This window comes from Mytilus californianus, unplaced genomic scaffold (genome assembly GCF_021869535.1).
Source record: "Mytilus californianus isolate M0D057914Y unplaced genomic scaffold, xbMytCali1.0.p SCAF_26, whole genome shotgun sequence".
Classification (NCBI taxonomy): domain Eukaryota; kingdom Metazoa; phylum Mollusca; class Bivalvia; order Mytilida; family Mytilidae; genus Mytilus; species Mytilus californianus.
The window spans coordinates 3,011,041-3,079,317 of record NW_026262675.1 but is presented as its reverse complement, the minus strand read 5'-3'; the positions used below and the strand labels follow the sequence as shown (position 1 = coordinate 3,079,317).

At 32.3% G+C, this 68,277-nt stretch overlaps 1 protein-coding gene and 1 long non-coding RNA gene across 3 annotated transcripts; one reads left to right on the top strand and one right to left on the bottom strand.

Annotated features, from left to right (window-relative positions):
- The first annotated feature begins 6,147 nt into the window (after positions 1-6,147).
- Positions 6,148-8,303, top strand: LOC127732706 (uncharacterized). The gene is made up of 3 exons (XR_007996399.1): positions 6,148-6,236; positions 7,346-7,582; positions 8,163-8,303. It is a non-coding gene; the product is annotated as an uncharacterized LOC127732706 (long non-coding RNA).
- Positions 8,304-16,513: 8,210 nt separating this feature from the next.
- On the bottom strand, positions 16,514-65,765 carry LOC127732687 (serine/threonine-protein kinase ULK4-like). Of its 2 annotated transcripts, none has more exons than XM_052241863.1 (32): positions 65,692-65,765; positions 58,863-59,031; positions 57,989-58,228; positions 57,121-57,271; positions 56,538-56,639; positions 55,989-56,072; positions 54,546-54,624; positions 53,020-53,252; positions 52,134-52,209; positions 51,408-51,606; positions 50,520-50,580; positions 49,170-49,395; positions 47,860-47,938; positions 46,011-46,118; positions 44,375-44,458; positions 43,792-43,866; positions 43,111-43,197; positions 42,493-42,675; positions 41,821-41,948; positions 39,697-39,842; positions 39,073-39,194; positions 37,112-37,220; positions 33,463-33,609; positions 32,883-33,021; positions 30,817-30,958; positions 30,239-30,344; positions 28,853-29,022; positions 28,276-28,383; positions 24,543-24,650; positions 20,624-20,698; positions 19,807-19,895; positions 16,514-17,226 (listed from the first exon to the last, which is right to left on the bottom strand). In XM_052241863.1, the coding sequence occupies exons 2-32, from the start codon at positions 58,998-59,000 to the stop codon at positions 17,157-17,159; spliced, it is 3,864 nt and encodes a 1,287-aa protein (XP_052097823.1). In that variant the 5' UTR covers positions 59,001-59,031; positions 65,692-65,765; the 3' UTR covers positions 16,514-17,156. The 2 variants fall into 2 exon arrangements, with proteins under 2 accessions (XP_052097823.1, XP_052097822.1); XM_052241862.1 differs by lacking the exon at positions 65,692-65,765 and adding an exon at positions 65,351-65,675.
- Between the last annotated feature and the right edge of the window lie 2,512 nt (positions 65,766-68,277).

Genomic DNA, 68,277 nt, shown 5'->3' with positions numbered 1-68,277 from the left:
GGGCAACCGTATTGCCTTCAACAATGAGAAAAACCCATACCGTATAGTCGGCTATAAAAGGCCCCGACATGAAAAATATGAAACAATTCAATTGAGAAACCTTACGGCCTAAGTTTTGCGTTTTAGGGTCAAGATCGGAACAAAGTGCCAGTCAAAGAGGAATGATTTACTATAAGGGCGCACATCTTGAATAGTAACGAATGGCCATGAAAAAATTGGGTCACCTCGACCTAATTTAATTCTGGTTAAGTTTTGCATTAAAATGCAAAATCTCATCAACTACAAGTCATAGAGGAATGATATCTGTTAGATCGCACATCTGTGATAACAACAAAGGACCTTGAAAAAAAGTTGGTCACCTCGACCTATATTTTTCGCATGAATGATTTTAATTAAAATTTGTGTTAAGGTCCAGTTGAAATCAACTACAAGTAAAAAAGGAATAACATTTGTTACTGAGCACTTCTTTGATATTAATGAAGGTCCGCACAAACATTTTGTCACCTCAACACACAGGCGCTAGGCAAGCGTTTTAAAATTATATATACTCTACAACAACAACAAAAATTTTAACAAAATGTTTTCCCTATCCCATGTTAGGATCCTTGTCAGAAGTTGCAACTTGAAAATTTCATATCTGAGTATGTTTCGTTATCTGGAAACTTTACTTTTGATGGTAGACCTTGATTGTTTCTGTGGGGCTTCTTTCTTCTGCATATGTTTCACTCACGCGGTAAAAATCGGAATTGGATTTTTACATATTGCATAGTCCGAATTATATACTTAAAAAAGATTTTCATTCATAAAATAGTTATTTTGCACAACAAATTGCTGTTCCATGCCTTTTTTAAAACAATACTGCAAATCTTATATGTTTTATTAAAATTCTATTTCGAATGACATTGCTGACCAACATAAATAAATTTGTTTCCAAAATGCAATACACAATTTACTTCTGACAGATATTTGGTTCTCCTTGAAAAATAAATGGTCATGATATATCTAAATTACAGTCCCGAGTAATCTGGAGATGTTTATTTGGGATTAAATGTTCAGAAATGCACAATTATATATGTTTTTAAATACTTAAAGTATACACATATTAAGTTGTGATACTAATCATTGAAATAAGATAAAATGACATTAAAAATGACCCTGACGCAGAATAAATTCTTGGTAAATTGGTCCTACTTTCTAATTTCCTTATTTCAGTTCAGAGTTTTATATATTGAATAGAAAATGAAAGGATATGGAGTAAATGTACATTGTACAAAATCGCACAAAAAACATTGAAAACATAGAAAATTATCAATAAACAGGGCTTTTATTCCTATTATTGTATAGATAGCTGTTTATTGTTACCGACTGTATGACTCTAGTGTTGTACGGTCGTCTTTGTCGTTGGGTTGCTGCCTCATTAACGTGTATCCATATCTCCTTTTTTCATATGAATATGATAGGAATGAGACATCGTACGTAGATTGAGTGGATCGACGTGTTTCATGTACGCAAAATATTTCTGTCCAAGTGCAGAATCTGCTGTCTGTGGTTGACCGGTTGTCATTTATTTTTTATCGTTTTTTTTAATTTGTTTAAGTTCATTCTTTGCGACGGGATGCTTTATCCTTTGTTGTTCCTTTACATAAGCCATTGTGATATGTATAGAATATAAAAAAAAAATGTTTGTATATTTGGACAGCATTATACGAAAACAAAACGTTCAATTCAGAAAAAATCAAAAAAAAAAATCAAAGTGGGAACAAATGATCAAATCATATAAGACATCGAAAAGAGGAGACTCCAGTAATAGTTTTAGTGTACAGTCATGGCACCACATGATTTGAGGAACGGACCTCGACCATAGGTTCCCGGTGGACGTCGATCTGAGTCTTACATATATATGAAATACGGCACTGAATATTGACTAAAGACTTTAAGTGGCATATAGCTTTTGGTTGTTCAATATGAAATGAACCCGAGACATACAGTATACAAATGCCATTCAATGTTTCATTATTATCATTCATTATTGTTAAATTACATTATGCCGTGCGTATTTCTTAAGATAAATAGAACTATAATTGATGCATTCAATTTTTAGTTTCATCATTTCCTTGGAATGAACTACCCCTAAATGGATACTAAAAGTAAAATAATGTCTGTCCAATTTGCAGTCAATCGCAGGTGTTATTTTTTCTCTGATAAAGATTTCAATCGAATTGCCTAAATAACATGACATCAATAACTGTTTCGTTTTGTTTGCGGGCATTATCAAATTATGATTGGATTCGGCAATTTCCGATAAAAAATTTACAAAGTTTACCGAATTTGAACCAACACCATCACTATCATCAATCATCATCATCACTATCACTGATCATCACCTTCACCAACAAAGCACGTATAATGTTGTGACCACTGCATATAATGTTCCGACAACTGCATATAATTTTGTCACGACTGCATATAATGTTGTGACCACTGCATATAATGTTTTGACCACTGCATATAATGCTTTCACGACTGCATATAATGCTGTGACCACTGCATATAATGATGATCATCAACATAAGGCAGTCATGGCGTTCCATGTTCTTGAAATGGGGGAATATTCATTATATATGTCTTTAGACAATTGTCACTTGAACAAAATATGTACCAATTAACATAAACATTCAGCTTATACTCATCAAAAAGAACATTTTGTAAGTATGTTACCAGAGTCTTCAACATCGACTAAATTTGTGATATTGAACTGTAAAAAAGTTTATCCATAACAACTTACTATTAATCCAACGTTTGATCTTGATATTGGAATTTCTCATGGTGATTTTCATACAAAAAGTTGTATTTTTTGCAAGCTGGACGACGTTTTCCTTTTCTATTATAATTGGTTTTCCTTTCCTTGTTGTCGGTGAACCGTTGTCTCATTCTTGTGAAGTGTGTATTCCTAAGTTGTTTATACGTCTCATATTACAATGAACATGGTGTACTCTTATGATTGTGGCCTGTTATCTATATCTTGCATGAAGGTCGTCCTAAACATGCATGCAATATTTGCCACTGGACGTTAAGCAACCAACAATCAATCAATCTTGCATGAAGAGATACTATTAATGTGAATTGTCCAACAGCAAACTGTCTAGCAAGATGAAACAATAATATCTCAATTGACCTTTTAAGTCAAGTAAGCTGAAAAATAGTGGAAGTTTGTCTCGAATTTCTTTCCTGTTTGTTGTAAAATGGCCTATGTATGAAAAAACCTGTTACATCTCAAACAATTCAAAGATTTTAATTTATCATTTCTTGGTGCAACCCTAACAACCATGTATTCAATACAATAAAAACTAGAAGTACTTTCATGACTATGACCAAAGCTATACAAGAGACTCCAAAGAACCTATTTCACTCACCAGAATCGATGCGCATCTCCAAAATGGCAACTCTTCAACATTATAGACTAGAATATAATTCATGACAAACAATTCTTTTTTGTTGATCTTTTATTGCTCATCATTTTTTCTGTATTCTAGTTTTTGCCAAAAAAGGAAAAATGGATAAAAATGATAATTCAAGGTCAGTTACTTCCATAAGAAGTGGACTGATTATTTTGGCTTTGTTGACACATCTGTTGATTTTCTTGTTGGTCATTTTAATGTTTACAGTTTCTATCCATCTTACAGTTTTTGGCCAAAATGCAAAACAGCCTAAAATCGTCATTTAAGGCAATAACTCCTATAAGGAGTCAACTTACAATTTTGGCTATGTTGACCTATTTGTAGGTCGTGCCTATAACTCTAATCTTACATGACTAGGATCGACAGTTGTCCTGCCAAAGGTCAATGATACTCTCTGGACACTCCAGCTTCCTCCACCAATAAAAACTGGCCGACACAAATTAGCCAATCATATTAGTGTTGAAAGTGGCATTAAACACCAATCAATCAATCAATCAATCAACCAACTTTCTGCACATTTTTTACCACTGTCATACTTTCTTTATCTATAGCGATAGATAGGCAAAACTTCCATTTTACCCCTATGTTCTATTTTTAGCCATGCTGCTTAGCAGGGTGGATCATTGGACACATTTTTCAAACTTAATACCCCAAAGATGATTATGGCTTATTTTGAATCCAATTGGCCTAGTAGTTTCAGAAGAGATTATTGTGAAAGTAAATGGACAACGGACAAAAATGGATGACAAACGCCAAACGATGAGAATAGCTCACTTGATCATCGGGCCATGCGTTTGCTAAGAGAAACCCCAAAATTATTTGAACCAAGAAACAAAAAATGAGGTGCATTGATATAACAGGTAAAGATTAAATTAGGATTAGGGGTTTAGGAGAGGCTGATGCAAATGTGTACTCTTGTGTGCTGATATGACAATATATATATATATTATATTTGAAGTGGAAGATATATAATCAAATAGAATTTAAACAAGTGAAACTTCAAAAATATATATATGATGTCTTAGTTTTTTTCTTTTTACAAAATTACAATTTTATAACATTTGCCTGAAACTTAAAAACTTACATATTTTATAACAAGAGTGCACACGATGAAATGTCTCGCCTGCTTTACTGACCATTGATTTTATGCAGATTGTCCGAAATATAAAGCTTTACTACAAGTATCACATAAACTTAACATGATCCAAGAAAATGAGGTTAAGGTCAGATAAACCAAACCGGAAATACATGTACACCTTATAATCATTCAATACACCAAATATAGTTGAACTATTGCTTATAGTTTCGTAGAAACGAACTTAACCAGGAAAACTTAACATAGACCAATGAACCATGAAAATGAGGTCAAGGTAAGATGAACCATGCCAGACAGACATGTACGCCTTACAATCAATCTATGCATTAAATTTAGTTGACATATTGCTTATAGTAACTAAGAAACAAACTTAACCATGAAAACATAACATTGACCAATCAACCATGAAAATGAGACCAAGGTCAGATGATATCTGCCAGACAGACATATACACCTTACAATAATTCCATACACCAAATATAGTTGACGTATTGCTTATAATTTAGGAAAAAAAAGACCTAAACATACAATCTTAACACTGAGCAATGAACCGTGAAAATGAGGTCAGCGTCAAATAAAACCTGCCAAACTGACATGTACATCGTAAAATATTTCCAGACACCAAATATAGTTGACCCATTGCATATAGTATTAGAAAAAAGAACAAAACACAAAACTTAACTTAGACCACTGAACCATGAAAATGAGGTCAAGTTCAGATGACACCTGCCAGTTGGACATGTACACCTTACGATCATTCCATACACTACATATAGTAGACCTATTGCTTATAGTATCTGAGATATGGACTTGACCACGAAAACTTAACCTTGTTCACTGATCCATGAAATGAGGTCGAGGTCAGATGAAAACTGTCTGACAGACACGAAGACCTTGCAAAGTACGCACATACTAAATATAGTTATTCTATTACTCATAATAAGAGAGAAATTATCATTACAAAATATCTTAACTTTTTTTTCAAGTAGTCACTAAACCATGAAAATGAGGTCAAGGACAATGGACATATTACAGACGGAAACTTCAAAACACAAGGCATCATTACAGACGGAAACTTCAAAACACAAGGCATCTATATACAAAGAATGAAGCATCCAGGTATTCCACCTTCTAAAATATAAAGCTTTTAAGTAGTAAGTTAACGCCGCCGCCGCCGCCGCCGCCGCCGCCGCCGCCGCCGACGCAGGATCACTGTCCCTATGTCGAGCTTTCTGCGTCAAAAGTCGCAAGCTCGACAAAAACCCTACAACACGAGAACAAGCGAATAAATTATGCTACTTAATGAAGAGGTTATTAGAAAATATTTGTGAATTCAAAATAAAATAAAAATGACACAATTTGTAAAAAAAGACTTCAAGTCACATTTTCTCAATAATTGTCTCGTGTCATACTTGTACTGTTAATTTGTTTGAATTTATCGTTCAGGTACATGTACGCATTAAAGAATTATAACTAGCGCTTTGTCTCATAAACATATCTTCTGTCTTGTCCACTACAAGTACATGACGTAACTTACATGTAAATCTGTCAGTCTTATGTAAGGGGTGAACAAACAATGAATAAACACACCATCAGGCATGTAAGTTGTCTACAGGTCTATACCTATATAAAAAGTCCACTATCGCTGTGGACATCATATCACTTGGTGCTAAACAACAAAGGTAAGAATCATTTCTATATACTAAACGGTTACAGTCATTAAGAATTTGCCATTACTTTTTCAAGCATAATATTTTATAAATGTTTGAAAATAGTTTATTTCTTATTTACTTTTTAGAGATAGCTAGGGAATTCGTGTTTAAATTTCTATTTGTTTTCACTTAATTTATCAATATAATATAAAAAAAAAATAATTACGCGATTAAAGTATACAATCTGAATGTAAGACCATGAATTCTGTCATAAATGCCATGGTTAAGTAGACAAATGAAATTAAATAGTTTGAAACTGAATTTGATATTTAACAAAATATCAAGGAAATGCATTTCAGAATAGTTAATCTATTTCAAGAAAATATACATAAAAATATCATATCCCATAAATACGAGAGAACAAAATATGAACTGAATGTGTCTTTTTTATGCATTTTGTTTTACTTCATACCAATTTCATTATTCTTGGCGACAAGTTATTGAACTTAAAATTCTAGTTACTGAATATTTATTCAATTTAATTCTCCAATATATATAAGCGATTTCCTTGGACTAGAATCTTACAGTTATACCTATTTCTTTTTTCATTTACTTAAAAAAAATTTTCGTGAATAATGTCTTAATATTACATTAACATTTGAAAAATTGGATTGATAGTTATCAGACTCCCACCCCTCCCCAAGAAAGTAAAAATTAGTCAAAATTTCTGTACATCATGTACCCCAAATTAATTAATTCATGTAATGTGTTAAAAACATAAATAAATAAACTCTGAAACGACTGCATTTTATATGGGTCGACAAGGAATAGGCAATACATTTGATAAACCTATTGCAGTACTTGACCTCCAAAGACATAAAATACTTGAATACCCTATACAATCAGCTTTAAAACAATCATACGATTTGCCTAGTACTCAGATTCTAGCTATTTTTTTGATACAACAAATTATAATAAAAAGTCAAAGTATGATCTGTTACATGAAATACAAACACGTCTCTTTTTACTATTTAAATACATTTTCAATCTGTGAACTGCATAAAGACGTCTAGGTATTTGATGAAGTAAAATATGAAATAATTACAAAATAAAATACTGATGAAATATTTTCTTTTCAGACAAAATGAACAATCTGGCTGTTGTGTTGTGTGTTGTCTTGGTCTGCTCATGCACCATTCAAGCCCAATTCCTGAGTGGTTTGACATCCGGCCAGGCATTTGGCCTAGGATTGGGACTTCCGTTCTTCTTAGGAGGAATTGGTAGAGGATTAAGTGGACGTGGAGGTGTTGGATACCCAATTCCCCCACCACCACAACCATTCCTTCTCCCACCACCAGTCTACCAGCCAATCACCGGTGAGTATAACTGATACAGTCATAAGGTTATACTGAAATTTTGTTTATTATTATTTTTTTTTGTATCTAGATATGGTCTTTTTTTAAATTTAAGTCAATTGGGACATTTTTATTTTGAAAAATAAAGAAAATTGCAATGTTCTTTTGTTCGTCCCAGATAATTATCTCTATGCATTGCCAAGTTCAGCATTGTTCAGATTTGTTTCAACTTTTATGACAATTATTATAAGTCAGTTAGAATAACAAAATATATGTGTTTCATACAATGTTCACGAAAATAAGAATATCATAAACAAATCATAAGGCGAAGAGAAACAAAAGTAAACCATGACAAAAAAAGTGAAAGGATGAAAAGACAAAAAACTTCTTTTTAAACATTACACAGAAAACAAAAAGTTAAGCAAAAAGACCTTGATTTAAATTTGTAGGTGAGCTAAGGCGCTAAAGAACCGCTAGTAGTTCATATGGCACCATTTTTATCGTCATTGAAATGAAATGAAAACTTCGATAATATAATTCTAATTTAAAATAAAAAACGAAGAGGAATCATTAATGTTTTGTTATTTTTCTTCCTTTCTAGTCCACCGCAGAAGATACGTCAGATATTGAAGAAACAGCGAAAAACAAGAAGAATGAAGATAATGTTAGAACTCTTAACAACAGCCACGTGTAAACAAACAGCACCAACAACAAATACTATCAATAAATGTCATGTTTTTTATTTTTTGTTTGTCAGTCTTATGATTAATTTGTTCCTATAAATTTTAAGTCCTAGTTGCACCAAAAGGTCAAATTCCTGTAATGCTGAAAAGGCAATTTTCGTAAAAAACAATTTGAATTGTTAGCAACTATATTGAGAGGAAATTCAAAGTTTTTGATATTTTGACTATCAATTTTCATCCCTTTGTCCAGTATCCCCTGCATCTGTCTTATTATACCATATTCAGAATCCCAACATCAGATGATCACAGGTTTGCAGATTTGTCCAGGTTCCAGACAATCAAATGATTTAAAAGTAGATATTGTTTTATACCACCTTATATCTATCAGTCTTTTAAGATTTAAAAAAAAAAATCCATGACAGAGAAAAAAAAATCATTTTGGTACGATAATGTGATTCTTGCTGTTTTACTGTTGTCCATTTCTCGGTCATTAAGGATTGTACATTGTCTTGCTCTCGTGTGCTCCATTCAATTTATGATTCTGTCTTTAATTTCATGCATATTGTTATTCTGATTATTCATAAATTTGCACAAATAATTGAACATTTAGTTTAGTTTATCAACATTAAGTTTAGGTTATCAACATGCCCTGTAAAGTAAAAAAAATTCTTTGAAAAATCTAAGTCACATGCCAATCTTAAAGTATGAAGTGGTTGTAGATTATAACAGTTCGGAGAACACACGGAGACAGTGATGCAGATAATGCCTTAGCTATAATTGTTTCCTTTAAAAATCCAGAATTTTTTTTAATTTTCGGGAGCTAAAATCTAGTTCCAGACGTGCCTTAAAACTTTTCCAATTGCACATACTTTTCAGTACTCAGAATAAATGGTGTGGCATATATGAACACGGCCACATTTTCAGAAAGGTTATGCTGAACCTCAAGATTGAGACCATCTCTATCAACGCCCTTGTATTTGGGAATTTTCTTTAGATATGTTTTTAGACAATTGTCACTTGCACAAAATATGTACCAAACATAAACGTCCATCTTACTCATCAAAAAGAACATTTGTAAGCATGTTACCAGTCTTCAACATCGACAAAACTTGTGACATTGATATGTAAAAAAGTTTATCCATAACTTACTCTGAATCCACGTTTGTTCGTGATATTGGAATTTCTCATGGTGATTTTCATACAAAATGATATATTGAAACCTTAAAATCGTTTGGGATGTAACATTTTTTTATATAGTTTGACCATTTTACCACAAGCAGAGGAAAATTAAGAAACATTGAATCTTCCATAAATTTCCAGCCTACCTGACTTAAAAGGTCAATTAGGTTTTTGTGGTTTCATCTTGCTTGACAGTTCCCGGTTAGACAACTCACATTAATACTATCTCCTCTGAAACTACTTCAATAAATTGAAAATTTCTATGAATAAAGAATGGAAGGTCCCTTTTCTGATCTTCTAGAAAATTTAGCTGCCAAATGCAAATCTTATTTCTGACTGATCTATTTTGAACTTTCCTCTTCTCTGAAACGGAGACACATAAATACATGTATATATATATATATATGTCTCTGTCTGAAAGTATGAAGTCGTGTGTTAGGAACGATTAATGTATAGATCCTTTATAAACATTCTTCAGTAAAAGTTTTGATTGTGTGACATATTTGGTGTGTAGAGTAGCACATCGATTCCTATGTAATATACAAGAAAGTAACATTTTTTGAAACACCTGTTGAGACTCTGTTTGAATTTATTCTTCACTGAAAGAACAAAACAATTTTTGCGCCTGTCCCAAGTCAGGAGCCTCTGGCCTTTGTTAGTCTTGTATGTTTTTTTAATTTTAGTTCATTTATATTTATTTTGGAGTTTAGTGTGACGTCCATTTTTAATGAACTAGCACACAATTTTATTTAGGGGCCAGCTGAGGACCACCTCCGGGTGCGGGATTTTCTCGCTGCATTGAAGACCCATTGGTGGCCTTCGGCTGTTGTCTGCTCTTTGGTCGGGTTGTTGTCTCTTTGACATATTCCCCATTTCCATTCTCAATTTTATCTTTTCCGTATTGAAGTCCATTCTCTATGTGCCTGTCCCAAGTTTGGAGCCTGTAATTCAGTGATTGACATTGGTTGCTTTATGCACACTCTTAACCAACGCAAGCTCAAAGTACTGAACCTGCGATATGAAATCAATTCGTTCTACACTGTTATATCGACATTAACATCACAACAGGTACATCCAGATTAAATATGTACAGAACTCGAATGTAAAAATAACAAAAAAAAGGATTATTCATTATTTAGTTAGTTTGTTTTACAAACTAGCAAACTGGTGCCACTCCACCAAAACACTAGGGATAATGTCTGAACAAAATCAGTATATCTACAATCTTATCAACAATCACATTAAGCTAAAACGAAAGATAAGACAGCTCCTGATCCGGTTTGCTTTAAAAATAAATTACTATTATATTGCCATAAAAAGCTGATAGCGAAATATCATACACTTCTAAATTCTTGCAGGTAGAACCACACATCCTCACAAATAATTACATCTGTGATCTACCAACTATGATATCCAAAACCCACAACAAGTTCTTTAGTAATGAAAACACCATGTTCATTGTAATCTGACCAACCTATGATATCCACAGCCTAAATCCCTATAGTAATGAAACCAACGTGTTCATTGAAATCTGACCAACCTATGATATCCACAGCCCACAAGTCCTTGAGTAATGAAAACACCATGTTCATTGAAATCTGACCAACCTATGATATCCACAGCCCACAAGTCCTTGAGTAATGAAAACACCATGTCCAGTGAAATCAGACCAACCTATGATATCCACAGCCCACAAGTCCTTGAGTAATGAAAACACCATGTTCATTGAAATCCGATCAACCTATGATATTCACAGCCCACAAGTCCTATAGTAATGAAAACGCCATGTTTATTGTTATCTGACCAACCTATGATATCCACAGCCCACAAGTCCTTGAGTAATGAAAACACCATGTTCATTGAAATCCGATCAACCTATGATATTCACAGCCCACAAGTCCTATAGTAATGAAAACGCCATGTTTATTGTTATCTGACCAACCTATGATATTCACAGCCCACAAGTCCTTAAGTAATGAAAACACCGTTTTCATTGAAATCTGACCAACATATGAGATCCACAGCAAGCAAGTCATTTAGGAATGAAAACACATGAAATCTGACCAACCTATGATCTTCACAGCCACAAGTTATTTAGTAATGAAAACACCATGCTCATTGTTATCTGAAAAGTCACTACAAATATGTGCACAACAAAACAACTTAGAAATACACACTTCACAAGAACGAGACAACAGAACACCAAAACAAAGGAAAGGAAAACAAATATTAGTAATAGAAAAGGAAAAATTGCCCTGCTTGCAAAAAAAGAACCCTGAATAGTTAGGGCAATTTAGGACACAATATTCAAGCTTGATACTGTCTGAATTTGGATTGTGATCAAATTTTTGACATAATATAGGTTTCTGACACAAAATAAATGTGGTCAAAGATCTTTAAAATTTGAAATGGGACATTTAATTTACCTAGAATGGTCTGATATCCAAAATCTAACAACATGGTTAGATTCAGCATATAAAAAAAAACACCAATAATTTAATTCTAGTTGAAATCAAACAAAGTTAAATTTTGGACCCTTCAAACCTTTATATGAACTAATTTAAAAACAGGGCCCAAAATAAAAATCTAAATGCACAATAAGATTCAGCAAATCATACAGCCGCAATAATTCAGTTTTTGATGAAATCAAACAAAGTTTAATTTTAGACCCTTTCGACCTCAATGTAGACCAATTTAAAAATGGGGCATAATATCCAAAATAAACTGCTTCGCTGAGCGCAGCTGGATACGCCCGCAGAGGTCCAATCCTGAACAGTTGGGGCAAAAATGGACACAATATTCAAGCTTGATACAGGTCTGAATTTGGATTGTAATTAAATATTCGACATATTATAGATTTAAGAATAAATGTAGTCAAAGAACTTGAAATTGGTTATATGAATTGAATTTATATTCAATTAAAGATTTCTTTCTGTTGTGCAATACACTGTGATGTTGCGCAATACTAGTAAATCTGTTGTCAGACTATAAACAAATAAAGTTCAATAATTTCTCAATGTTATATTAGAAATTTATAAAAAAAAACTAAAGGGAGGTTATCTTATATATTAATTAATAGATATAAATCAGTCATCAAAGTTTAATGAAAACTGCTCTAAGCACTTTAAGGATATTGTCCAAAAACTTGAAAATCACCCCTTTTTTTATGAATAAAATCTTGTAACTCGGAAACATAAAATTTAAAATTTATAAAAATCAAAAGGGAGCTTACAACAATAGATATAAACAATTTACCAAAGTTTCATAAAATATGCTGAAAGCATTTTTGAGTTATTGTCCGAAAACAGGAATATCCCCCTTTTTGTAACGAATAAAACCCCATAAATCAGAAACGTATGGTCTAAAATTTATAAAAATCAAAAGGGAGCTCATGTCGATAGCATTCAACAATTCACCAAAGTTTCTTGCAAATTGGTGAAATTGTTTTTGAGTTATTGTCCGAAAACTGGAAAATCCCCCCTTTTTTAATGAATAAAACTCCAAAATTCGAAAACGGTAAATTCGAAATTTATAAAAAACGAAAGGGAGCTCACGTCAATAGATATAAACAATTCACCAAAGTTTCATGCATATTGGTAAAAGCGTTTTTGAGTTAATGTCCGACATGTTGACGACGGACGGACGGACAGACAGACGGACTGACGGACGGACAGACGGACGGACGGTCAACGGTATACCATAATACGTCCCGTAAACGGGCGTATAAAATATTATACAAGGTTAGAACCTCCAAAAATTAAAGACTTAATTAATCCCATCGAAATTGGTTAAAACATTTGTATTTGTTTTCAATTGAAGATTTCTTGCTATTGCGCAATACTGGGCAATTGAAGATTTTTTGCTATTGTGCAATACTGTGCTATTGCCCAATACTGTGCAATTGAAGATTTTTTGCTATTGCGCAATACTGTGCAATTAAAGATTTTTTGATATTATGCAATACTGTGATATTGTGCAATACTGCGCTATTGTGCAATACTGTGCAATTGAAGATTTCTTGCTATTGTGCAATACTGTGATATTGCACAATACTGTGCTATTGCACAATACTGTGCTATTGCACAATACTGTGCAATTGAAGATTTCTTGCTATTACGCAATACTGTGCTATTGCACAATACTGTGCAATTGAAGATTTCTTGCTTTTGCCAAATACTGTGCTATTGTACAATACTGTGCTATTGCGCAATACTGTGCAATTGAAAATTTCAAAAACTTGAATTTTCAAAAATTTAGAAGAAAAAAATAAACCCCCCTAAAAAATTGGAAAAAAAATCCCCCCAACTTTTTGACCCCCCCTTTTTGAGTAATTACCCCCAAACTCAATCCCAGCCTCCCCTTTATGGTAAGGAACCTTGTAGTACAATTTTAAAGAGATCCATACACTTAAGCACAAGTTATTGTCTGGAAACTAGAAAAATGCTTGTTTTTGGCCCCTTTTTTGCCCCAATTCCTGAACTTTTGGGGCAATTAACCCCAAACTCAATCCCAACCTTCCCTTTGTGATATGGAACCATGTGGTACAATTTCAGAGAGATCCGTACACTTACACACAAATTATTGTCCGGAAACTACAAAAATGCTTGTTTTTGGCCCCTAATTCCTAAACTGTTGGTACCATCACCCCCAAAATCAATCCCAACTTTCCTTTTGTGGTATTGAACCTTCACGTGAAAGTTCATAGAGATCCATTCACTTAAACTAAAGTTATTGTCCAGAAACCAAATGTGTCTTTGAAAGAAGCATTATACGAAGCAAACATTTTTTGCAGTCGTATAAAAACTAGAAGTTCTATAAACAAAGCCAAACAAGAGGCCTGTGTCACTCACCTGGATCTATGTGCATCTTCAACAATGACCACTCTCCAAAATTATAGACTAGAATATAATTCTTGTAGTGTTGATCATTTTTCTGTTTTTCTCTTTTTTATGGTTTTTCCCCAAAACAGAAAAATGTGTATAAATCATCATTCAAGGGCAGTTACTCCTATAAGATGTTGACTGAACATTTTGGCTTTGACATATTTGTTGATATCTTGCTGGTCATTTTTACGGTTTATAGTTTCTGTCCATCTTATAGTTTTTGCCCAAAATGCATAAAAGCGTAAAAAGCAACATTTAAGGGCAATAACTACTATAAGGATTCAACTGACATTTTTAAATTGGCTGTAGATCTTGTCTTGGTGTTTATTTTTGCATTTTAAAGTTTCTAAAAACATGCAAAAATGAAGAAAAAAATGGTAAAAAAATATCATTTAAAGTCATTAATTCCTTGAAGGAGTTGTTTGAAGATTAAGGCCATGTTTGACTTACCTGTAGATCTTGTCTTGTTGATCCTTTTTGCTATTAAGTTTCTATCTATCTATTATACCAGTTGATTTTTCAAGATAACAGGCAAAAGGGAAACAATTGGAAATATTTGCCATGCAAGAGCAATAACTCTTATAAGAAGTTGTCTGACAATATTGAAGCAACTAAACAGTAGGTAGATCTCAACTTTCTGCACATTTTGCAACTGTCATATTTTCTCTATCTATAGGGTTTTCAAGATAATTGACAAAACTTGCACTTTACCCCTATCTTCTATTCTTAGCCATGTCAGCCATGTAGGTTGGCAGGCGAGATCATCAGACACATTTATCAAACAAGATACCCCAATGATGACTGTTGCCTAGTTTGGTTCCAACTGGCACAGTAGTTTCAGAGGAGAAGATTTTGATAAAAGTAAATGAAAGATGAAGATGGATGACAGACACCCAATGATAGCTCACTTGACCTTTGGGACGTACTTTTGCTAACATAAACCACAAAAAGTTATTCGAAACCAAGAAACAAAAAAAGAGGTGCATTGATTTAACATGTTAAGGATTCTCAGAGATATTCATTAAATTATGATTAGGGATTTAGGAGAAGCTGATACAAATGGGTACTATAGTGTGCTGACATGACAAAGTCCATGTCCATTTCATTCCAAAGTTAACACCAATAATCATTCAGATGAATAAATGAAATAGGTCTAAAGTACATTATATGAGTATGACTCTGTGAAAGTATCTCAAAGTTCTGTCCAGTGGCTCAAGAGCAGTTGTGTAGACTAAAGTGGGACAGATGGACAAACTAATGAATGAACTCCCCCATTACTATAAACAAGGGGTATAACCAGATGTAGTAACTTTGTAGATATTCTCCAATTTATCTAGAAAAACATGTTTTTGTAGTTTTAAGCAGTTATCAAGATCTGTCTCTGTGATCATATTAATATGCTGATCCATAAGAAATGATAAAAACATAGCTATTAAAAGAATGTATGATCACCCTTTCCCTTAATTAAGCAATAGAAACAAATCTCAAATTACAGACCAAAAAGTGATATAGATTGTATAGTTTGTTGGATTACTATAAACATTTATTGGATTAGGCAAATGCAAACTGGACTAGGATCAAGACAGGAAAAGTTACCTATATACTGACAATTAAAATTCCTTATAGCTATAATGGAAAATCTAAAAGGAATTTGTATTCACTGAAATTGTTTTGTGAGACATGCTTTTAATTTTACATTTAAAGTCCCAAAACTCTAGAAGCACACATAAAAAAATCTTCATATTTGAAGGAAAACTTCCCTATCTGGAACCAAGTATGAAACCAATCACTGTATTAAAGTTTTGTGAAGATCTGTTCTACAAACAAATATAACTCATCATGAAATAATTAGAATTGTCAGTTAAACATGTCATAACTGTGGAACAACATCAGGAATAACAAGAGATGTGCTTGAATGGACAGAGATATATTATAGTATGTTGGTCTTTCATAATTTCATTGGTATATAAAAATTTTCAAACCTTCCACATATTACTCAAAGTATGTTTCAGATTTACTATGGTTGCTTACTATTGACAATATTTTCCAAAACCCTTTATGCCAGATAAGCTAAATTCAGTAACGTTCATGATTTTTAAATAGATTTACCTCTGCTGGTTGTAAAATGGCTTTCCAATTGTAGAACTGTCAAATTTCAACTATTCAACAATACATTGTTTAGTGATTTGACTTACATTCAAATGGAATAAAACAAAAACAAATCCTTTAATTGATTTTATTTGATACAAGCAAACAAAATGATATAAATTCATGAAAACATATACATCAAAATCACTAATTCTCAATTACTTCACAGAATAAAATTATGTAGGCTGTAAAAGGGCCGGTCTTGAGATAAATCTTAACATACAATCAACTTATAAATCTTTACTATTAAAGGTCATTTGTCAGTTTTGAAATTATTTTCTTATACTTGAGCCATGTACATTTTGTCATGATACAGTACCAAACCTTTTTTAGCTAAAGTAGAAACAATACAGCATGGCTCAGTCAATGAAGATTTTAGCCACATTTTGAACATTTCAGTTACAATCTACAGGTAGGATTCTTTTGAAATGTCATGTCCATATCCAAACTGTTTTGGAGTCAAGTACAGAATGGAAAAGGCATATTGTAAATGTTCAACAAATAAACTACAAAAATTAATTTTATTCTATTCAATTACCTTTTTAAAGTTTATATGTGTAATTTTTCTATGTTGCATCTTAGTAAATATAAAAGATAACATATCATCAAAAGTTGTGCTTATATCAGAAATTTCTGGACGGATGAGAAAACCAACAACAGATATTGTTACTATGGCAAGTTAGTGTCCAATAAATCTTTAAATTATTTTAAATATCCAGTCATCTTGAGTATTTCACCAGCTAAAGATGACAAGGCTACATCTGCATGTGACCTGAAAAATTAAACAGAAAAATATACAAAACCTTTTCAACATAAAGCAAATGTATTTGGAAGTTAAAGTTAAAAATTTTATACAAATTAACTAGTATACATATATAAAGCATCTATTTGGATATAGTTCATTTACAACCTACCAAAAATAAAATTTGAATTCCTTATTATGGATTTAAATAATAATAATGGATTGAGGTTTTTATTCATTTAAGGGAATTATAGTAGAAGGGTGGGCTTCTGATTTTCATGGTACTGGTATTCATAATTGACCAAGTTCACCACTACATGATATCTAATTCCAAAAGTAAGACAAAATTCTGCCCAAAAGATATAAAAATTGCTTACATGGTACAACTGAATATTACAAAGTTCTGGACCACATATCAAATAATTTCTTAATATAGAAGCTAAGAAATATGAAATGAAAAGAATTCTATACCGAGTGAGTATAAAACAAATTCAAGTTTCTTCAAACAGGACCAGCAGATCTGAAAATCTTACACTGTACATACCTGTATTAAAAAGTTCAGATCATATAACAAATCATTCCTTCATACAACTGCTGAGTACCATACTATGTATTTAAATTTACTGATGGAAGAACAGCAGAACAGACAATAAGGGCATTGCAGTATTCAACCCATTACTGTAAATTCAGAAATTATTGCGTGCATTTATTATTGCGATTTTTCAAGAATGGACAAAAGTGCGAGTTTTATTATTGCGATTTCGAAAAAAAGTGCATACAGGTCTTTATTTCAGTTAACAGAATGCGAGTTCTTATTATTGCGATACTCACCCAGTCGCATTATTCGCACTAATAAAAACCTCGCAATAATTTCTGAATTTACAGTATTAAGGTAGCACTACAGTCTAACAATGATTTTTTGAAGATATTTTTTTTATCACATAATTTTGAATTAAGTATTATTCTGCACAGTTTGTAAAAATCCCAAAGTCATTATCATATCACAACAGGGAGTAAATTGATAATGAACTTATGTAAATAAAAGCACATGGTAATTAATCTAAATATATAGGCATTTGGGAGGGGCTTATATGTCAATCATCTGTTGATACCAGTGTCCAGCTGTTAATCCCTGACCACAAGATAAATATTGTGGTCTTATCTCATTGTATTGCAACAAAAGTAATTTATATAACATGTTTATAAACAGAGAAAAAGAAAAAGATATGAAAAGGAAAAAATCTAGAGGTAAGAAATCTACAAAAAATGAAAAAAAATATGGTAAAGAGTGTGAAAGTATCTTTGAAAGCCTCTGACTGCCTGTATAAATTTCTTCCATTTGGTCTTCTACATTTAAATATAGTTTTAGGCATTTTAACCAATTTTAAGTTTATGTGAAACTTTTCAATTCCATAAAACTCAAAAATCATGTGGGTGTGTCTTTTTTTAAAGAAGTGGATGGTCTTAGATCTTTTTATGAACATGTCTTTTGATGCACAATTTTAATGTTCTAGCTAGTTTCAGTAATAGTATATTTCTTTTTAAAATACAAATGAAAATTATTCTTTATAGTGAGAATAATGATGTTAAATATTAATTATATGCAGCTGGTCAATCCTGTTATTCTCTTATCTTAGACTGTCTGGACAGAGGCGGAGCCTTGTCTATATTTAATTACTACATCACAGATATTGGTCAAATCTGTTACGTCAAACTCCCGCCAAATGCCAAGTTAGTGTTGCACAGTGCCACACATAATGCAAAATTTACAGCATTAGAGCACCAAAGAGACAAAGTGTGTGGTTCTATTGATAAAGTAATTGTGTCAGAACACTCCTGGGGTGTTCCCAGTGGAATTTTTTTATTTATGTTGCATTTATAGGGGTTCTAAGGGGGAAATTCCGTTTTTAGGTCATTTCTCAGAACAATTTTTCATGAGATTTGTTAGGAAAAAATGAAAATATAAACTTTATGGGTACCCCCTTTGGCTTGACTTTGATATATGTGATTAAAGGGAGTATTTTCTACAATACCATGTCCCAGTTTTTGGATAATTTGTTTCTAAATGAATATATAGGTCTCCAAAGATGAAAGGTGAAATGAGGTTTGGCACCCAGCAGTTAAATCAATATATCTTCTTACTGGAGGCATATATCAAAAATCTGAGACACGGTTTTGCAGCTTGTATATGGTTGATTAAAGGGGTGAAAACAAATTTTTACTAACATTTGACCTGAAAGTGCCATTTCCATCCAAGTTGGAAGACCACTTTTTTGGCAATTAATGAGCTATATTTTGAGATTTATCATACCAAAAATAAATTTATTTATAAATTAAGAAAGAGTAATATTTCAGCTTTAAAATGAGTTAAAGATTTTAAAAATCCATTGAGTAGTTTTGGAGAAATTAATCTTTAAAGACTGTTGGTTGGAGTCAGAAAATTCTGACTGTAGTGCTACCTTAAATGGGGGATAATAATAATATGTTTTATGGACAACAAATTCATGATCCACCAAACAAAAATTGACAACAACAGAAGTTATAGAATATTATAAGAAAATAATGGAGCTATACTTCTGCTGGTAAAAGATTTTAGTAAAAGTGACTTACGTTCCTGTCTGCACAAGGTTTTTTATGGTATTTGCCAACACATCACCATGCTGTTTCATCATGTCTATGTGTGCCTTTTCTGTACTTAACTGTAATGAAAAGAATAAAGAACATTTTCTCATCCCACTGCAGTGTTTCTCCACCTGGCCCTTAAAGCACTGTGGTAAAGGGTAACTGAATTTTTTTATGTTTTTGCTGTTTGGTTTGTTCCATACTTATACTCATGAAACCATGATTTTGATGATGTCAAAAACATTTTGTGTACATTTGTTAATGTAGTTATTCAATGAAGCAATAGCTTTAGGTCTATTTTTGTACATTTTCCTAGAGTATAAGCTCACGAAATGATCCCCCTTGCTCTTTGCAATGTCCATGATTTGGTAAGGGAAACCCAAAAATAATTACCGTAGAACCAAAACACAAAATAGGAAGTGCACATTGACAATATATGGTAAAGATTCTGAGAAAGTTTCATTGATTTATAAGGGGTAAAGGAGGAGTAGCAGACAACAGATACAAATGTTTACCTTATTATATACTGTAAATTCAGAAATTATTGCATGCATTTATTATTGCGATTTTGTCATTTTACACTAAAATGTGATTTTAATTTTTGCGATATTGAGAAAAATCCTGTTTAATTCATATAAAAAAAAATCAAAATGCGAGTTTAAATTATTGCGATAATAACCCTGTCGCATTTTTCGCAATAATAAAAACATCGCAATAATTACTAAATTTACAGTATGTATCTTTATCTTTTAAAACCAGTTTTCAAGACTAACACATAATGACATTATTTTTGTATATAACTTACTAATCTTTTAATGATCCTCAGTAAAACCTTTTGTTTCTTGGCATCTGCTTTCTGTAGAGCCTTGCGATAATAGTCCTACAAATATAATCATAATTTTGTATATTACTGAGAAATACATCAATGGTCGAGACTAAGTAAATAAGCATGTATTTGTACATTTGTTTAATGAAGTTTAATACTTTACTCTATACATCCCTATAATGACACTTTGGTCAAATTTATTGGAATCTGGTGGTAAACCATAAAAATTGACAGCTACTCAATTCTGTCAATTTCAAGAAGGAAGGTACAATATATGTTGCTGTTTTGCAAATGACTTCAGCTCAAATGTCAACTCTAGTCGTAACCTATATAGGTAGCTTTTAACAGCTCACCTACTTTAAAAGGTTTCACAGGTGCTGTAAAAGATTTCTAAGTGAAATAAAATGCTCCGCTGGGGCGCAGCTTGATACGACCGCAGAGGTCGAACCCTGAACAGTTGGGGTTAGTATGGACACAACATTCAAGCTTGATACAGCACTGAATTTGGATTGTAATTAAATATTTGACACAGCATAGGTTTCTGACACAGAACGAATGTGGTCTAAGAACTTAAAAATTTTTTAATTTACCTATTCAAACCATATCATTATTATTTGCTTTTATATATAAATCAGAAATAACCAATTTCAAATGGAAAATTTTAAAGAAAAAAAGATCCCCCCCCCCCAAATATTTTGAACCCCTTATGATTCATCACCCCCAAACTCAATCCCACCCTTCCCTTTGTGGTATGGTACCTTGCAGTACAATTTCAGAGAGATCCATACACTTGAACACAAGTTATTGTCTGGAAACTAGAAAAATGCTTGTTTTTTGGCCCCTTTTTGGCCCCAAATTCCTAAATGTTTAGGGCCATTACTCCCAAACTCAAACCCAGCTTTCCCTTTGTGATATGGAACCTTGTAGTACAATTTCATAAAGATCCATACACTTACACACAAGTTATTGTCCTGAAACTAGAAAAATGCTTGTTTTTTGCCCCTTTTTTGCCCCTAATTCCTAAAATTTTGAGGCAATTACCCCCAAAATCAATCCCAGCATTTCCTTTGTGATATGGAACCTTGCGCTACAATGTCAGAGAGATCCATACACTTACACACAAGTTATTATCATGAAACTAGAAAGATGCTCGTTTTTTGCCCCTTTTTGGCCCCTAATTCCTAAAATTTGGAAGCAATTACCCCCAAAATTAATCCCAGCATTCCCTTTGTGATATGGAACCTTGTGGTACAATGTCAGAGAGATCCATACACTAACAAACAAGTTATGTCTGGAAGTTACAAAAATGCTTATTTTTGGCCCCTTTATGGCCCCTGATTCCTAAAATTTGGAGGCAATTACCCCCAAAATCAATCCCAGCCTTCTCTTTGTGGTATGGTACCTTGCAGTACAATTTCAGAGAGATCCATACACAGGACACACGTTATTGTCTGGAAACTAGAAAAATGCTTATTTTTGACCCCTTTTTGGCCCCTTATTCCTAAATGTTTTGGGCAATTACCCCCAAACTCATTTCCAGCTTTCCCTTTGTGATATGGAACCTTGTAGTACATTTTCATAAAGATCCATACACTTACACACAAGTTATTGTCCTGAAACTAGAAAAATGCTTGTATTTTGTCCCTTTTTGGCCCCTAATTCCTAAAATTTGGAGGTAATTACCCACAAAATCAATCCCAGCATTTCCTTTGTGATATGGAACCTTGTGCTACAATGTCAGAGAGATCCATACACTTACACACAAGTTATTGTCCTGAAACTAGAAAAATGCTTGTTTTTTGCCCCTTTTTTGCCCCTAATTCCTAAAATTTTGAGGCAATTACCCCCAAAATCAATCCCAGCATTTCCTTTGTGATATGGAACCTTGCGCTACAATGTCAGAGAGATCCATACACTTACACACAAGTTATTGTCATGAAACTAGAAAGATGCTCGTTTTTTGCCCCTTTTTGGCCCCTAATTCCTAAAATTTGGAAGCAATTACCCCCAAAATTAATCCCAGCATTCCCTTTGTGATATGGAACCTTGTGGTACAATGTCAGAGAGATCCATACACTAACAAACAAGTTATGTCTGGAAGTTACAAAAATGCTTATTTTTGGCCCCTTTATGGCCCCTGATTCCTAAAATTTGGAGGCAATTACCCCCAAAATCAATCCCAGCCTTCTCTTTGTGGTATGGTACCTTGCAGTACAATTTCAGAGAGATCCATACACAGGACACACGTTATTGTCTGGAAACTAGAAAAATGCTTATTTTTGACCCCTTTTTGGCCCCTTATTCCTAAATGTTTTGGGCAATTACCCCCAAACTCATTTCCAGCTTTCCCTTTGTGATATGGAACCTTGTAGTACATTTTCATAAAGATCCATACACTTACACACAAGTTATTGTCCTGAAACTAGAAAAATGCTTGTATTTTGTCCCTTTTTGGCCCCTAATTCCTAAAATTTGGAGGTAATTACCCACAAAATCAATCCCAGCATTTCCTTTGTGATATGGAACCTTGTGCTACAATGTCAGAGAGATCCATACACTTACACACAAGTTATTGTCCTGAAACTAGAAAAATGCTCGTTTTATGCACCTTTTTGGCCCCTAATTCCTAAAATTTGGAAGCAATTACCCCCAAAATTAATCCCAGCATTCCCTTTGTGATATGGAACCTTGTGGTACAATGTCAGAGAGATCCATACACTAACAAACAAGTTATGTCTGGAAGTTACAAAAATGCTTATTTTTGGCCCCTTTTTGGCCCGTAATTCCTTAACTGTTGGTACCATAACCCCCAAAATCAATCCCCACCTTCCTTTTGTGGTATTGAACCTTATGGTAAAATTTCATAGAGATCCATTCACTTAAACTAAAGTTAGAGTGCGAAAACCAATGTGTCTTCGGACGACGACGAAGACGCCGACGACGCCAATGTCATACCAATATACGACCGCAAATTTTTTTTGCGGTCGTATAAAAACATCCTGTGTGACATAAGGTGTTAGTGCAGCAGAGTTGTAGAAAACACAAAATGAACAGAAATGGTACATGTATACAACTCTTAACAAGATTTATTAAATGAAACATAATCCCTTAAATTTTAAATGAAATTTTTCCTCCACTGTTTTGGTATTTATATTTAAATACTTAACATTGATTTAAAATATTTATGTAAGATAAAATATAGTTTTAAGGACATAGATACATAAAATTCATGCCAATCAATCATTCATCTCAATTGGCCCTCATTAGATACAACAATCTCACTTAAGTTTGAAAAAAAGACAATTAAAAATAAGAACCCATTAACAACAATAAAAAATAAACAAAAGGTAAAAACGGGCTAAGGTCAACATCCACTAAACATATGAATTTTAGAGTGTATTTAACTCGTCTGAGATTGTCCTCGCATAATTTTTTTGTTGAAGTAGAACGTTATCATTGAGTGAAAAGGTTAAACAGAAAATGCGCTCTTTGTACTTTGAATACCATTGAGGATGAATTCCATTTTGTATTATAATGTGAACACTATAAAGATTTAAAGAGGCAGTTTATTAAAACTTATTATTATAGGTGTCCAACTGTCCATCATCATTCAAATTAGTTCAACTTCTCAGCACTGAAAATGTCAAACATTTGCATAATTTGTGTAAATTCTTATTTAATGCACTCAATCATAGGACTAAACTGTTAATGGACAGTAATTGATCTTTATATGCTTCTCTGATGTATTATGCCATTTAATGTTATAAATATGTTTTGTATTTATTCTTGTACTGATAAGCATAATGTGTTTAAAGTAATAAAGAGTTCAATCGAATTTACACAAAACAGCTGTCATTAGTCTCAGTTCTGAATCTAATTGTACAGTTAAATATTTTACCATATTTTCAGGAGATAATGAATCTTTGTTTTCTCCTCCAAACAACTGGACTAGCAGAGATATACACTTGGTAGAGAGATCATGGATATCTGTGTCCTCATGGCACAGCTATAAAGAGAGAAAATCACATTCAAAACTATAACACTTCTGTAGTATTGCAAAAAAATACTGGTGTATCAGCAAATAAGTTTATAACAATTTCAAAGCAACTATTAATCATCTATAATTATCTTCCTAATTTTATAACTTTGTAGGAGTATTCCAGATACAGATCCAGGATTTTGAAAAAGGGTGGGGTCAGGGAGCCCAAAAAAATGAGATGGTTAACAGTATTTGTTCAATAATGTTATTGCTTTACATACCAGCTGTGTTAATAATCATGTACGATATGTTATTATACCTCCTACAAACAATGTTGGGGGTATACAGGAATTAGCCTGTCTGTTTATCTGTCTGTCTCTAGGATATATTATTATACCTCCTACAAACAATGATGGGGTATACAGGAATTAGCCTGTCTGTTTATCTGTCTATCTTTACGATATGTTATTATACCTCCTACAAAAAATGATGGGGTATACAGGAATTATCCTGTCTGTTTATCTGTTTGTCTCTACGATATGTTATTAAACCTCCTACAAACAATGATGGGGGTATACAGGAATAAGCCTGTCTGTTTATCTGTCTGTCTCCACGATATGTTATTATACCTCCTACAAACAATGTTGGGGGTATACAGGAATTATCCTGTCTGTTTATCTGTCTGTCTCCACGATATGTTATTATACCTCCTACAAACAATGATGGGGGTATACAGGAATTAGCCTGTCTGTTTATCTGTTTGTCTCCATGATATGTTATTATACCTCCTACAAACAATGATGGGGGTATACAGGAATTAGCCTGTCTGTTTATCTGTTTGTCTCTACGATATGTTATTATACCTCCTACAAACAATGATGGGGGTATACAGGAATTATCCTGTCTGTTTAACTGTTTGTCTCTACGATACGTTATTATAACTCCTACAAAAAATGATGGGGGTATACAGGAATAAGCCTGTCTGTTTATCTGTCTGTCTCTACAATACGTTATTATACCTCCTACAAACAATGATGGTGCTAACAGGAACTATCCTGTCTGTTTATCTGTTTCTCTCTACAATACATTATCATACCTCCTACAAACAATGATGGGGGTATACAGGAATAAGCCTGTCTGTTTATCTGTTTGTCTCTACGATTTGTTATTATACCTCCTACAAACAATGATGGGGGTTTACAGGAATTAGCCTGTCTGTTTATCTGTCTGTCTTCACGATATGTTATTATACCTCCTACAAACAATGATGGGGGTATACAGGAATTAGCCTGTCTGTTTATTTGTCTGTCTCTACGATATGTTATGATACCTCCTGCAAACAATGATGGGGGTATACAGGAATTAGCCTGTCTGTTTATCTGTCTATCTTTACGATATGTTATTATACTTCCTACAAACAATGTTGGCGGTATACAGGAATTAGCCTGTCTGTTTATCTGTTTGTCTCTACGATTTGTTATTATACCTCCTACAAACAATGATGGGGGTTTACAGGAATTAGCCTGTCTGTTTATCTGTCTGTCTTCACGATATGTTATTATACCTCCTACAAACAATGATGGGGGTATACAGGAATTGTGTTTATCTGTCTGTCTCTACGATATGTTATTATACCTCCTACAAACAATGATGGGGGTATACAGGAATTAGCCTGTCTATTTATCTGTTTGTCTCTACGATACGTTATTAAACCTCCTACAAACAATGATGGGGGTATACAGGAATTAGCCTGTCTGTTTATCTGTCTGTCTCTACGATATGTTATTATACCTCCTACAAACAATGATGGGGGTATACAGGAATTAGCCTGTCTGTTTATTTGTCTGTCTCTACGATATGTTATGATACCTCCTGCAAACAATGATGGGGGTATACAGGAATTAGCCTGTCTGTTTATCTGTCTATCTTTACGATATGTTATTATACCTCCTACAAAAAATGATGGGGGTATACAGGAATTATCCTGTCTGTTTATCTGTTTGTCTCTACGATATGTTATTATACCTCCTACAAACAATGATGGGGGTATACAGTATTAGCCTGTCTGTTTATCTGTCTGTCTCTACGATATGTTATTATACCTCCTACAAACAATGTTGGGGGTATACAGGAATTATCCTGTCTGTTTATCTGTTTGTCTCTACGATATGTTATTATACCTCCTACAAACAATGTTGGGGGTATACGGGAATTATTCTGTCTGTTTATCTGTCTATCTTTACAATATGTTATTATACCTCCTACAAACAATGATGGGGTATACAGGAATTAGCCTGTCTGTTTATCTGTCTGTCTTTAGGATATGTTATCATACCTCCTACAAACAATGTTGGGGTATACAGGAATTAGCCTGTCTGTTTATGTCTGTCTCTACAATATGTTATTATACCTCCTACAAACAATGTTGGGGGTATACAGGAATTAGCCTGTTTGTTTATGTCTGTCTCTACGATATGTTATTATACCTCCTACAAACAATGATGGGGGTATACAGGAATTAGCCTGTCTGTTTGTCTGTCTCTACTATATGTTATTATACCTCCTACAAACAATGTTGGGGGTATACAGGAATTAGTCTGTCTATCTGTCTGTCTCTTCAACCAACATCTTTATCCTTTGATTTGATTCAATTCAAACTTTGTAGATTAATGATCCAGATATACAAACATAACCATGTGAAGGAATTTCAATTGTTTAGTTGAACCAGAATTTTGCTCCTTTCACCTTTGAAATTTTTTCCTTTTCATATTTAACATTTTCATCTCAACTCCTCCTACATGGTTTATAGCATCTACGAGAAACATGTAAATTGTTAGATCATAATAAGTAGATGAGCATGTGGGTAGGACTTTCCATTACAATGAGTTTTTGGTAGTTATGCCCCATTTAAATTGGAAATTTTGACAGAACAGACCTGGTCATCGCAACTCCTCCCACATGGTTTATCCTATCTACAAGAAACTTAAAACATTGTTAGATCCTAACATGCAGATGTGCATATGGGTAGGATGTTTCTGGTCCATTGATTTGTTAAAGTTATGCTCCTTTCAACTTAGAAATTTTGGTACAACAGACCTTGTCATTACAACTTCTCCTTCTATTGCATGATGAACTCTATCTTTTACCTAGAAACATATCCAATTCAGATGTCAAATGATACTTGAAGGGGTACCTGCCTCTGAGACAACATCAAATAAAACATTCAAAAAAAGTTCAATAGAAATAAGAAGATGTGGTATGAGTGCCAATGAGACAACTCTCCAACCAAGTCACAATGTGTAAAAAGTAAACAATTATAGGTCAAAGTATGGCCTTCAACACGGAGCCGTGGCTCACACCGAACAGCAAACTATAAAGGGCCCCAAAATGACTTGTGTTAAACAATTCAAACAGGAAAACCAACGGTCTAATCTATATAAAAAACGAGAAACGAGAAACACTTATGAACCACATCAACAAACAACAACCACTGAACAACAGATTGTCAGTTAATAGGTTCATATTATCAACTTCAATAGTTCACTGTATTTCCGTCACTAGCATATTCAAACAACAAACCAGGAAGCCGGGGGTATTAGTCCAGCTTAGTGGACAATTCTAGTGTGTTGAGTAATAGTAATGCTTTACCTACCAGCTGTGTTAACAATGATGTAAGATCTGTTAATGGTTTGTTATTCAGTAGTAACATCTCTGCATCCTCTGCTTCTTTGTTTCCAGCCTCGCCTCCTGTTTTCTTAGACTGTAACAGTATAATGCAATGGGTTAGTCTATGTTTCATGCATTTAAATAATGAACAATTTAAGAAAATTTGTTGAAGACAATTGATATCGTACATTTCTCCCATTGGTAGACACTTTTATACAACATGGCAGCCATGTTTGAAGGTTGTTGATAGCAACTGGTTTTAATTAAAAAATAATTATAAAGGGAATAATCAATGTATCATACTAACTAAGTAGAAATTGGTTCTGCATATAATCTTTTTGAATTCTTTTTAATAAATTTTCTCAAATTTCCAGTTTTTTGTAATAGTGCGACCATGCTTGGTGGCATTTTGGGTCATAACTGATCATTTTGCATTATTTTGGTAACAGTTGGCCTTTTTTTTAAAGATCTTTTTATGATTTATTTCCAACTATGTTCCAGGTAGTCTTTTAAAAAATTCCCTATTATCAAATGTGACTAAACTGAAGAAAATGTTAAAATACCTGTAAAGCTTTCCTGACAACATCAGATACATATTTAAATATACTGTTTAATGTATCTAGTAACATTTGTAACATAACAACAGCTGTTTTACTATCCCCACCATGTTCATCTCCCTCAAAACATACGGCTGACACCTCAAATATCAACGTAGTGAAGTAGTCTATCAGACCTACAATATAAAAAAATATCAGCCATTGAAATAAATTGAAATGAGGGGTATCAGAAGTTTTACAGATATAAAATGGATTACCCACCCCCACACAGTAAAGCAAAGGCAAAGTCCATGATTTACTATGTGAAATCCCTCAAAAATCAGATAAAAAACAAATAAGGAGGTTCCCAACAGCATTATATGGTGAAAATTCTGACAAATGTGATAATGTATATGTTACAATTATTTTGAATCTGAAAGTAAAACTTTCAACACAAAACTTTGGTAGCAATTGTTTATTTAGATGAAGGCAGTAACATCTGATGTGAAATCAATTACATGTCATATAACTGAAATTATCATAATATAAATAAGATGTTGATTTCAAGGTAGAAAGATCATAAAATATAAATTTTATAAAATTTCAATAATTATCAAACATATAAATCATAGGATAATAATTAATTTTTGCAAATTTCTATGAATTATTTTGATATTTACAATATTATTTTTTTAATATTACTGTATGCATGATGTACATAAACATTCCATAAAAATATTGTTGATTTGTAGGGGTGGCAGAGCTAATAATTCTATAGTCGTGGGTTGTTATAATAAAGATAGGTACTTTTCATACAAATTTGTAATATATGACAGAATCAAATGATTTGTCTTTCAGCCAATAAAAGATCAGCATTTGTATGAATTGAACACCTACTATAATTATACATTGATAAAGACGGGAAATCTATATACTCTTAAAACTATATACATAAAATTGAGAATGGAAATGGGGAATATGTCAAAGAGACAACAACCCGACCAAAGAGCAGACAACAGCCAAAGGTCGTACATGTTTCAGAATCTGAATAAAAAGTAAAACATCACTATTCTGACAAAATGGGTAGACATTAGAATATCCTGTTATTAAAGATTTATATCTATTTGTTATATGTGACTGCAAGACAGATATGAAAATATCTTAAACAGTACAGCTCAACATCATAAAAATCCAGACAAAATATCAAATCAATCTTTCAATACATAAGTAAAAGGTAACAATATTTACAAAGTAAAGACAGACAGGTTCATTACAGTATTATTAGATACATTTTCTCTACTTCATAGTAAAACAGTCTTGCATGAATTTACAAATTTGAGTTAATTGTTTTTCAGAAATAAATGGCTCAGTCCATTCAGAAACTCTATTTGCAATGTGCAATCATAAACTTACCTTGTTCATATAGTTCTTGCATGTTTGTTTCTTTATGGCTGACCAAACAATTTATAATTCCTGCAATACTCTGCATAGCACTATTCAGAGGGTTTTGTTGGTGATCCTAAGGAAATTTAATATTAACAATTAAATTAAATATTGTGATGTATAAATTATATATATTTTTTTTTGGCTGTTTGCTGTAAAATCCTATATCTGACAAGTCATATCTAAGGGTTTTAACCATATTGAATTCTTGAAGCTGAACATGTTAGAATATTATAATATTATGAAAAGAACCACCTACCTATTAAAACAGTTTAATGAGAAGTTATCCAAATTTGAAGCTTGTCAGGAACAAAATTACTTTCAGTATGTAAGTTTTCATTTATATGACCTCATATTCTGGATTCAATTCCTACATATTACATGTACATTAAGTAAGTTTCAATGTCAATATTTGTCAGAATGAATATGTATGCCATGTTTACAAGTGAATGCAAAGATGACAAACATTAACTTAAAGCAAACACACCCACCGTTTACTGAGGTGAACTTAAATTCCCCTTTCCATACAGAGGTTAAATTGTAGTTACCAGCAGAACTTGGAATATGACAGAAACTAAACCCAGCTGTTCAAACTGTTTAATGAATGCAGGGTTCTGTTCTAACAATGCTAACAAAAGTTTCAAACCATACGCTGGCAAAGGATCTTGGTCTAACAAAATCTGTTCAAATCTGTAGAAAAGTAAGAAAATATTCAGATTTCACATTCTTTTCTAATATTCTGAACTTTCTTAACATTGGAGAAAATAATTCAATTAAAACATTTTTCATTTTTGTTGATAATTACTGAATTTTATCATTCAACAGATGTGTCTGTAGGATACAGGTGTCCAACTTTCAAAAGAAATATATATAAAATAGAGATTTAAACTTACATTTTAAAAAGACATTGAAGCATAAAATGTTAATGATGAGCAGGACCAATACCGTGTCTGGATCTACATCACTACATGCAATTGATTGAGGTAACATGTATACTGAAGCATAACTGTTCATTCCCTTTCATTGAAGGCAACAAAAATTTTTATTCTACAATGAGTGTTATAAATTTTCAAACTACCAGCAAGCAGGTAGTGGCTGAACGGCAGATGTCGAAATTGTGCACACATTACAACTCTATATTATCAAGCTGCAGACCAAATATAAAATCATATCATTTAAGCAGAGAAAGGTTTGACAAAAGTTTTCTACCCAAGGTAGACTGACAGAATGACAGTGTGATAGAATTATGGAGGCAGTGGAGCGGTTACTTGCCCTGCTTTCGCCGTTGGTGACAGGTGACACCTAAAGGTCTCAAAAAATGTGTTTTTCAATGTGTATTTTACTGTCAGTCTAAAAGACCTTGGGTAGAAAGCTTTTGCAATATTGCTTTATCCTCGTCTCATGGGTTTTCATGCTATTAAGAATGCATTGTGACATCACAATTTCAATTGAAAAAGCTTGCATACTACGAATTCATATGACGTACAAAAAACATATGATCTGACCATACATGTATTATTGGTATATTATACTGTGAATTCAAAAAAATGTGTGCATTTGTTATTCCTATTGTTGAACAATGGGCAATAATGTGAAATTAATCGTTACGATTTCAGGAAATGCTGCATACAAATAATGCTATCAAAATTGAAACACATGACATTGCAATTTTTGCAATAATAACAGGAGGCTCTCAAGAGCCTGAATTGCTCACCTGTATTTCAGAGGAGAAGATTTTTAAATGTTAGCAAACTTGATGAACAAATTGTTTATAATTGTCTTTAAAGGGCAATAACTCCTTAAGGGGTCAATTGAGTTTGAAGGTAATTGGCCCAGTAGTTTCAGAGGAGAAGATTTTTAAATGTTAGCAAACTTGATGAACAAATTGTGTAAAATTGTCTTTAAAGGGCAATAACTCCTTAAAACTACCAATTCGGTGGCAGCAACCCAACAATGGATTGTTCAATTCGTCTGAAAATTTCAGAGCTGATAGATTTTGACCAATTAACCCCATGTCAGATTTTCTCTAAAAGCTTTAATTTTTGAGATAAATGCCAAAAACTGTATTTGACCCCTATGTTCTATTTTTAGCCATGGCGGCCATGTTTGTCGATGGATCAAAACTTCTGATACAATTTATAAACTAGATACCCTAAGGAACATTTAGTTAAAGTTTGAAGGTATTTGGCCCAGTAGTTTCAGAGGAGAAGATTTTTGAAAAAGTTTACGACGACGACAGACGACGATGGACGCCAAGTGATGGCATAAGCTCACATGGGGCCCTTTGGGCCCCGGTGAGCTCAAAACATGGTCAAAATTTTTGAAATTACACTACATAATTGGGACAAAAATTTCTCACAAAATTCAATCACGATATTATGTTGGTAATACATTGTCTAATTACGCTGTAATACATACAATTGATTGATTGGTGTTTGTTTAACACCGCCTAAGCACAAGTAACACATAAGAGGATTTGAGACAAATATAATTGACCTGTACCATCACATGTTTCTGTGAAGCTTGATCAACACAGAAGGATAGGCAAATGGTAAAAGTTATACACATATATACCAACCAATTCATGGTAAGGAATAATGATAAGCTAACTTACTGTGGTAAAAGGTTATCTCCAATGGTCTTATGAAGTAAAGATGTATTAACTTTGACATCTCCTACTCCGAACTGGTCCTGGCTAAGGTAAACTGATGCCACTTCAGTAAATAGTCTCAACGACAAAGCTCTTGTGTCACCTTAGGCAAAGAGAAGTAGAGAAGACAATATGATGAGAAAAATTAAAATAGCCCAATTTCAGTTAAATTTTAAAAGTTTCTCAATCAAAAGATTAAGGTATATGTTTTTGAAAACGGTAGTTTCATACCTCAACTGCTTTTCATTCAAGCTGCAAAATGTATGAAGAAAAACAATGTTTGTTTGAAACCATCATTGTTACACAATTTATTCTATATCATTTTAGTATCAGTGTGCTGTTGTACAATAAATATATGTTTTTTTCCTGTCTATTTTTATTAGTAATATTACCTCAAAAATGATTTTGATATCAAATAATTTCTTCAAGTTTTTTAAACATGAAATAAAAATCTCCAAGATGGTTGATCATTAAATTGATGCTATACTATTGTGATGACTACATTGCAGGCTTTTTCTGAAAATTAATACAACTGCAAACCTACCATTCTGACTACCAATGAGATCAGCTAGAGTAGGTAGTATTTTCTCCAGTATGACTTCACTATATTCTGCTAATATGACTGGATGTTGTGACAAACCTTCCAATACAGACATACTTGTGTTGACAAACTCACTAGCTGTTATGGAACCTGTAAAAGCAATTAAAAATATATGAATCTTTTGCTGTGGATTGGGTTTAATTAAACATTTAAGACTACCCAGAATTCTCATAAAAACAGTTTTTATTTACTTGAGACTCTTTAACATATTAAATAAAAAAATTACTATTGAACTGTACATAAAAATTTACTGCATATAATGGTTTTATATAGTAAAAACACATTTAAGTTGCTTAGTCCTCAATCAATAAAGGAACTATGAAATACAGTGCATATCTAGAAAATGAAAAATACAAAATACATGGATCAGCTAAGATATATATGTAATAAAAACCTAAAACAACATTAAATGAAAAAGCGAACTACACTATTTTGCACACTATAAATAGAATTCTAAAATGCTGAAGATAGAATATATTCACTGCAATATAGTTTTACATTTGGTGTTGTTGGAACAGAAGTCTCATATAAAATGAAAGAAAAATTCTTATATCAAATATCATTTTCATAAAAAAACAAGAATATGTCCACAGTACACGGATGCCCCACTCGCACTATCATTTTCTATGTTCAGCGGACCGTGAAATTGGGGTCAAAACTCTAATTTGGCATTAAAATTAGAAAGATCATATGATAGGGAACATGTGTACTAAGTTTCAAGTTGATTGGACTTCAACTTCATCAAAAACTACCTTGACCAAAAACTTTAAGCTGAAAGACCAAAAACTATAACCTGAAGCTGGACAGACAGATGGACGGACGGACGAACAGACTGACAGACGAACGAACGAACGAACGAATGGACGCACAGACTGAAAAACATAATGCCCATAAATGGGGCACAAAAATCATCTGATAAAGACCTTGGAATTAGTAACTTCATTGGTATGATTGCAGATGTTTTATGTTCAATATTGTGATGTGCTAAATTAATTCTGTGAAAAATGGAGGAACTGAATAGGGATAAGGTTGGCATAAAACTGTCAACCTGATTCATACAAAACAATGTGCAAAATAATGTTAATAAAGTAATAACAAAAAAGATGTTCACTGAAACTGAGATTTAAATGAGGAAAATTGTCAAAAAAGGCTAGCCCATCTATTTTAGCGGTAGATCCTATATCTGGCTGAACATTTTACTTCAATATTTCTTTGAATAGTAGACCCATTATGAAAAGATATGAGATTAATCATTTTCAACCTAAAATCTGTTTCATTTGAACATCTCTGAAATAACATAAAAAATCAAAATTCTTAAAAATGGGGTTTAAATATATTTCTTTATTTTTCTGTCAAATTTAAGAACATAAAATGCAAATGCACAAATCATAATAATAACAAGTGAAATAAGATCATCCTGGAAAATCTAATTCCAAACTAGAATTTACTGACTTCAATAATTTGAAAAGCAAAGGCATTGTGTCCCATATTAGCATTATTCAGCAATTTCATTAACATTACAATACAATATGATCTTATGGAACGAGTGAAACTATTGCATGAAGAGCATCACATGAATATGATGATATCATTATTTATGATTTAATATTTGAATGATTTTAAGTCATGTTGCTAGATTTTCCATTTGGTTCATTCTATACCTACCTATATGATAAAATCTATCTGTCATAATTAAGTTATATCTCTATTGTTAACTTAATATTTTTGATTATATTATTTTTTACTTTAAAAAGTAATAAAGAATAAAAATATAATAAAAAAGTAAAATTAGGAACAGGAAATATATCGCAATGAAATATGCATTCCTGATTTTATAAAATAACAAATAAGTTTGGAATAAAAAGTGAGCACAACATTCTAATCTAGTCTGTCTATATGTAGCTAAAGTAAGCACAGCAAAAGTGGTGTACTCTGACAAGCAATTTAGCACAGTACAGTACACAATTTACCTCTGTCAGCTAAAGGTATAGAAATTATTTTATTTTATAAATATATCATGCATAATTGCAAAAAATGTCATTAAGGATTTAACTTTATTCAGCCCTGAATGAAATCATTTTAAGAAATTAACCCCAAAATCTATCATAATTAAAACACGGATGAAGTGCAACCCAGATGTGTTGGTACAATAGGAAAGCCACCCGCTTGCAGCCTAATTCAGTCAAAAGTCGGTCAATTAGAATGAAACAGACTCTCGTTCTATAAGTCACCATCATACATTGATGAGCCTAAAATCAGTTTCATATCTGTAGGCACAACAAAAAAAATATAAATCTAGACAGTTTGATTTGAGAATGAAGAAAAGACAGAATGATGGGAAACACTAAATGCCCTACACTTCAAAAATATTCACATAGGGAGCATATTTTGTATTTATCTTTTCAAATGTAGAAAGAGTTTATGGTGGTAAATGTGCTCGAATTCTCTCTTAATTTAGCCAAAATTTTCCTGAAATTTGGATTATCTCCCTTCTAATGTCAAAGTTAAACAGTGATGTCAAGCTTCAGCTTTACAATGAAGTAAAAATATCATAATATAAATGGTATCATACTATTTTTTTCACTTTCTATGAAGTTTCATGGCAAAATAATAACCACAATGTACCTTCTACTTTAGTCACATTTTGTGGAAATACTTTTCAGTGTAGGCATTAATTTTAGAAGATTTTGATATGTTTTGGCTCCTGGGGTTTTTAATTTGTGGTTTTAAGATTAACAAACATATTTGACTCAATGGAAAATATGTATTTCATTGAGTACTCAATTTCATGGTTGGAGGGAACCAAGAAATCCAAGAATAATTGGTATCACACAATCAACAAAACTTTCCCAACAAATTATTAATTTATTTCATAGTTTTTGTTTTAAAGTAACAAGTTAAACTCTAATGATACCGGACACTATAAGTAAACATGAAGCTGATGAGTGATGGAATTGACATGAAGATTGATTTCAAATTTCAGAATGATGATGGATGGCTATTTTATGTTCAGTAGCATCAAATTTCAGAAAGCCTTGATTTGCAGTTCCTGTGAAATTCATACATAGCCATTATATGTAAGACTATTAGAGTATTTGGTAAACAGGAAGTTGATGAGCAATGACACTGAAAATGCATCACAAAGTATAGTATGTTAACATGAGCTTTTTATAAAATTACAGGAAGCTCTTGATTTGTAGCTCTTGAGAAAAATGTGACAAACATTTTATGAGATGGAACGATGGACTGACAGAAACGAGAGCAGACAGACAGATGGAAGGATGGACTAACATAAACTGTTACACCCCCTCCTTTTGAGATGGGGTATAATTATACATGTACAGAAATTTGCATGTTTTTTTTCATAAAAAGTTTGAATTGTTTACATTTTGGAAAGGTAAATCATACATTCATAAACATTAGAAATGTTATACAAAATCTGATTTCCTTTAAATAAAAAAAATATTCATAATGGTTTTCAACATTTATCAAACAATATAAAATTACTGTGGGATGACAGCACATTGAACTATTTTGAATATAACATATGACTTTGTCTACAGTAATGGTAATTTACAATGTTTAAACCCACCATTAGCAGCCTCAATATTTGTCTCCCCTGTCTCAATACTTTTCACATGAGACAACAATGTAGATAAATTCTTGATAAATTCTACACACATAATTCTTGGCCTGAATACCTGTAAAATAAATATATGTAAAAGTTTTTCTTGCTCTTATCAGTATAAACTTTCTTTCATACTGAAGAAAACAAGTGAAACTGCGAGCTACTGCTCACTGATGATACCCCTGCCCAAATATTTCGGTAAACAGGAAGTTGTTGAGTGATGAATCTGAAAACGCATCACACAGTATAGTTCACTCATATAAACCCTGAAACCAAATTTCAGAAATCCTTGTAATGTAGTTCCTGAGATAAATGTGACTAAAATTTTCAACTACTTGGATGTCATGTGTAAAATGATGTAAGTGTTCGGTAAACAGGAAGTTGTTGAGTGTTGAATCTGAAAACGCATCACACGGTATAGCTGACTTAAATAAACCCTGAAACCAAATTTCAGAAATCCTTATGATGTAGTTCCTGAGAAAAATGCAACAAAAAATATTCATGGGACGGACGGACGGACGGACGGACGGACGGACGGATGGATGGACAGACGGATGGACGGACAGGCAGAGGTAAAACAGTATACCCCCACCTTAATAAAATTGAGAATGGAAATGGGGAATGTGTCAAAGAGACAACAACCCGACCACAGAACAGACAACAGCAGAAGGCCACCAACAGGTCTTCAATGCAGCGAGAAATTCCCGCACCCGGAGGCGTCCTTCAGCTGGCCCCTAAACAAATATATATACTAGTTCAGTGATAATGAACGCCATACTAAACTCCAAATTGTACACAAGAAACTAAAATTAAAAATAATACAAGACTAACAAAGGCTAGAGGCTCCTGACTTGGGACAGGCGCAAAAATGCGGCGGGGTTAAACATGTTTATGAGATCTCAACCCTCCCCCTATACCTCTAGCCAATGTAGAAAAGTAAACGCATAACAATACGCACATTAAAAACTTTTTTAAAAGCGGGGGTATAAAAAGTAAATTAAATCATAGTAACTAGAATTTCAGGATACATAAACTAAATGGTTCCTTTGGGTTTAGTACAACAAGAATTTGCCATAAAAGTATTAATACAAAACTGATCTAATCGGATTTATTAACAATATACATTGTCAGATTTTTTTTATCCAAAAATATGAAATTGGAAGACAGAAAGGGTTGTCCAGCTTTTTTCCTGTTTAAAAGCAAATACAAATAAATTTCATATTTTCTAATAACGTATGTATACTGCTTTCATCAAGTGTTTAAAAATAAATGCTATCTTTCTATACTTTTTATCTCCTATATGCTTTTTCATCTCCAAATAGCTTTTTCATCAATTAATAGCTTTTTCATCTCCTAATAGCATGTATTGTTATAAGAGAAATCAATATAGCTTGGATATAAACTGTGGAGAAGACTTGTAGGCTTGACAGTGATTACAATGCAATTTCCTCTAAAAATTTACATTTCCAAGAGACATTATAATTCATCAGCGCTGATTTTTGAACCCTCCCAGACATTGCCAATATTAATTTCATAACAATCCTGCAAAAAATGTAGGCTTGAGAGCACTTACAATCCAATTTTTCATATTATTTATATTTCCAAGGGGCATAACTCCTTGAAAAGGGTTAAAACGCAGATTTTCGAAATTGGTCGAAAGACATTGCTGATGAAAAACTTTGATATTAATTTTATAAAAATTCTCGCAATTGTACATGATAGAGTGCAAACTAGACCAGCCCCAGGCACAGACATACTTACTCATGGACGCTTGGTATATCTACATTCCCAGCACAGTGCTGCAGCTAGGAAAAAACTACATAATGATAACTTACAGGACTTGTAACAAGATGAAGGACAATACTTATCAATGGTTAAGTTCCCTTTAGTTGTTTAGCTTGTACAGCATTGAGATGTTTACTTACAGGACTTGTAACAAGATGAAGCACAATACTAATCAAGGGTAAAGTTCCCTTTAGTTGTTTAGCTTGTACAGCATTAGGATGTTTTCTTCCATTCACTGCATCAAGGGATGTAAGTATCTCTTCTGCAAAAGTACATGTAGCAATATTTCAGATTTGTTAAAATCAATTTAAATTAATTAATACAAGTTGTTGCATGAACAAGTATGTCATGTTAAAAACACCTGTAAAGCTTTAGAATAAAGAGTCTGATTTCTATAAAGAGCTGCCTTAATGGAATTTGTGAACATTAATATTACAAATCTAAAAGTAACTATCATCTAATTGCCTATGAATGTGAATCATTTAATCTGGCTTTTAGTAAATGTAACATTCATAATGCCAAAATTATCTTGATGAAAACATCACTATAACAAACAATTCAACACTCAGTGATATGCAAATCTTCCATATGTTTGGAGTTTTATTTTCAAGATCACATCTACAAAGTGAAAAAAACAGAAAAACAGTAAACATTCAGCTAAGCACAAAAACTTGTCATAAATATTTATATCTAATGAATAATTGATAATAAATCATAATAAATACTTTTACAGTAGTATCAAAAGATAATAAATGAGTACTTACTAAACACAGCCGGTAGAATTTCTACTACATAATTAATAAGGAATTCTAGACACTGGACCATATATTCTCCAGCTTCAGTACCACCTTCTGCTTTCTTATCTCTTGGTGTTTGACGTCTACTATCTCGCTCTATATACATTACCAATCTGATAAATAAATAGGCATAATTGTAGATGATTGTTCTCGCAATCTTGAAATTTTCAAATATAGGTAGGTGATCTTCCAAAATATGCATCCTTAGTCTAAGTTACATAATTGTAAGACACTTAGTGTCCTATCTTAAGTTATATATCTGTAGATAACTTAGTATCTGAGATCTGAACTTGTATTTAAGACTTAATTAAATTAACCCTACAGTTGGGGAAGTTGCTATAATCCCAACTACAGCCTTACTCCCAGGTATGACTGTACATCACTTTACATCTAACAACCGAAGTGAGACATAAAATTCCTTAGAAGTTCTTCTTCAGAGAGTCCTCCTTTTTTTTAATGAGGCAAATCATCTTTACTACAGGTTGAATGATTTTTTGTAAAGTATATGAAAACTGAACACAGATGTGAAACTTGAATGAGAATTGCTTCTTATAAGGAAGCTATTTAACCAAGGGTTCTTAATAGCATATCTGAAGTCATCTCTATGAAAGTTTTATGGACACCATGATGATTTTATTGACCAGAATATCTGTATCACAGATGACCATGGATATAATCCATCTATAGAAGCCACAATCTCATCTTGTTTTCTTTGATTGTGAAACTGTCAATATGAAGAACAGCAATTGAAAGTTTTTCCTTAGATAAATTGATTATAATCTATCCTTTTATGGTTTCTTTTCTCATGTACAATGATTCCAGTCAATACATCTGACAGATTTACCTAAACTTGCCTTGTAATTTTTTATTTTAATTCCTGTCCTGTAATAATCTGCTAAGAATTGTTTATTTGCCTGGTTTTTTTTTTGGTTTTAAATAAACTGTTGACACAGAGATATGTCTTGGCTATCTGCATAAAATTCAGAAAAAGACAATCTGATGGACAGCAACATTGCTAATTAGTTTAAAGTCGCTGGACCATGAACTAGTGGACAGGGCCTTGAAATGGTCAATGAACTGAGATGCACAGACAGTAATATAACTTTATAGAAAACAACGTTGCCTATTGTAAGTAGTTCCTATCAACCTAACTTAAGCAGAAAACATTGAAAATTGGTATTTTATGAAAGTCATTGCACAATAACCTATGGGGTAGAGAGTCGAAATAGTTGTCAATCTGATATCATTGATCTATCATAAGTAGTTCCTATCAAACTGACTTATAAAAGCAAAAAACTGAACACTGAAAATTGAAAATTGCTAATTAATTCAAAGTTACTGGACCACGACCTAGGGGGCAGAGCCTCAAAATAGTCGTCAAACTGATTTGTACTGATTTAGATAGTAATGCAACTTTATAGAAAATATTGTTTATCTATCACAAGTAGTTTCTATCAAACTAACTTAACCAGAAAACCAAACATTGAGAATTTCTTATTAGTTGAAAGTTGCTGGAACATGACCTAGGGGGCAGGGCCTCAAAATAGTTGTCAAACTGATAGTAATGTAACTTTATAGAAAATATCATTGATCTATCACAAGTAGTTTCTATCAAACTAATTTAAGCTGAAAACTTAACATTGAAAATTGATAACTAATTCAGTCACTGGACCATGACCTAGGGGGCAGGGCCTAAAAATAATCATCAAACTGATATGTACTGATAATGATGCAACTTAATACAAAATGTCCTTATTCTTATCAAACAAACTTAAGCAGAAAACTTAACAATTGTTAACGCTGATGAAGACGTCGCCCAAAAGGTAATACCAATGCCAAGCCTTCTGTGACTTTAGTCGCAGGCCAGACAAAAAAAGGAGACAGTTATATCTTGTGTAGCCAATAACATCGGTAAAACAATATGCTATAATATTTTTATTGCTATTATTATTCAATGTGAAAAAAACTCTTCTAGGCTCAATTCATTTTTAAGACAAGATGCAGATTGTTGTTGTAGATATTATTTTTTTAAATTTTCTTTAAACCACAGGTTGCTGGGTTGCGGTCTTATACATCTTGTTTCATATTTACCTTAGCTGACAACACTGTAATAACATATCATAATTATTCTTTACAACTTCATGGATGACAACAAATGCTTTGGCTCTTATAACAGTGGATGGACTGTCTAATAACCTCAGTAATTTCTGTAGGAAATCCTGTAAAATATGAAAAGTTTTAGACACTGGATCATTTGAACATTTGAAGTAAATAATGGATGATACAAAAAAATGATAACGCAGTCAATATCTAAGATAATTGGGAATGATAATGATTTATGTACATTTATTTATATTTGTTAATAAGCAATATTACTGTAGCTTATTGAACAATGTGCAAGGGATAGATATATGTTGAAAAGGATCCAAATTTTTTTCACTTTTTTTTGTACAACTTACAATCATTCCATTCACCAAATATAGTTGAAATCAAAACATAAGGCATCTATATATACAAGATATATATGAAGTAAACAGGTCTTCTACCTTGTGAAATATAAAGCTTCATACAAATATTTTATGCTGTCACCAACACCAGCACCAGAGTAGCATCTCTTTGTCTGGCATTCTGCCACTTCGATCGCAGCAGAGACAAAGAACAAATTGCCTTCTGTATATCAAATTAAGTGACAAATCTGAAAGGCCTCATGAAATACTAAATGCAAAATTTATTATTAACAATAACTCCAAATGTATAGCTCACCTTGTCTTGTACCAGTCTATTAATGAAAGAACCAGAGGCTATCAGCACACCAAACATTGTAACGATAGCCTGTTGTATACGTGTGATACCAAAGGATAATGTTGATAATATGGTTGTTACTCCTACTGTGTCTATCACACTCTGGAACACATTGGGATTCTGTTTTGTTATCCTACATAATGCCTGAAATCAAAATGTATACTGTCAATTCCTCTTTAATAATATAAACCTGAATTTTATGCTTATCGACTTGTATTTTAGATACATTTTGATTGTTTGGCTAAAATCAATTTTCAATACATCTTATCGTTATTTGTCCGCCATTGCTGGACATCGCAAAGATTCAAGTAAAATTTTGACGTCACAATAGAACATGTCTTATGCCACAAAAGAAAAGTGATTGTTGTATGACGTCAATAGTTAAAGTGTCACAGATTCCCAAATAGCGATAAGGTCTATTATACTCCTAAAAGACAAATATGCTGGAAACTTTTTTCAATGGTTGCTTTTGATAAAAAAAAAACACAAAATAGTAGCCTGCTTCATAGTAGATATATATCAACGCCAAATTTTCATAATTATAAAACGCAATTTTAATCACAATACATCTATACATACTGATATTGCTGTAATCCTTAAGGAATCCACTGTGGAATGTTTAAATATGAACCATAATGCTTGTCCCATCTCATTTGTCACAAATTTCTAAAAACAGAGTTAAGTTTGTTATTCTTAATGTAACCCTAATATGGATGTTACAGATTGTATGAAATCAATATTTCTACACTTGTAAATATAAAAATCAATTCAACAAACAAATATTAAAAACGGAATCATTCCTTTTGGTTTAAGTTAATTGCATCAACACGGGTCAATTATTGAAGATTGTAAGTAAACCTCTAGATCAAGAGGTTTGACTGTAAGCCAAAGTTTCAAATTGGTAACAATCAAGTACCAAATACTACAAAGAAATATTATTCATTTTTTTTGTATCAAATGAGTGAATGTTAAAGAAAAAAAAAGAACCTGCAACAATCCTAAAGAAAGTCATGTCTAATATCAGAACACATTTGGTTCATTCATCCTATTATAAATACCCAGATCAATTGCTTTACTGATTTATTAGAAGTTCCATGGGTATCCAACAAACATCAGATGATGGACTGTTGAGGGATGTAAAGGGATGGTAAAAGCTCAACCATCAACAAGAAATTTTAAAAAGGTAATTTCAATGCCTATTTCATTACCACTTTGAGTATTTTTTATAAACAATTTTGGTGTTAAATTCTTTTTACAAACCTGTGCATGACATCCATTTGTTACTACAACATTTTCTACAATTTTAGCAGCAATATGATGTACTGTAGCATCCTCCTGTAAAAACATAATGGAAAGGTTCATTCTTCATGTTGATTTATAACATATGTCATGCAATCCATTAAAATATCTGCTTTTTACTTATTAAGAATCATTCGAAATAAAATGTCCTGAAAATAATATCAGTTCAGACTAATTTTCACAATCTTATATAACTGTGCATATTCAAGAGACTTTGTCAGTTGATTCATTTGTAGAGGTGAATTTAAACTGCAATTAGGTAAAACATTTTTACAATTGGTTTTGTGAATCATTTTAGCTCATTGTTTCAGTGAAAGGTTGTTAGAATGAAGCAAGTTCAGTGTAATAAAAAGCATATCTACAATGTGGCAGGGTTAAATGTGTATGTTACCTTAATGTATAACTGCCATTGGAAAAGATGTTAAAATAAGAATGGAATTTACAGATTTTCAGTGACCTTGGTTCTGTGGACCATTATTACAGCTGATGACTGTACTTAGCTATATAACCATGTTGCCACTGTAAATAAGATACTGTTACCTACCCCTTCTCTGCATGACCTGGTTACTACTGTGTATGTCATGCTGGGTACATTCCAGTTCTCAACAGGGGAATGTCTAGTTTGTTCCTGTTGAGATAAATTTAAAATATCAAATGCATCAATAGAGCCGGGTGCTTACACATCTGGGTAAATAAAATATAAATGAAATGTGTTTATTTGAGATCCTATAACTTTTAATAGATCTATGATTTGCAATTGACTTATATTTTTCTTATTGTTAAATATCATTATCTAAGGATTTTTTTTTTATTGGGATAAATATTATATAACCTCTTTTGTGTTGTTTTCTGTGATATTTTACCATACATATTGCAGAGGAATTATCAATATTCAAGAAATTCACTCACTATTGAAAAATACATATCACCTAGTTTCGGCACTTTATATTGTGTAAATAGCAAAAATTTTACAACAATTTGTCAATTTTTACCTTACATAACAGGGCCTAATCTAGGATTTTGAAGAGGGAGAAGTGACTTTTCCTTCCATAAGAGAGTAGTGAGAAGTGAAATTCCATTATCGTTTCGGTTGCATTGTGCTTTTGTGCTTATATATCACTAAGGAAATTGCTATATATATTCAATAGAAAATATACTTGCAGTGTTTTTATATGATATTGTACAAAATGTATGAATTGAAAATTCTTAATAAAAAAGTTTAGGCAATATAGTTTGTATTTATTTAATCATGTCATTTGTACTGTCAACTTGAATTTTAGTTTAAATAAAATTTGTTGCTAGTAATATTATCATGCATTCATCTCATGCATGTGCATCTGCCTCAATTTATCTTTAAAAGTCCAGAAAAATGTGACTCCCAGTTTATCTGATGACTTTTTAATGACTGGGCAATTTAATGTGTATCACCACGGTCATAATCTTGTTAAACATTATTGAATGTCCAGGACATCATGTCAGTTTCAAATTGAGATTCTCTCGATAGATTGTAAGTCTATAAATGAAGATATCGGTAAATCACAAATTAATAAACTAATAACGAGCAATTTTTATCATTTTTTGTTATAAAAGATAGCTCCCTTATTGGCAAGTTGGTCGTGCGAAAAAAACAAACTGCTGATCACAAGCTGGCAATGCGTCGTACGTTTGCAGTCAGAAAATCATCGTAAAATGATAATTCAAACAGACGCTCAGTTTCCCCATTTTAATAGCTTTGAATGTTAAATCTGAGGATGTTCAAAAACGTGGTTGTATTTATTTCTTGATTTTCCTAGTCAGTCGCCTCATTTGTTTACCTATGCGACTTGTAAATCACAATTTGTCTCCCTTATACAGATTTTGATAGAGATTTTACTTCGCTATGAAGTCAGTCGGCCGGCGAGTTTTAGCGATTTTCAAAATTCTTTGGCGACTTAAATCGTCATTTCGCTGGCAAGATTATGGCCTGACATATTACTGCCAGTAGCTAAAAAAGAAGAAAGTAGGATTATAGGGAGACTTAAGTAGCAGAACAGAGTTTCTTGCTCTTCATAGGGAGATTTCTAATGTTTTTAAATCATTAAATTCAGAGAAGGCAGTATTAATTTGTGCATTTCAGCTGAAATAGAAATTCAGATAATGCACCATCATACCTCCCTTTCAGTCCTTAACCTATTATTTACCTGTGTTGCTACTAAATATAGTATTTCACCAAGTGCAGGTAACAATGTCTGTTTTAACTTGGCATTTTTTGCATTTTCTCTTATACATTCTGTGAGGATTGTCAAAGGCTGAAAAAGAATTTTTTCATATACAAGTATAACTTTAACTTATATAAATAGCATTCGAAGACTTCAACTGTGTATTATTAACTGAAAGATTACAATAATTAGCACTTGCTCAATTGTTGATGTAGCAATATGTGATTTCAGTCATCACCTGCATCCAGTATGATATATTGTACCTTTCACCTGTTTTTGTATCATTATCATTTTTTTTCTCAAGTGATAACATACATTATATAAGTTTAATGGGCAGATCTGGGAGATATGTCTTCAAAATAAATGAAACTGAATGTCAGATCAGGAAATAATTTTAATTTCATAAAACAATCATTCAGATAAGTTCTTTTCAATTCCTTGATATTATTTTTCTAACAACTGGACATCCCCCTATATTTATTCTTTTTAGTTGATTGAGGAAAATACATGTTTATTAGAAGTGTTGAGTTGTTTCAAAAGCTGAAAATGCATTGTCCTATTAGCCATATTGTGAAACACTAAATGCTAATTTTATAAATTGATCACACAAAAAAGAATATGGGATGTACCCCAGGGGCATTAAACAATAACTTGTAGAGCCCTGTGGATTATCATGCAATACAGAATGGCTGTTTTTTTGTATCAGAAAATATAACATTCACAATCAAATAACTGCAACCAAAAAATGAAACTTCTGACCCCAAAAAAAAATGATCTTAGTAAATTCATAATTCAAACTGATGGAAATAAGGAATATCATTTCAGTCATTTGTGTTTAAAATCAGTAATGAATGCAAAATATATTATCAATTCTGGACCCTTGATGTTAATGCAAATGTTGATATTTAAATGGCAACTTTTGAACATGTCAACTATGCAAAAGTTTCAAAGTCAATGGACCATGATGGATGGGACAGGGCAAATAATCTACATGGTAATGATATGTGCCAATTCATGTACAACTGCATACCAAATATCTTTGACTAACATAAGTTGTTCCCCTTAAACTGACCTAACCACCAGCTTTAACGTTGTAACTCTGCAAAAGTTTCAAAGTCAAAGGAACATGACTGAGGGGGCAGAGCCAAAAAATTCCATGGAAATGAGATATGAAAATGGTAATACAACTGCATAACAAATATCACTGACCTACCATAAGTGGTTCCCCTAAAACTGACCTAATCAAATACTTTAATAGTGTAAATTATGTAAAAGTTTCAAAGTCAATGGAAAATGACTGAGGAAGCAAAAGCAAAACAATCTCTATGGAAAGACAACTGCCAATGCTGATACAACTGCATATCAAATTTTATTGATTTACCATAAAGTTGTTTGCCTTAAAATGACCTTATGTTCTTTTTTGACCTGGCCCGTTTTGGTGCTGTTACATCTTACAAAGTCTATCCGACTCATTTTGCAAAGAATTCCGCTCAAACCAGTGGTAGGGGCAGTTTTTAACTTGCAATGAGGTGAGATTTCTTTTTTGCTCTGTGTTGAAGGTCTCACTATGACTTTGAGATAAAGAACAGCAATAAAAGCACTGTTCCTTTGCTTTTTGTGTGTTTATTGGCTGTGCATGTACTGATTTTGTGTCATGGATGGATACCCCATATCATTTGCTTTTCTTTTATTTTATCACAAACAACTGAAGTGCTAAGGGTGCCATCAACACCATCATCACTATTAGCAGAAACAGCACACCTAAGTCTTGCCTCTGAGACTTAGTCAAAGCCAGAGATAACATTGTGTACAAGAGACTTTCATTTCTCACCTCAGACAAGATAACACTTTCATCCAAATCAGCAGTATTGTAGGATAATAAACCAATCACTCTGGCTGCTTTTCCTTTCCTGTAATAAACAATGCCTTTGATAAAACCCATACTAAACTTTGTTTTCATAAAACATGAAAATCCTAAATGACCATCAACTGTCTTAAAAAATAACTTAATGCATAGTTGAGAATTCTGGGGAAGTGACAAATGTTAAATGTATATGCAATGGGTGACTAGACAATTAAGAACTGACTTGTCTACCATTTATCAAGAGGGGGCCATGTTTGTTGCAGCACCTGCCCCAAATCATAAACCTTAAAAGTGGCTGTCTATAATTATACATTAATGTCTTGTCCTTTAGGAAATTTGGTTTTGATGGCAGATCTCTGATAGTTTCTGTTAAAGTAATTTACAGTTTTACTAGACTAAGGATATTTAGAACTAGACATATTGTATAGACACTTTTGATTTGTTGAAGACCTTATCTTGACCTAAAGATACCTTTTGATATTTTTTTATGCTGTTGGCTTGCTGCCTCATTCATGTATAGCCAACATCTCCTTTTATTCATACAAAAAAGACGATGTTGTGTAATGTACCAAAGTATAAAAGATTAAGTAAAATCATATTGTAAAAGCATGATTTTAAAAGAGAATGAAATTGTTTACAACTTTTTAGTTGCATCACATTCAGAAGAAAAGTAGCACTGATAATTTTAGATGCTAGTATATATAGTATTCTAAATGCATAACATATTTGATTAAGAAAGAAAACAATAATTTCTATGAGGTTTCTACTCTGAGCTATAAGAATAAAAATGTGTTTTTTATATATGTTGAAATTCACTATTCGCTTCCCTTTTTGCAGTAAATATAACATTTTCATTGGAACATGCATGTACCAAGTCAGGAATATGACAGTTGTTTTCCACTCGTTCCTTTGGTTGATAACATTTGATTTTGCCAGTCTTAATGGACTTCCAATTTTTCAATTTAACTTGAAAATAAGTATTTTTGTTATACTTTTTACCATAAGAACATCATGGAATTTTTCCTATTACATATCTTTAGCCCATCAATCATTTTTTTCTTACTTCTAATTGTATTTAGGTTTTATGACACCAGAGTATCTTCTGTTAATTTTTGTCAAAAAAAGCGATGCATGTTGATACCCATGATGAAAATATGACATTTAATTTGGATAAGTCTACCCCTGCAAATGCATCATATGAACTAAAATGATATATCTTTGGAATAAAAATACATATATCTAAAACAGTGTATCCTGGAAATAAGTTTTTAACTTACACATCTAAATGTGTTGTATCTTTTACAACTTTGCACAGGCTGGTAAGAATACCCTGTTTGACAAGGGCTGTGGCAACCATAGAATTTGTAGCTATACCCGTCAGGTAGTGTAACAAATGTATCCGTTTCTGTGAAGGAGGACCTTTCTCACCAATATTTAAACATTCTATTATACTCTTTACATGCTTTGCCCATTCTTTTTCTGACATGGAATTCAGTTTTTCAACTGAAATTTTAAATAAAAATGACTGTGTAAGATTCTATTATGTGAAATTTAATTGCTAAAATAACACAAAATTATAAACATTGTTACTATTTGGGAAAAAAAAACAACTTCAGCACAACTTGAATTTTTAAAAAAATGTAATAAGTTATGTGAAACTTCATTGCTAAAAAAAAATAATACTTCTTTTTTTGTAATTTTATAGGCCTGTAAGTGCATTGAACGTGCACACATTTTTAGCATGAACCATGGAACGCTTCATACAAAATGTGCTTCTGTCAACTCTTTTAAACCCCCAAAAAATACCATAAAAGCATGTTATTTTTAAACAAAAGATTGTCAAAATGACAGCAAACTGGGTTTTGAATACATTTTTTGGTGTCATTTTTATTCAAATAAGGGCCATAACTCCTAAAAATCAAAATCATCGATATCAAACTTGATCATATTTTTTTCATTAGTCACATCACATTAAAGTTTCAAAAGCATTGGTAGAACAGTTTCCAACTAATTGCAAGGAAACAACTTAAAATGCCATCTTCAAAACAATCAGGGACCATAACTGCTAAATGGCAAAAGTGAAAATTGTCATATCAAGCTTGAACTCCATTTTGTCATCCGTAACAACATAATAAAATTTGAAAAGCATTGGTTGAATAGTTCTCAACTAATTGCTAGGAAATTACTTAAAATACCATTTTCCAATCAATAAAATACCATAACTCCTGAAAGGAATAAATGAATATCTTCAATATCAAACTTTGACCTCCATTTTGTCATCTGTAACAACTTATTAAAGATTTAAAGAAATTGGTTGAACAGTTCATAAGTTTTTGCATGGAAACAACCTTCCCTTGATTATATCAACTCTGGGTATTTTATTTCAATAATAATAATTATAAACTCACAACAGGCTCTGTTATAAATGTATTGAAATTTTAAAGTAACTCAAGTTTGTATCAAGCGATATCCAATTCTCACTGGTAATGAAACCTATGAAAGTGTCATAATCTGTAAAAAATATTGTCTGTGGTTCTGTTGTATTATTGCAGCTCTAGAAATATATTAAATTTCACTGCTTGTAATGTAATACTTTATTTTCACATTAAACTTTTTAAAAAAATTACCTGAGTATGGAGGTACAGGTAATATCTTTGAATCGTATTTTGCTGTAGTTGGCTTCTGTATCTGTAAAAATATTGATTTGAAAGTCATAGAACACCCATTAATCTATAAAATGTATACATAAATTCAATAATGCTATACATTCATCTAGATCTGCTTCATATCTAAAATTGCACCTGAATTAAACTGTGAGGGTCAGTTGAGAAATAAACTATACAACAAAACAGACGACTTCAATTTTATAATTACACCCTGAACTATAAAAAATGTGATTTCTATAAAAAAAAGACATTAAACCTAACATTTGGCACAAATCACATCTATGAAATGTTCATTTCTGATATCTTTTACAATGTTTTCCCTTTTGATTAATATAATTGACATCTTTTCCTTTGACTTTTATCTTAATTATACCTTTGAATTGTCTCCCCTGTGATTAATTATACTCCACATCTTTCCCGTTGACTTTTATCTAATTATACCTTTGAATTGTCTCCCTTGTGATTAATTATACTCCACATCTTTCCCGTTGACTTTTATCTAATTATACCTTTGAATTGTCTCCCTTGTGATTAATTATACTCCACATCTTTCCCGTTGAATTTTATCTAATTATACCTTTGAATTGTCTCCCTTCTGATTAATTATACTCCACATCTTTCCCATTGAATTTTATCTAATTATACCTTTGAATTGTCTCCCTTGTGATTAATTATACTCCACATCTTTCCCATTGAATTTTATCTAATTATACCTTTGAATTGTCTCCCTTGTGATTAATTATACTCCACATCTTTCCCATTGATTTTTATCTAATTATACCTTTGAATTGTCTCCCTTGTGATTAATTATACTCCACATCTTTCCCATTGATTTTTATCTAATTATACCTTTGAATTGTCAACTATCTGTGAAACTTGGAAGTCACTTGGATGATATATAAGATCTAGAATTTCATTTCTAGAATCTGTAGCCTCACTCTGATCTGGTGTGGCACCTATAGGTTCCCTGGTAGATAGTGGTGATTGTGTTGGTTTATGGGGGGTTCCTACTCTCTCATCTGGAGCTACTGCTGTATGTGGTCTTGCACTGTAAAAATTAATCATCAGTAAAATTGTTAGTTTTTTCCAACACAAGAAACTATGAGGATTTTTTACTACACCAGTTACCTATTAGATCAGCTACTATCTAGATTCTGCATGCAAAAGTCACTGAACTAAAAAGAGTTAAATCACTCCTACATGAGCAACAAAAAGCCATTTAAACTCAATTATCTTCTTATCTGACCAGTATGTCCTATTCATTGATCTATTCCAAAGATCAGACTATTAAACCTACCGATAATTTTATTGACTATCTATAACCTATGGACAACAAAATTAGCAGCCTTTGCTCTATGCTGGACTAAAACTGTAAAGCTTAATTCTGCATTTTTAAGACTTTTAAAAAGGCTAAATTCTTAAACATAATACATTTTGTACCAGTAGGATTTATCTTTTAAATCCCTTTTTATATAAATACTAAGATTACTTAGTTTTCTTATTGGTAACTTAAGTGTATACATAAATACATAGTATAAGATTGTAATTTTCATAATTCAAAATGAGTAAACTGACCTGAGTGTAAATAGATTTGCTCCACCTTCTGATCCTGGGGCTGTCTTAGGTCTCATGTAATCTCCCATTGTTGAACCTAGTTAAGTAGAATACTTTATATTTTAAGTTTTAGGCTTTTGTTTTGGTTCTTCAGACCATTCTGTATATACAGAAATATGGATGAGATGTAACGATGCAATTTTTTATACTTAAACAAAGTTCTATGTAGTTTGATTTTCATAAAAATGTTAATACCTTTAGGGTAACTCACCCCAAAGGTAGTAGCCATATACTTAAAGTAGTCCTTGTGACTTTATTGTGACCAAGCAGTACTTTGACAGGTTCAGATTCTATTAGAAACTACCATCAGACCCTTATAAATGTCCCTTATACCATCAGAACTTCTCTGAACTTATCATGAAATTAATTTTAGCTACTGTTTAGATTTAGATCTTAACACAGACACTTTTGTCCTAGAGTCACCAACCTCAAATAACATGTCTAAAAGAGAGATTTATTGATTTTTATTTAAGGATTTATTTCCATTTAATATCGACATAAGACATAACAGATGATATATACAAACACAAAAAAATTAAAGAAGTTAGGATGTTTAATTTCTAATTTCAGCCATACAAGGTTGATATTTCATCTAGGATGACCCATGAAACCCTTAAGACTTATTTCCAATGGGAAAACAATCATTAAGCACATGTTTTATTTGTAAAGATAAAACATCTGAATCATGATATCATGTCCTAACTTGATATAAATGCAAGGTCTACTTGGTCGAATTAGCTTGGTAGTCAGTTTACATCTATCTTACAGATGATTTTAGACACTAATGTTACAATAGAGTTCAAGTTACCAGATAGAGAGAAATGTCACAAACAGTCTTACTACATACCAGGTCTTGTTACATCCAACAAATCCAAGTTAGATACAGGTCTTTCTGTGCTCTTGCCAGTGTCTAGAGTTTTCACTTTCCCAAGTACTGACCCTGTGCCATCTATAAACACACTACTCCTGGTTGTAGCTATTGTACTGCCTTGGACCTCCTGTGATAGAACTAAATCTTTGGCTAGATGGCTGCATTTGTCCTGCCAAAATGGATGTGTTACTAAACCAGGCCACCCTAATCTACAATTAAATTACTCTTAATTCAATCAAAGTAGAACTATATACATGTATTTGTATTTGTACTATCTTATTCAAAAATATTTTCAATATTTCAATTAGGCTGACAGCTTACAAAGCTAGATTCAAACTAGCGATACTCCAAGCAAAGCTCACAAAATGTAACCCCTGCCCCTACATAAAATAATGGGAAAGTAAAATGATGCTTAGGGAAACCCCATAAAGAATTCCGATAAAAAAAAAAAGAGGTGCATAATGACATTATATGGTTAAGATTCTGAAAAAGTTTCAATAAATTCAAAAAAGGGATTTAGAATGAGTTGTGGATAAAAATGGATACCCCACAGAAAAAGTAATGGTAGAGTATATGATTGGATAAGGGAACTTAAAAAAAATAAATAAAAATGTGAACTGAAGTATGCAGATATGACAAAGTTCATGTCATGCTAAAGAAAATCCCTCAAAATTTATGGATAAAAAAAAACAGAAATAAGAAATGCAAAAGGACATCATGTAAGTAAAATTGAGAATGGAAATGGGGAATGTGTCAAAGAGACAACAACCCGACAATAGAGCAGACAACAACTGTTAGTTTAAAAAATTCTGTCAAGTGGTTCAGGAGAAGCAGACACAAAAGTGTGATAGAAGAATGAACAGATGAACAAACATCCACATCACTATATACAGCCAGTTTCTAAAAGTAAAGGGTATACATATCTACAGCAAGATTATAAGAAATGTTTCCAAATAAGTTCAATATAATTTAGAATCATCCTTATTGTTGATTGCCATTATACTAGTGGTACCATCTCTAATAATTAATCTACCCGATGATCTTGAAGAAAGAAAATACTTCCTCCCAAGTTGTTTACCCTGTTTAGAAATTTAACAAGAAAAAGTAAATATTTTTCAGATAATCAGGTGTCGTTAAGCCATGAACTGTAAATGAAACATCTGTAAAAGCAACTCATGTATTTTACTGAAAATGACTTTCTATAACAATTTTGTCATTATTCAGAATACAAAAGCATGAGAAATATTTAACAGCAATGCTTAACATTAAGAAGTAAAGTTAGTCAATTAGAAATTTCTCATGCTTTCTAAAAGAAGATAAATGACTTGATCTTGGGTACAATTTCAAATAATAGGGACTTCAACATATTATATAAAACATTTAATATGTTTCCTGCATTTAACAATAAACAGTTCTCAAAAACAGATTTAATATTAAAATGTAAATTTTCTTCTTTTAAATGAAGAAAAAACAAATTAACTTTTATGTAATATAAGTATCACCTTTTATCTGGGTCTTTTTGCATTAAACTCTCCAATAAATTCAGGAAATCTGGTGATGGCTTAGCTGAAAATCTGGTACCTAATTAAAATATGATCAAATATTGAACACTACTGTTTATTTAATATGGCAGATACAGTGTAAAACAAAACATTGCAAAATTAACTATTTGTTAAACAATAAGTGTTAAAACAAAACAGCAGGTCTCGATTTATACAAAGATACAAAATGTATTTTTAGCATGTGTATGTTTCAATGTTATATTCAAACAACACAAAACACTTGAAATATATTTTTTCATTTATCTTGAAATATTTAATCATCTTTTAGCCATTTTTTAAAAACTAAAATATTGAATACTTTTTGCAAAACATTCTGTTTTAATAATATTCATGACATGACATTACAATACAATCATTGTCCAGTTTAAGATACATGGATCGTCAAAGTTCGAAAAATAAATAGGAGCAATACAAGTACTAAATATAACCTCAAAATAATATGTAAATAAACAGCTGGGCCATGAGCGCATGATATGCCCGTCGTCTTGTGTGTGAATTTTTATGCAATAATCATAAATAGTTTCTGACATACGGCCTGACATGCGAAAACCCCCTTTTTTTTACAAAAAACTCAATATCTCTAAAATTAAATTTTGAATCAAAACCAAAAAGTATACAGATCTTAAGATTAATATAACTAAGAAGTGTGTAAAATTTTAAGCAATAATCATAAATCGCTTTTGAGATACGGCGCGACATGTGAAAACCCCCCTTTTAAAAAAAAAAAAATCAAATTCTCAAAAATAAAATTTTGAATCAAAACCAAAAAGTATACAGATCTTTAGATTAATATAACTAAGAAGTGTGTAAAATTTTAAGCAATAATCGTAAATCGTTTTTGAGATATGGCGCGACATGTGAAAAACCCCTCCCCCTTTTTTAACAAAATACACATTATCTCTAAAATAAAATTTTGAATCATCACCAAAAAGTATACAGATCTTAAGATTAATATAACTAAGAAGTGTGTAAAGTTTTAAGCAATAATCATAAACTGTTTTTGAGATACGGCGCGACATGTGAAAAAAAACACACACCTGTTTTAGTTACTAAGTCCCGTAACTCAAAAACTTTTATTCTTGTTTTCACCAAAAAGTATACAGATCGTTTGACCATCATAAGAAACACTTATGTTAAGTTTTATAAAATTTGGATAAGTCGTTCTCAAGTTACGGTGTGACATGTTTACGCCGGACAGACAGACGGACAGACCACATTTGTATACCATAATACGTCCCCTCAAAATTTTGATGGGCGTTTAATTACAATTTGCATTAAGTATCAATAAAACAATGTTCTTCCTGTTGTATATCTATATCATATATAGGAACATAAAATATATACTAAATGGTAATGTTTTAACAGTCAAAAATAAATGTGTACCTTTAACTTTAGGGACTGGCATATCTTTGCTTATGATTTTGTCTTTTAATTGTTGGAATGACTCTGCTAGAAATGGAGGATGACCTGAAAAAGACATTAATTTTTTTATTTATTGATTTCTAAGTTATTTTGAGATAATCTATAATTGTCAGCGAATTAAACACTGAGCTATATTTAAGTGACAATAAACAGTCATAAATGGCAAATTAAAGTTGTTGTGCTATCAGTGCCAATTATGTAACATTCAGAAGCCTACATCATAAACCTAAAACAATGTATATATACATGTATAGCCTTCATTTTGGTAACCTATGGATGTTATTTTAGTATATCATATACTTTCATACATATTTTTCTACAATACACAAAATAAGAGTGTATTATCCCAGATATATGCAAGCTAATTGCCCCCCCCCCCCCCCCCCCCCCCCCCCCCCCCCCAAGTAAGGCTGTTGACATTTAGTGATTTACATTGATCTGGTAAATATAACATCAGTGTTGGTAGTGGAGGTGTCCTTAAAATATTTGTAAGAACAACATGATACAAACCTGTAAAACATTCATAGAAAACAACACCCAGAGACCATAGATCACTAGCAATAGTACAATCAGCACCCTGTAGTACTTCTGGTGCCATGTATGTAGCAGATCCTGTAAAAAAGAAAAAGTTAAATTATTTATCATTCTCTTACTTCTTAAACATTAAATTCCTGTCAAGATATTTTGTAAAAATTAATACTGAATGTTTGCTTAACACTAACTACAATAGTTTCATGAATCAAGTGATAAATAGATGCAGCAACAGAAAGCTTGTTTTATACATTTATAAATGAAACAAAGTAAACATAGAAAGAATAGACTGTTTACCGTGTGTTTTGCATTTTCTGGAAGTTGTTTATCTTCTGAAAGTTGTTTATCATGTGTTTTGCATTTTCTGGAAGTTTACATTGTGTTTTGTATTTTCTGGAAGTTTACATTGTGTTTTGTATTCTCTGGAAGTTTACATTGTGTTTTGTAAATTCTGGAAGTTGCTTACCTTGTGATTTCCATTTTCTGGAAATTGATTACCTTGTGTTTTGTATTCTCTGGAAGTTGTTTACCTTGTGTTTTGTATTTTCTGGAAGTTGTTTACCTTGTGTTTTGTATTTTCTTGGAGTTGTCCCATCTTCCTCTCCACCTCCTGCTTCTGCAAATTTCTCAAATAATTCCTCTAAATTTTCACCTTCAACTTTTGACAAGCCAAAATCTGCATACTTTAGAATACCTGAACCATCCAGCAGTATCTATAAAATAAATATCTCTAATCATTTCTATAAACATGAAGATATGTATAAAAAGTATTTCAAAGTAATATCACTTTAAATAAGCAAACTTTGTCTTTTACAAAAATCTTAATTTTGTTAATCTTTCCTCAAACCAAATCCTTTCCCTTTTTTTTTATTTTACTTTTAAAATATTTTGTTTAGTGTATGGTTTTCTCTTTTAAATATATTATGAATGGGATGAGACTGGAAATTACAATCATTTTGTTGCTACACAAAAAAAATATTTAGTTCCAAGACTTGTATAGCAATTTAATATCAGGTTTCATTATTTATTATATATAATCAGAAAAAAAAACAGTAAACCATTTTTATGCTCTCCAGACATGAAATCCAGATATCAAGAGGCTTTATGATTTTACCTTGCATGTGTACATGTTCTACATATATTGCCCACAGAGAGATGTCTTGATTATTTTTCTTCAGTCATTTATTCCTATACCTAGGAATTACGTCTTGGGTCTGCTTCGTGTTATTTAATAATACTCTTATCATTGAGACTTCTCAGAGTGGACTTTACATGTTTTTCTGTTCCTTTTATAGTTTATGTCTCATACAGTGTATCATGTACATGTTCATTTTTATAACAGTGTATCATGTACATGTTTCATTTTTATAATGAAAATAATAATTCGGATTCAATATAATCCTCTTCCTGAAACATACAATAAAACTCACCTTGGATGGTCTGAGATCACAGAAAAGTATTCCTAATGAATGTATGTAATGTATCCCTGTCACTAGGTCTATACCAAATGTCCTGACAGAACTTTCTGGCAGATATTTGTCTTGTTGTGTTAACATCTCAAGACTACCACCTGTACAAAGTTCTACTACCAACCATAGGTGATTACTGGTCTCATACCATTCATAAAACTTAACAACATTTGTATGGCTTATATCATGGGTCATACGGACCTGTAAAAAGTTAAAAAAAGTATTTTTATATTTGTTTATTTTCATAACTGTTTTTTATAATCATGAATTAATCTCCAGGTTAAAAAAATAAATAATTACAACACAGCTACATGTTGCACAAATGTGATTACAGGTGGACATTCAATATCTATTCAACATCTTTGTTGCATTGGGCCAGGTATAATGAAGGTGAATTCCTTTCACTGCTAAATTTACAAATTTGAAGGAGTATTAATAAGATAATTTCAATCAAATAGTGGAGACCTGACTGGAGGGTGCTGTAGAGACTGTGTTTTAGTGACTTCCTGTTTCCCCTTGTGTATAAATGAAACCACAACTGACAAGAGACTACATTTATATATTCAGACAATTTACTTCACTATGAAACAATAAAAAAATGTAAAAAAAAGCATTACAAAAAAAACTTGTTTACCAGTACTTGGTTATCCAGGATATCAGGTAAGCATCTGGGAGAAATGATTTGTTGATCGGCTAGTGACCAAAATGACCAATGGTGTCTACAAAACAGCATAAAGAAAGACACTGCCTTACAAAGGCACCATTTTCAAAATGGTTTTGATCCCACAACATACCTTCTAAAACACATAAATTTTAATCATTGGTTTTTACTTACAGTGTTGGTAACTTCTGCACGTTTACATTTCTCGATACAATGAATTGCAACAAAATGTATTGTTCCTTTTCTTCTCCCCTTATAAATGATGGAACTTTCTCCACGTCCAAGCTCTTCATAAAGTACAAAATTTTCCATTATTCCTTTACTTCATAAAACCAGCTTTTCCCTGAAATTATATATACATCTTAGTAAATTCTAACACTAGGACACTAAAATTGAGAATGGAAATGGGGAATGTGTCAAAGAGACAACAACCCGACCATAGAACAGACAACAGCAGAAGGTCACCAACAGGTCTTCAATGCAGCGAGAAATTCCCGCACCCGGTGGCGTCCTTCAGCTGGCCCCTAAACAAATATATATACTAGTTCAGTGATAATGAACGCCATACTAAACTCCAAATTGTACACAAGAAACTAAAATTAAAAATAATACAAGACTAACAAAGGCTAGAGGCTCCTGACTTGGGACAGGTGCAAAAATGCGGCGGGGTTAAACATGTTTATGAGATCTCAACCCTCCCCCTATACCTCTAGCCAATGTAGAAAAGTAAACGCATAACAATACGCACATTAAAATTCAGTTCAAGAGAAGTCCGAGTCTGATGTCAGAAGATGTAACCAAAGAAAATAAACAAAATGACAATAATACATAAATAACAACAGACTACTAGCAGTTAACTGACATGCCAGCTCAAGACTTCAATTAAACTGATTGAAAGATTATGTCTTCATCATATGAATATCAGGCACAATCCTTCCCGTTAGGGGTTTAGTATCATACCATCATAACATATATGAGAAGAACATAACCTGTGTCATGCCAACAACTGGTTTTTAAATAAATGTGTTTAGTACCGATGCAAAGACCCTATAAGTGAATCAATATTAACGCCAAAATATGCAATCTTTAATGACCTGACAACAGTATTGTAACTATATCCCTTCTTAATAAGTCTATTTAACGGTTTTGTTAGCTTCAGATGTGAATACTGACATTTTTGTGCTTTATAAAGAATATTTCCATAAAAAATTGGATGTGAAATACCTGAACGTATAAGAAGTCTGCATGTTGAGCTATATTTACGAATGATGTCCTTATACCGATGATAAAATTTAGTAAATGTTTTGACTAGTTTGTGATATCGAAAACCCTTGTGTAATAATTTTTCAGTAATACATAAATTTCTTGTTAAAATCTAAAACATTGTTACATACACGAGCGAATCGTACAAGTTGAGATATATAAACACCGTAAGATGGTGACAAGGGAACGTCACCATCTAAAAATGGATAATTAACGATAGGAAATGAAAAATCATCTCTTTTATCATATATTTTAGTATTAAGCTTTCCATTAATGATATAGATATCAAGATCGAGGAAAGGGCAGTGGTCATTGTTAGTATTAGCTTTATTTAAAGTAAGTTCAACAGGATAAATTTCTTTAGTATACATACTGAAGTCGTCATTATTGAGAGCAAAAATATCATCCAAATATCTAAAAGTATTATTAAATTTGTGTATCAGATGTTGTTTCGATGGGTCTTTGCTGATTTTTGTCATAAATTGTAACTCATAGCAATACAAAAAAAAGGTCCGCAATAAGTGGTGCACAGTTAGTCCCCATTGGAATTCCGATAACCTGACGATATACGGAATCTCCAAAGCGAACAAAAATGTTATCTAGTAAAAATTCAAGGGCATATATAGTATCAAAGCATGTCCAATTGACATAGTTTTTTTGTTTATTGCTACTAAAAAATGACCTAAAAGAGTTTGAACATATATATTCACATTCTGACTTTTTAAATGCCCATTTAATTAGGTGTGTGAATTTTTTCTTAATGAGAATGTGAGGCAATGTGGTATATAGGGTAGAAAAATCAAAACTTTGCACAGATTCAAAATCACCAATATATGCATGTAATTTATCAAGTACTTCCAACGAGTTCTTGACACTCCAAAAGTAATTAATGCCACTATTTTCGAAGGCCTTATTTGAACAATTTATTATCAGGTTTTTGATTGTACCAAGTGTACTGGTAAGAAGAATAGACAATTTAGTAGTGGAACAATGGCTTGAAGACGAAATAAATCTATATTTGTAAGATGTTTTGTGTAGCTTCGGAAGCCAATACATAGTTGGGACTTTCATTGTATTTGGTTCTGCTTGTAAAGCGGTAGCTAAAAGTTTATGTTTGTTACAGATGTCGTTTTCTGAAAATGGAGTCAGTTGGAATGTTTGTGAATTGGTGATTTCTTTTTTCAGAACCTCAATGTAAAATTTACGTCAAACAATAATAATATTATTAGCAGCTTTATCGGCCGGGACAAAAACAAATTCCTTGGCTAGTTCTTTTAGTTTATGTTTGATACGAGAAATAGGTTTATTGTGGTTATTGTTAAGAGTAAAATGTTCTTTAAAATGTTGAATACGTATATTCTACACACACAAATACTCTCATGCGCCATTTTATAAAAGCATAGCTATCATTAAAAAGTTCATAAAATTAATAAATATATATCACAGTATGGGTGGTTCAATTTAAATAGAGGCTCCTAAGAGCCTGTCAAAAATATAACTTGTATTGATCATGTTTGCTGTTTACAGTTCCTACCAATTGGTGGAAATTGGTCTGCTCTAGTTTAGGTTTTAGGTTGCAGAACAGTATTCAAGCTAGGATTTCAAAAGGGCAGGGAGCCAATCACAAAAAGGGCACTTTAGCACGTGGTCAGATTGATAATTCAAAAAGGGCATGTCAAAGACGGTCAAACATTGTCTGTTATTATGTAAACAGCAGGTGTTATAGCTAGGAGTTTGAGGGCTTTAGTCACTTTTACACAAGATGAAAATCAACCTTAGTTTGGGTAACAGAAAGGAACCAAGGAGAAGATTTATTAATTTGTTTATGACAACTACAGACCATGACACTGGGTGCCAAATGATGGCAATACATTTTTGTAGCTCATCAAAGTAATACATTCCATTCCTACAATCTGTCGATACCTATATTTTGGCATTGCACAAGGTCATGTTTTTCTCTTAAAAATAAGGACTGGAGATGTGGTATGATTGCCAATGAGACAACTATCCACCAAAGTTCAAATGAAGTGGATGTAAGCAATAATAGGCAACTGTACGGCCTTCAACAATGAAATAACCCACACTGTATAGTAGGCTATAAAAGGCCCTGATATGAAAAATATGAAATAATTCAATCGAGAAAACTAATGGCCTAATTTATTTAACAACCCAATTTACGAAAAAACAAATATGACAAACATGAACCAATAACAACCACTGAACTACAGGCTTCTGACTTGGGACAGGCACATAAAGAATGTGGCGGGGTTAAACATGTTTGTGAGTGCTCAACCCTCCTACTTACCCATGTTACCTGGGACAGTGTGTAACAACACAACATAAGAACAAACTATAATAAAAGAACAGAGTTCCAATGTCCCCTGTGTTGCAAATATTTTATATATCCAAGATACAAGGGCAATAACTAAAAAAAAAAAATTTGTTTTTTGTTCTTTAAATTTTTTTTATAAATATTTTAGAGAAATGAAGGCTTTAAAGCAAATGCAATGTGATTTCCGTTATAATAAATATTTCCAAGGGGCATAACTCTTTTAAAAATAATTTATTGGCACTGATTTTCTAACCCATTCAAGACATTGCTGATACATGTATAAACCTATGATATAAGTTTCATAAAATTCTTGCAAGAATTTTACACATGAGACCACTAACTGTTAATGTGTCTTTATACTAAATACATTGGATGTTGGATGTATACTGATTGATATTTTAGTCTTTAAGATACATGTATGATCTTAATTTATTAGTTGTTATTGGCTTTGAACAAGCTCTCAGTAACTGCAAGTACTCTCAGATCTGTAATTTGTATCTTTTGTGTTTTTGTTAGGTTTTTAATTTTTGGGCTTTGTATAGATCTGTCCTTTTCAACTGATCTTTACAGTTTGTTCTGAGTATATCAGTTAAAAACTCTACAAAACTAATGGATTTTTTCAATTAGAAATCCTGATTTTGATAAAACTATACTACTTATAAAAAAAAATCCAATTTGTTAGCTGGCATGAAGTAAAAACGATGAATCAAAGAATTCAACTTTATATATAACTAATATAGGACATTCCAGGCCCTTTTGTTTTCCACATAATTAATATTACCATTAACTAACAAGTTCAGGGTCGACAGATTTTAAAAGGAGAGAAAACTGTGCACCTTTAAATCAGCACGACTTTATCAGATGACAATGCGAATACAAAAAATCCATCCTAAAAATAAAGCTTAGGTACTTTAATTCAGTCACGGACCCGTGATGTCGCGATTGTGTTCTAGTACATCTTATGTTTATGCCCTAATTTGACTGTTTTGTCACAAACATGTTTACTTTGTTTATACATGGAAATAAAATGAGAAGGAATAACAAAGATAAATTAGCATGTATTAATGACCTGCAGAGCTCTGTACTAAAGTCATATGATTTTATCCAATTATTGTCTCAGCTACAAGACCCCTTTGGTTACTATCTGGAATTTCTTATCAGTCACGTGATTTTATCGAGTACGGTAATTATAAAGCACCTGTGGGAAATCCCTAGTTTATTAAATACAAGGTGGCGCTGTATCATATAAAACTTCTACCTTCAGAAAGAAATCGAATGATGTAACAAACTTGAAAAACGGACGAGAATTGTTTATACTTCAACAGTTGAACATGGAAAATTGTATTTATTTTTGCATATTTTTGCTTTTTACTGTTTGTTTTAAACTGTTCTAAAAGTATTTTCCAATTGAAAGCGGAGCACGAGTAAAATAGGTAATAGCGATGAAGCGATCCGGTTTCACATAATGTTTAACAAAATAATGTAGACAAATGTAGACATAGAATTTTTTACTGTTAAAATGTGCCAAGTTTATCGAGATTTATAAAAAGAATATTTACTTTCAAGTATTTTAGGTTTATGTATCTGTAATAAATGTCATTGATTACATTATTGAAACTGGACAATTAAAATCGGGATAATAAGTTTGCAAAACATGTTAAATTTATATCTATTTAAAAAAGTGTTAACAATTGAATACTAGTATCAGAGACATATAATACCAATATTGTATTATATGTCTCTGCTAGTATTAATGTAACACGTTACAGCAAAAAGAAAAACAACCAAACAAAATGAACTTGACGCTATCTTTTTAACCGCAAATGTATTATATATGAATTAGTTTATGTACAAATTAAAGAATAGGTTTAAAATTGTGAATATTTTAATTGACTGGTACACACGAAAGACTTTGATTATTCGTATTTAAGAAAAGGGGGTCGAAACATATTTTTTGTACAATCATCTTCTTAACTTTCAGAAATGGTTCTTAACTATCTTTAAATATTAAAATTGAACATGATCCACCCTTTTTCACCAATTTCATATGTCATAACTGTCGGCTTAAACTATCAAGATGGAAAAAGACATAAATAGGAAAAATAGACTAAAATCAACATTGAATGAATGACTCTATTCGGCAGCGTACAGCAGCGGAATGTAACGAGTGAACTATTTGGGTTACTTCGTACGTATATACGACAACAACGGTCTGTTCGTAATTTTCCGTGAAAAAGAAAATGACCGAAAAGTGTCAGTGATTTGATTTGATCACATGCCAAGAATCAATTATCATTCCATATCGTTAACTAATTAACGAGTTATCGGAAGATAGCTATAGGCGGTAACGCAGATGAAACCTTTGAAATGGCGTTGTTGTTATTCCTGTCAATATAACAGGTCAGGAATAACCACCAATTGGTGGATTATACCTCAATTGACGTATAATCCACCAATGGACATATATTGGTATAGACCAATTGACGTATAATGCAAGTTTTTTTGTTATAAAATGCTAGTGTGAGATAGGAGCATCATCTTTCAACTTACAACCTATTTTATGACCAATATTGAGTCCTCCGAAAGTTTCAGTTTTGTCAAAGCCTGCTGCATCTCTTGAGAATGCATGTGTACAACAATTCTTTTGTTGAAACATCTGTACTATTGACCATGATTGACTTTTAATAATGAAAGTCAAGTATTAACAAAGAGCTCCATTCACCTGTGGAGTTGTACTCATAATCACATAACTGCAGACAGTATTGATGTCCACCGACAGGTGATTAGTGGTAACTTTGCCGATCAAGAATTGACAAGATAACAATAGAAGAAACTGCAAATACAATTATTGATTAAATCAATATGTTATGTCACTATACTAAACTAGGAATGTTTGACATGTTTTCATACCATAATATGGTTTTAAGAAAACAATGCTCCATTTTGGTTGAATAATTTGCTTTGAAAAACAAAGAATTATACGTCAATTGGTCTATACCATTATATGTCAATTGGTGGATTATACGTCAATTGAGGTATAATCCACCAATTGGTGGTTATTCCTGACCTGTAAGCTGTGTGACGGGATTGCTTCCCTTCATTAGTAGATACTTAGTCAGCCGTAAGCGGTTGAGCTAAGGAAGTACTTCTTTAGCTCAGTCGGTTAACACGCTGCCTTGTAACACAGAGGTCCCGGGTTCGAGTACCGGTGGAGACATGCGATTTTGCAAGTAGAATCATGCTCTCCGGTTACAGCTGTATAATACTTCCATGGTTTATTAACTTTATATGACGTAAAGATTATCCAGGAATATACTTTCCAAACGGGGCAGTGTTAATTAATTTCCTAAGAGAAGAACAGCTGAAGAAGAGTGTCAAAATGATTAGATGTTTGATATCATTGCCTACACTACAGGCTTTCAACTTGCTCAGCTCCGTTCATACTGGTATTCAAAAATAAATATTTGTTTACAATATGAGGTCCGAATTTAAGATGAATCGAGATATTTGATTGGACTGTTTCTAAAATATGTCCAATGAACGCGTCCATAACATACAGTAATTAGAAAACCTAAAGTCAGTCCCGGATAAAGGTAGCACGGTAGTATTTGCATTCCAGAATTTAGGTTGCTCTTTTGTGTACCCTACTTAGGTCAATGTATCTGAACAGTGTGATTGGACTAAAAATACAGTATCAACTGAACATACTTTCCCAAACTGAGGGATGAATCAGGTGTAGAAAAATATGAAATAATTTTACAAACAGGTGAAAATGAATTTTTGAGAATTTTTTTAAATTTTGTATTCACTGCATGATAAAAGACCTAAAAGCACTAGTGGCCTTAGGTTTTTAAAAATAGCAAAAAAAGTAAACGGTCATGATACATATTCAAATTTATTTCTGATTAGTATAATGAAAGTACTTCAGTTAACTGTGTATGTAGAATTTTTCGCAGTGCTAGAAAGTGGTGAAAATCCTAAAAAGGCTATCATTATCCCTTATGGGCCAGGAAATACTACCGTGCCACCTAAAGTTTGCAGGTTCCGTATTATAAAGTCCGTGGAAAGTAAGGAAAAAGAACGTTAATCCGCGTACGGGTATGCAACTGTATCTGTATCTGTATCTATATATTTTCTGCTAATAGTGGCACACCTTCAGTATGAAGTTAACAATTTTAAAAGTATCCAATAGAATGATATATTACGATGTACAATATACAGTTGTCAGCATATCCCTTCACCAATATCACACACGTTTGTGTTTATAAAATCTAAAAAAAAGTCTCAGAATAGTGAGAGTTTAGCAGTCCACACACAATCATTATCTAAGTTAAAATCTAATTTGTTTTTCTATATCTTTTGTTTTACCTAGATTAAAAAGTTTGTATCTATGTGTATTGAACTAGTACACATTTTTGTTTAGGGGCCAGCCTCCGGTGCGGGATTTTCTCGCTGTGTTGAAGACCCATTGGTGGCCTTCGGCTGTTTTCTGCTCTTTGGTCGGGTTGTTGTCTCTTTGACAAATTCCCTATTTCTATTCTCAATCATAGTTTACATGGAGCTTATATATTAATGTTCTACAAGCAGGCTCTATATGAGTGTTTAACTTAGTAAAAGTATATAGTTCACTAGTTAGAGAGTTATCACAGTATTTCACCAAGTGGTATGGGTTGATAATTGCATGGATAAAGTCTAACATTACATCTATATTAAGGTTAAGTAGTTCTAGCATTTCGATATACTGTTCTCGTAGAGATTTCAGAAGAGAAGCTCTTTCAGGTTCTAGTGCCGCACAGGAGATCAGAAAATGTGTGATAGTTTCGTCCCGCTCTTTGCAGCAGGTTTTACATAAAGCAGGTACTTCACTTTTATTAAATTTAGCTCTATTTGTCTGTTAGATGTAATTACCAGTTGCAATTCTGGTCCTAAAAGTTAATTTGGTGATGTCTCTACAGTTTGCGGTATTTGTTGTAAGAATTAGTTGTACTCTCCTTATCGTGTATTCTCCTGTTATGTATTTTAGACTGAGTATCCTTCAGAGTCTTCATTTATTTTGTAGAGCCAGCTTGGTGTGCACATTCCATTCGGCTGACACGTTCACGTTGTCATGCGTTTCATTGTTTGCGTGTTGCTTACTACTAAAGTGCACAAATTCGGTTAAATTGATTGGCTTATCATGGGCTAAGCTTACACTTGACTGATTTATTGTATTGAATTCCCATTTTAGTTTTTCCCGTTTTTTTAAGTTTATTCGAGAGGGTTACATTCAAATAATTGGTACCTGCTATTCCAATTGTTAGACCTGAGACTACTACTGTATTGTGTTATAGTAGTCTCAGTCCGAATATGTCCGTGGATTAACAAACACTGGCCTTTTTATATAAAATATATATTCTCTAATGGTTGTAACCTATTATCTATTTCTCGCATGCAGATATATTTCTCGTTTCACTTGGAGTGTGATACGAATAGTGATTCGAAAATGCGTTAATTTGATTGGCGTATCAGGCATAGGTCAGCATCATGAAACGATATTGCGACATTTCCATTGGCTTTTCGCTAGGTCATTGATGATTTTCAAAGGTCAAAACGATGTCCATTTTCTTAATGGCATCGGAGACATTTGATTTTTTCGATAATATACAAAACCCTTATATTTTTCAGCTAAAAATCTTCTTTTTTTCGCAAATTTCATTTCATTCTGAAGCGTACACTGAGTTTTAAAATGTCTGGTGTTAAATTTTGACGCTGGAACAGCACAGATTACGTCATACACGTATGTACAAAAGACTAGATCCCTGAAATATGATTTTTTTTTTTATCAAGGGGACATTTAAAACTCATATTAGTCGAAGAGAAACCGACAACGCCATGACAAAAAAAAACCTGAATGATAACAAAAAGACAAACAAGTCCACAATTCACTACATAAAAACTAAAGACTGAGCAGGCAGCACGAACACAACCAAATATTGTATGAAGTCTGATTCATAT

What these genes read in the sequence shown, in the direction of transcription:
- LOC127732687 (XM_052241863.1), bottom strand. Translation starts at nt 59,000, where the DNA reads ATGGAAAATTTTGTACTTTATGAAGAGCTTGGACGTGGAGAAAGTTCC. An exon ending in TAAGGATTACAGCAATATCA is followed by an intron (nt 42,676 to 43,110) that starts GTATGTATAGAT and finishes TTTTGATTTCAG; the next exon opens with GCATTATGTAGGATAACAAA. An exon ending in ATAGACTGGTACAAGACAAG is followed by an intron (nt 41,949 to 42,492) that starts GTGAGCTATACA and finishes CATATTTTACAG; the next exon opens with GATTTCCTACAGAAATTACT.